A 72,089-nucleotide genomic window follows, 5' to 3' on the forward strand; every position below is an offset into this window, starting at 1 on the left:
CCTTTTGAACCTCCCTCCCATCTCCCTCTCCATCCCACCCCTCTACATTGATACAGAGCCCATGTTTGAGCGTCCTGAGCCATACAGCAAATTCCCATTGGCTATCTATTTTACACATGGTAATGTAAGTTTCCTTGTTACTCTTTCCATACATCTCACCCTCTCCTCCCCTCTCTCCATGTCCATAAGTCTATTCTCTATGCCTGTTTCTCCACTGCTGCACTGTAAATAAGTTCTTCAGTACCATTCTTGTAGATTCCATATATTTGTTAGAATACAATATTTATCTTTCTCTTTCTGACTCACTTCACTCTGTATAATAGGTTCTAGGTTCATCCACCTCATCAGAACTGACTCAAATGCATTCCTTTTTATGGCTAATACTCCATTATGTATATGTACCACAGCTTCTTTATCCATTCATCTGTTGATGGACATCTAGGTTGCTTCTATGTTCTAGCTGCTATAAATAGTGCTGCAATGAACAATGGGATACATGTGTTTCTATCAATTTTGGTTTCCTCAGGGTATATGCCTAGGAGTCAGATTGCTGGGTCATAAGGTGGTTTTATTCCTAGTTTTTTAAGGAATCTCCATACCATCTTCCATAGTGGCTCTATCAACTTACCTTCCCACCAACAGTGCAAGAGGGTTCTCTTTTCTCCACACCCTCTCCAGCATTTATTGTTTATAGACTTTTGGATGATGGCCATTCTGACCAATGTGAGGTGATATCTCATTGTAGTTTTGATGTGCATTTCTCTAATAATGAGTGATGCTGACCATCTTTTCATGTGTTTGTTAGCCATCTGTATGTCTTCTTTGGAGAAATGTCTGTTTAGATCTTTTTTACACTTTTTGATTGGGTTTTTCTTCTGGCATTGAGTTGTATGAGCTGCTTGTATAATTTGGAAATGAATCCTTTGTCAGTTGTTTCATTTGCTATTATTTTCTCCCATTCTGAGGGTTGTCTTTTCACCTTGCTTATAGTTTGCTTCGCTGTGCAAAAGCTTTTAAGTTTAATCAGGTCCCACTTGTTTACTTTTGTTTTTATTTCCATTACTCTAGGAGGTGGGTCATAGAGGATAGTGCTTTGATTTATGTCATCAAGTGTTCTACCTATATTTTCCTCTAAGAGTTTTATAGTTTCTGGTCTTACATTTAGGTCTTTAATCCATTTTGAGTTTATCTTTGTGTATGGTGTTAGGAAGTGTTCTAACTTCGTTCTTTTACATGTAGCTGTCCAGTTTCCCCAGCACCATTTATTGAAGAGGCTGTCTTTGCCCCATTGTATGTTCTTGCCTCCTTTGTCAAAACTAAGGTACCCATAGGTGCATGGGCTTTCTATCTTGTTCCATTGGTCTATATTTCTGTTTTTGTGCCAGTACCATACTGCCTTGATGACTGTAGTAGAATCTGAAGTCAGGAGGGTTGATTCCTCCAGCTCCATTCTTCTTTCTCAAGACTGCTTTGGCTATTCGGGGTCTTTTGTGTTTCCATACGAATTGTGAAATTTTTTGTTCTAGTTCTGTGAAAAATGTCATTGGTATTTGATAGAGATCGCATTGAATCTGTAGATTGTGTTTGGTAGTATAGTCATTTTCACAATATTGATTCTTCCTACCCAGAAACAAGGAATATCTCTCCATCTGTTTATGTCATCTTTGATTTCTTTCATTAGTGTCTTATAATTTTCTGTGTACAGTTCTTTTGTCTCCTTAGGTAAGTTTATTCCTAGATATTTAATTCTTTAATAAATGGAAGCCGTTAGTTTTTTAACTTAAGGAGAAACTTTTCTGTTCTGGGACAAATTTGAAATTTGTTTTATTATTATTTTTGTGTTTTTATCAAGCAAGAATATTATAGTATGTATAAAGTGCTTCTGAATTTTAGCACACAAGTTCCAATATGGCTTTAAACAGCCACATAATACTTATATACACCAGCACACATACGTATCCTATCAAATGTATGAATTTGATTTGTGTCAGATCAAAGGTATAGAGTCTGATTAGAGTAGGATTCTATTTTATTTGCATTCACTACTTTTCAAAGTATCAATTTTGGTGATAAACATTTATTTTTTTTTATATTGGACATGTTTACTGGCATAATTATGCTAAACCTATTTAATTCTTATTTAGGATTCATTCATGTGTATGTTTATTTTTTGAAGACAATAATTTTTTTAGCAAGGCACAAAGTCCAAAGTGATTTAAAGAATATAGGCAATATGATGTTGATCTTCATGCTTCCAGAACACAACTGAGTAATAGTAATAATAACAACTTGTATTTGAATATTGCTTTTATAATTTCCAAAGCATTTTCACATAGCCTTTTTTGAAATTTAGTTTAATTGCATGTTTCAGTCCCCATAGTGAAAAATCTGATTCCACTTTAAAAATGAAATGAAAAAGTAAATCTTTCATTTTTACACAATAATATTTTTATTATTACTAAAAGGGCTACACTTGTGTCATGGACAGAAAACTACCCACAATCTCAGTGGTATGACTCCTTTTTTCTCCACAAAATTACGTGGAGGACAGAAAATCATTTTCACAGTAGGCATCACACAAATTAATGTAAGAGAGAAGAAACAAACAGCTTATTTAAACTTTGAAGGTAATTTAAATACATTTAGTACTTTTACATTGGTAGACGCATTCAACAAACAATTGTTAAATGAATGACAGGTGGAAATTTCTCATCAAATTAAAAGATTAATTGCAAGATGAAGAAAATATTAAATTTAATTTTTGCCAAACATTTATGAATATGTTTCTCTTTCTGGCTCAATACAACAGCCTGATGCTCAGCTTTTGCTGGCCAGCTCTTGCCTATCAAATAGGGTACACTTGCTTGCCATTTCACATTCTCCATTCTCAGACCCAGTCTGATCTCCTACCACTCCCCTGTTCAAATCCTTGACACCAGCCCCTCCTTGACTGTTTATTTTTCTGTGGACACAGTCAGGGCTTGCCAGGTGGCTCACTGGTCAAGAATCTGCCTCCAATGCAGGAGATGCAGGAGACGAAGTTTTGATCCCTGGGTTGGGAAAATCCCCTGGAGAAGGAAATGGCAACACACTCCAGTATTCTTGCCTGGGAAATCCCACGGACGGAGGAGACTGGCGGGCTACAGTCCATGGGGTCGCCAAGAATCGGACATGACTGAGCATGCACATGTGACGTGGACACAGTCACACTCCCCCAGCTCAGGGCCTCCTTTCATGCATTTTCCTTTGCTAGGATATCTCCAGCATACTTGTGGAATCCTACCCAATTTGTGTGTATGTGTGAAACAGCCATTTATTTATGTTCATGAGTTCTGAGTCAGAAATGCAGACAGGCACAGCAGACATGACTTATCTCGACTCCACCATGACAAGCCCTCGGTTGGGAAGACTTGAATGGCTGGGGTGATTGACTCAGTGAAAGACATGTCCAGGGGTGTCTTCACTCACTGGAAATTGCCCCACTGAAAATTTCACTCACATTTGATGCCTGGGCTAGGTTGATTGAAAAATGCCACTCAACTTGGCTGTCAACAGAAGCACCTAAACAAATATGCCCCATGTGACCTTGGCTTCCCACAGCATGGTAGCCTTGAGGCTCCAAAAGTGAGTATCTCAGTGAATAAAAAACCCCTACCCATTCTTGAACACCCCTCTCAAATGCATTTCCTCCATATGAACCCTCTCCTTATTTCTCCCTTAACCAAATGTGTTTACTCTCTTTCGAATTTTCACTGTAGTTTCTTTGTGTTTTTCCTTAAGCACTTTTCTTATTCTGCCTTGGTTTTACAGCCATTTTAATATTTATTTTTATAGTCATGCTATGTTCCTTTGTGTTTCCTATGAACACTTTGAGGGCAAGAACTAGGTTTTATTCATCTATGTATTCTCTAAAGCAACTAATAAGGTACCTTTCTAGCATATTGTACATGCTGAACAAATATCTACTGAATCAAAAAGGGAAAAAAAGCTAGTTTCCTAATCCTCCATTAAGTATTCAATTTCTTCAATATCCACTTTTTAAAAAAAACTCACACTTTTACTTGACATATATATGTGTTTGAGAGTATCATGAATTATGTCAAGCCATAATAATCAAACAAACAGAAATACCATTTGGCAGTTGGCAAAAAGGAATCGGGTAACCATTGTGAAGTGGTTATTTCCAATCAACCATGCATCCATGGATGGTTTGTGAACCATGGTTAATTTAATATCCACACATGCTTATTAGAAGTATTCAGCCTCTTGCTATAATCAACTTGTTTATATATTTACAAGTAATGACTTTCTGGTTATTTTAATTAAGAAACCCTTCATTCATTAGAATTCTGTTGACTAATATAATCCCTTCCAATGGGGGAAACTAGTATTTATAGCAGTTGTAGGAAGAGCAGGTTGACAAATTGCCACAGACATCCATGATGAGGTCTTGATTAACCTGTTAATGGATGAATTAAAATCAGATAAACATTCTGGAGAGCAATTTTGCAATATATATCAACTGATATAAAATTGTGTATATCCTTTGACCCAGTGAATTCTCTTCTAGGAATCTATCCTTGACACTTGCACAAAGATAGGCACATGATATTAACTGAAGCATTAGTCATAAGAATATATATTCGCAAACAACATAAATTTGTATCAATGGAGCATTGGTAAAATAAATGATGGTACAGCTATGAAGTGGATTGTTACATAGCTATTAAAAAGACTGAGGAAAATCTATATGCAATAACACTGAAAGATATTCATATTTTATTGGTAATCAAAGGAATTTGAACTACAATATGTATATTATGATACCATTTCTGTTAAACACAAAAAAACCAACATGTGCTTATAAATTACAGAAATTTAACCAGGACCAGAGTTGTAGTGTTAAGGTGGGGAGGGGGAGAAAAAAGAGAGGTAGAAGAGAAGGCTGGGTTATACTTATACTTAGTAGTTCTGAGAATCAAAAACATGTGTCATCAATCTTACTCAAAAATATAATTCAAAAATATAAGTCAAGGAGCTCCTCCCTTTTTCTGTCAGCCTGTCTCCAAGTTGGTGGGCCACAAATCTCCATTCTGAGTGACCTGTTTTTTTGGCTGCACTACATGGCTTGTGGGATCTTAGTTCCCTGACCAGGGCTTGAACCCAGGCTCGGGCAGTGAGAGTGCCAAGTCCTAACCACTGGACCACCTGGAAAGTCCCTAACTAACCTCTTTCTTGGCAGTCAGTCCAGCGCCAGTTTTCAGGCTACCGATGGTAACTAATCATGTCAACTCTGTCTCGCCAAGTTTGTCGATTTTCTCTTCCTCTCTTTTCCTTTCTACTTTCTCTACCTGGTAGCCCAAGCCTTTATCACCTCACCCCTCAATTATTGCAGTTTCTCTCAGCCTGTAGTTTCTCTTCCCAGCCCACAAACCTTCCCTCTATCCTACACAGAGCTTTCCTAATCCTCTGCAGGGTGCCAGCCCAGTCTTCAGCACTTTCCACTGTTACATGTCCCAAGTCCAGAGGACGACTGGGCAGTCGGTGCCCTCCTACAGCCTGGCCCAGATTACAGTGCCTGGTGTAACTTCCAGGACGCCAAAAGACAATGGGCTGAACTTCCGTGATCACGAGGACCTCTATCTGGAAGGTCCTGCCTGCCCTCCCAGCTCTGCATACTACAGGTTCTTTAGCACCCACCAGCACTATTGTGGGAACCCACTTATTTTTATGGGCCCCAGCAATGTCTTCCTCATTATTTTTCAGTAAGTCCCTAAGCTGTGTGGAAGCTCCCTAAGAGTGGAAACTGTTGTCTCTTACACTGATTGACTGATAATGTAACCTGAATCTCCTTAGGCTTTGCCAGCCTGTGGGTACACTAGGGTTCCAAAAATCTTGACTTCCCTGACTTTTGCTCCTATCTGCTCATGTGGGACCCTGTCTTCCTGCAAAGTGCCCTTCAGGTATTTCTGGGAGTCTCCAGTCAGCATCTCACCACATGATCGAGCCCCGGTCAGCTGTCCAGGTCTGCTTCCAGGTGACACACACCATTCTTTTCTCCATTTCCTGCTCTCGACCCCTGCAGGCACCACGGCGCCCCACTGGGCACCATTGCTGCTTCCACTGGATACCACCGTGTTCACTAGGCACCAGCCCCCTGCAGACACTCCTACAATTATATATTTCTTGCAATCGCCAACTGCTGTGAACCTAACAATCTCTCACAAACATTAGCTGTGGAATGATATTCAGTAGGACATGCTTGGATTTGCTTTTCCAGTGGTGGAGACAGGGTGCACTGATTTATCCTCACGTTCTCTCTCTCCAGTTATCATCAGGACCAGCCTGTAGGCATTTGTGAGGTGGTTTTTCAGGGCTCAGGATACACCATTCTGAGTTGTTGAGCAAAGTAACCCTACCTGCCAAGGTTGCCAGCCCAAATTAATGGTTCCTGCTCTGATGTGTTTTGATCCTTATATGGAAACTTCCTATCTCTGGGTCTTCAAAGTTCAAATCCAAGTAGGAGTTGATCTCAAGTTTCAAGAAAGGTCAGCTCGCACCTCAGACAGAGTTTCTTTGTGCCCATCTGCTAAGCCAAAGAGAGAGTTCCCTACTGCAGTTCTCACAAGGGGAGAATTAGGGAAGTAAAACAATCAAAGAAATGCTTTCTCCACAAAGAGTGGCACAGGGCAGCACAGCTAGGAATGAATGGACAAATGCGTTGCATGCAAGTGTGGTAAAAGGATGGTCAGTTTATGAGTGTTTGTTTCTTAGTGCTTCACAGTCTTACCATACAAATGGTTCTCAGAGGCTTTGAAGTTAAAGCTCCTGGGAAAGAGAAGTGTTCACACTTAGGGTTTCAATGCACTAGAGCCAAGGTCAAGTAAACCTAGTGGTGTGAAAGGCCACAGAGAGGCTCCAATGGTAGGAAATACTCTATCCTTATAGAAGGCAAAAGGTGACTGCATATTCAACAGTAAAAGACACACCTTCAAATCATATAAATCGGGTTAATTTCCTGTGACAGCATGTCAAGAATAAAAGAGACGATGGTCTGAAATATGTGGCATGCTAGTGGCAGGTATAACATTAGAAGTTTTCAAACTTTTTAAAATAGGCATCAGATTTTCTCAAACGATTTTCATATAATTATTTTTGGAATCTCTAGGACACACTGTGTCACATGGGTCTTGCTCAAGGGAAATACCATAAATAATTCTCTACCTTTACAAAGGAGAAACAGAGAGTGATTATTTTCCTAATCAAAGGATCCTCATCCCCTTTAGAGTAATATGAGATTTAAGTTACGCAAATGTATTTTCTCATAACTTTGCTTTTCGCTGCTTTTATTGTTATTTTTTAAAACCCACTTTTATGGATCCTTTTTGGATTAAAAAGAAATGCTCATCACTTAAGAGCGCTTGAGATTTGTATGACAGTTTGTGCTGGTGAAGACCTTCCCCTCTCCCATCCCTGCTTCATTTGGTTCTGGCAGCCCTGTGAGGGAGGTGGTCAGAGCAGGATTTCCCACCTCTATTTTTGTTTCATCTTTACTGTGTTTACTGGGCTTCCCTGGTGATTCAGCTGCTAAAGAATCCGCCTGTAATGCAGGAGACCTGGGTTCGATCCCTGGGTTGGGAAGATCCCCTGAAGGAGGAAATGGCTACCCACTCCAGTATTCTGGCCTGGAGAATTCCACGGACTATCGTCCATGGAGTCGCAAAGAGTCGGACATGACTGAGTGACTTTCAGTTGAACACTTTACTGTGTTAGGGGGTTTACTACACCGTGAAGCTGTTCTTGCTGTAAAATGTCAAACTGATTCCAAATCTAACATATAAAACTCTGTTATCTTATACATGACACTCACAAGTTCTCTCCATCGAGTTAAATGTATTCTAACACTTCATAGAAAAACCCACCAAGGAGGGGTAGTATATCCTATTTTCAGCCTAGAGAAGTGAATTCCAAACCTCACTGGGCATCACAATCATCTGAATTTGCTAAAAATATGGATTCCAGAACCCTACCCCAAACCTACTGAATCAGGATGTCTGACAGTGAGAAACTTTGGGAGAGCCCATTTCAGATGACAACCCAACTCCTGCCTGAAGGAGAGTGCTCTGCTGTCTCCAGTTCCTTCAGTTCAGGCTGTAATTAAAAAAAAAAAATTATTGGAGTATAATTGATTTAAAATGTTACTTAAATGTTATTTAAAATGTTACTTAAATGTTATTTAAAATGATCGAACCCAGGTCTCCTGCATTACAGGCGGATTCTTTAGCAGCTGAACCACCAGGGAAGCCCAGTTACTTCAGGTGTACAATAAACTAAATAAGTTATACTTACAGGCTTCCCAGGTGGCTCTGTGGTAAAGAAACCACCTGCCAATGCAGGAGACATTAGAGACCTGGGTTCAATCCCTGGGTGGGGAATATCCCCTGGAGGAGGGCATAGCAACCCACTCCAGTATTCTTGCCTGGAGAATCCCATGGTCAGGGGAGCCTGGTGTGCTACAGTCCATGGGGTAGCAGAAGTGTGAGACACGACTGAGTGACTGACCGCAACACATATATTCATTCTTTTTAAGATTTTTTTCCTATATAGGTCATTACACAGTATTGAGTAGAGGTCCTTATGCTATACCATAGGTCCTTATTATTTATCCATTTTATATATGGTAGCGTGTATATGTCAAGCCCAGTCTGCCAATTTATCTCTCCTCCTCCCTTTCCCCCACCCTGATAACCGTAAGTTTGTTTTCTACAACTGTGATTCTATTTCTGTTTTGTGAAGTAAGTCAGAGAAAGACAAACATCATGTAATATCGCTTATATGTGAAATCTAAAAAAAAAAGGCACAAATGAACCTATTTAGAGGCTGTAATTTTTAACAGAACTTGACTGAATGCTTGAAGGGTGACATAGAAATGACTGAGGTAGTTGCTTAGAGCTGCTGCTGCTTCTACTGCTGCTGCTGCTGCTGCTGCTGCTAAGTCGCTTCAGTCCTGTCCGACTCTGTGCGACCCCATAGATGGCAGCCCACCAGGCTCCCCCGTCCCTGGGATTCTCCAGGCAAGAATACTGGGGTGGGTTGCCATTTCCTTCTCCAGTGCATGAAAGTGAAAAATAAAAGTGAAGTCGCTCAGTAGTGTTCGACTCCTAGCGACCCCATGGACTGTAGCCTACCAGGCTCCTCCGTCCATGGGATTTTCCAGGCAAGAGTACTGGAGTGGGGTGCCATGCTTAGAGCTAGTAGTTTATAACTTACAATCCACATTCAATTTCTAGCCACTTAGTGGCAGTATCTTTATAGCAGGTACCAGCTCAAAATCCACACCAACAGGAATCTTTAGGAATTCCCATGCCTAAGATTTCAGATCCAACCCCCTTGTTGTCTTTGTTGTTGTTGTTCAGTCGCTAAGTTTTGTCTGACCCCATGAATTTCAGCACACCCAGGCTTCCCTGTCCTTCATTATCTCCTGGAGTTTGCTCAAATTCATGCCCATTGAGTCGGTGATGCCATCCAACCATCTCATCCTGTGTCACCCTCTTCTCCTCCTGCCTTCAGTCTTTCCCAGCATCAGGGTCTTTTCCAGTAAGTCAGCTCTTGGCATCAGGTGGCCAAAGTATTGAAACTTCAGCTTCAGCATCAGTCCTTCCAATGAATATTCAGGGTTGATTTCCTTTAGGATTGACTGGTTTGATCTCCTTGCAATCCAAGGGATTCTCGAGTCTTCTCCAACACCACAGTTGAAAAGCATCAATTCTTCAGTGCTCAGCCCTCTATATGGTCCAACTCTCATATGCTCCAGCCAAAGAAGCAACTCCTCCTTTCATGCCATCTAAGACCATTGGCCCACTTTCCCACCCCAGAGTGGTTGATGCTGAGATTCTCCATTTCCTCCTGGGGAAATCCTAGTATCTCCAGATACCATAACCAGATGATAAGGAGACCACCATCCATTTCCCATAGGCTGGTACAGACATGTCTCTAGTGAGACCAAGCAAGGCCACCTAGCTTAGTCTAGCTAGCACTAAGCCAGCCCCAGGCTCAGCTCGTCACAGCCTCTCCTTCAATTTAAGGCTAAAGAAAAATCAAACCTGCACACCTCCTTCGCTTCAAACTAATCTCAATTCCAAGTCTATTGTGAGAAAAACCTCAGGGCAAAAAAACCACACCTATCTGCAGGGGGGCAGGGAATCCAAGCTTAATCCAGCTTTAGAAAAAGGGAAATTGTCGAACTCTATTGGAGAGTAGTTTGTTTAAACCCAATTTACATCACCAAACAGGTTGATTAGCATCACACTCTGAAGTAAGGTTTCTCCTAAACAAAGACTGAAGGCTTTTATGACAAAAGGAGCTCACTAAGGCTGAGTTCTCTCAAACAAAGCCAGAACCTGCTACCTTTGGAGTGCATCTTGTCCTCCAATCTAATACCTTATCAGCTCAAATCCCTCTTCTTCCAGGAAGCCCTCCCAGACCATTCTGGGCCACCTTGTTGTCTCCTTCTAATAAATCCCAACAGTTACTATCAATCTTATTCACCTGGCAATCGGTTATATATGGCATGGTCTCTAGACCATTCTTGGGGCTTCCCTGGTGTCTCAGAGGGTAAAGCATCTGCCTGCAATGCGGGAGACCTGGGTTCTCTATACAAGACTATTCTTGTAATTTTGCTTTGAACTTTTGAATTCTTTTACCATTTGAAGTGAAGTGAAGTGAAAGTTGCTTCAATCAGTTCAGTCACTCAGTCGTGTCCAACTCTTTGCCACCCCATGGACTGCAGTACACCATGCTTCCCTGTCTGTCCTTTACCATCTCCTAGAACTTGCTCAAACTCATGTCCATTGAGTTGATGATGCCATCCAACCATCTGGTCCTCTGTCGTCTCCTTCTCCTCTTGCCCTCAATCTTTCCCAGCATCAAGGTCTTTTCCAATGAGTCAGCTCTTCACATCAGGTGGCCAAAGTATTGGAGCTTCAGCATCAGTCCTTCCAATAACTATTCAGGGTGGATTTCCTTTAGGATTGACTGGTTTGATTTCTTTGCTGTCCAAGGGACTCTCAAGTCTTCTCCAGCACCACAGTTGGATAGCGTAAATTATTTTGTGCTCAGCCTTCTTTATGGTCCAATTCGCACACGCATACATGACTACTGGAAAAACCATAGCTTTGACTAGAGGGACCTTTGTCGGCGGTCATAGCTTTTCTTCCAAGGAGCAAGCGTCTTTTAATTTCATGGCTGCAGTCACCGTCTGCAGTGATTTTGGAGCCCAAGAAAATAAAGTCTGTCACTGTTTCCATTATTTCCCCATCTATTTGCCATGAAGTGATGGGACTAGATGCCATGATCTTCATTTTTTGAATGTTGAGTTTTAAGCCAGCTTTTTCAGTCTCCTCTTTCACCTTCTCCAAGAGGCTCTTTAGTTCCTCTTCACTTTCTGCCATAAGGGTGGTGTCATCTGCATATCTGAGGTTATTGATATTTCTCCCAGCAATCTTGATTTCAGCTTGTGCTTTATCCAATCCAACATTTTTCATGATGTACTCTTGGCTTCGCAGGTGGTGCTAGTAAAGAACGCGCCTGCCAATGCAGGAGACAAAAGAGACTCGAGTTCAGTCCCTGAATTGGGAAGATTCCATGGGGAAGAAAATGGCAACCTACTCCAGTATTCTTGCCTGGAGAATTCCATGGATAGAGGAGCCTGGCGGGCTGCAGTCTGAGGGGTTGCAAAGAGGTGGACACAACTGAAGCGACTTAGCACTTAGCACACACACTCTGCATATAAGTTAAATAATTAGGGTGACAATATACAGCTTTGACGTACTCCTTTCCCAATTTTGAACCAGTTAGTTTTTTATGTCCGGTTCTAACTGTTGCTTCTTGACATGCATACAGGTTTCTCAGGAGGCAGGTAAGGTGGTCTGGTATTCCCATGTCTTTAAGAATTTTCCACAGTTTGTTGTGATCTACACAGTCAAAGGCTTTGGCATGGTCAGTGAAGTGGAAGTAGATGTTTTTCTGGAATTCTCTTGCTTTTTTGATGATCCAATTGATGTTGGCAATTTGATCTCTGGTTTCTCTGCCTTTTCTAAATCCATCTTGTTCATCTGGAAGTTCTTGGTTCACGCACTGTTGAAGCCTGGCTTGGAGAATTTTGTGCATGACCTTGCTAGCATGGGAAATGAGTGCAATTGTGCGGAAGTTTGAGTGTTCTTTGGCATTTCCCTTCAATGGGATTGGAATGAAAACTGACCTTTTCCAGTCCTGTGGCCACTGCTGAGTTTTCCAAATTTGCTGACATATTGAGTGCGGCACTTTAACAGCATCATCTTTTAGCATCCAGCTCAGCTGGAATTCCATCACCTCCACTGGCTTTGTTCATTGTGATGCTTCCTATGGCCCACTTGATTTTGGGCTCCAGGATGTCTGGCTCTAGGTGAGTGATCACACCATCGTGGTTATCTGGGTCATTAAGATCTTTTTTGTATAGTTCTTCTGTGTAGTCTTGCTACCTCTTCTTAATATCTTCTGCTTCTGTTGAGTGTTGAGTGGTGGACAGCAATAATCTAAAATATCCTGTTGCTCCCCCAAATGTCTTAAGTTTATATCATTTGTTCAGTCCTCACAACAACCCTATACAGCAGGTGTTTGTATTATCCCCATGAACAAGGACACTGAATTTCAGAAAGGTAAGCAGATGCACTGAAGTCACACAGCTGGCTCACACAGAAGCAATTCTGATCTGACTCCCCAAAATGTTCTCTTATCTATTATCTCAAACTACTTCCTCAGGAGTCTATTTTGACTGGACCATTGGATCTGTGGAAAGGTGTACTGCAAAATAAGATTGGACCTAAGTGAGAAGAGCCTTATGTATCAAGCTACAAAATTTGTACTTAATTTGCCAAGCAATGGGGTGCCATTGAAGGCTCTGGAACACAGAAATGACAGGATCAGTGTTAGGCGCTAGGAAGATTAATCTGACAGTAGGGTGTAAAACAAGAGTGGTGAGAGCCTGAAGCGGGTAGGGGAGTGCAGGAAGATGGTTAGTCAGCAAAGACAACAGTCCAGGTGAAACTGCCCTTAGAACTTGAAGGGAAGAGGCAGATTTGCAAGAAAGAAGAGGGTACTAGTCATGAAAAAATTGAGAAGGAATGTCAACACCACCCTCCTCAGTCAATTTCTGGTGGGAAAGAAGTGAAGTAAAGGCTCATCTCTCAATACGATACAAAATGAACATAGTTTTAATTGGCGCCCTCTTCCTCTTGTTTCTTCTAATTCTTATTTCCTTTCTCCCCTTGTGAGTGAGCTACAGTCACCTTAGAAGGGACTCTTGCCTTAGGTGTTTCAGTTTTTCCTAAGGAACACAAACACTTAAAAGTGAGAACTGTGATTATTCCAGCTTGGAGCAGAGCCAAGCAGAATTATATCTTCAGGGCTGAAATACAGTAAAACACGCCCAGTGTTTCTGCCTGGTTCAGACACTTCCGTTTGCATAATGCCTGCGACAAAAATATTGAAATTAAAGGTGATATCGTGTGAATCAGGAAACTCTTTTAAAGATAGCATGTTCTAGAAAATAAGAGATATTTAATCAAGTCAGGAATTTGGACCTAACTTAGAAGTTTAAACAAAAAGAAAGAAAAGAATGGCATATGTTTCTGTTTCCTAATGAGGACCTAATCACTAATTTGAAAGATAGCTAAATCCCCAAATTAAATTTTTTTGGAAACCAGATGCAAACAGGAGCGTTTTCTCTCCTACTCACTCTTTGCTGTTTCCTATCAGCCCTCCTGCAACTGGATTTTTCTCGATCTCCTTTGATTGTTTTTATTTCTATTTCTCTAGAAAAGTGCATGCTACTCAAACAAATGTTATCTTCTGACCCCCAGTGAGAAAGACCCACTGGGTACCATGTTTTTACACATCAAATACATTTTCATAGTTTCAAATACTTGGAATTACTAATGTTCCCATAATGCGTTAGGGACATTGTGGTGGTATTGAAACCACAAGAAAGGAATATTATTTTATTAAGACAGGATTGGAGATGTGCTCTTTCACTGAGGGAAGAAAACACCACAGTAAAAAGCACATATGCTCTGCTTCTCTGATACCAAGGAACCCCGAGGAAAGCTCTTCACACAAAATTTGCATAGAGCCTGGCTCCGCAGCGCGCCCCTTCAGCTCGCCCTTTTCCCATTTCAGGAGTCGAATGGTTAGTACCGAAAAGGTTTTACACCGAAATGGGAAGTTCTCCTATTTACTGCCTTCTGAGAGCCTTACTGTACCGTGCCTGTATTTGGTGTGCATAGGATAATAAAATCCATGTGTGAATGTTTATATTTTAAAGATGTTGTGCTCCAATATGTTCTGAGTTAGGGCTTTTGAAAATACGGTATAGATTGCACACAATGCTAACGGAAAGGCTAATCTTCCCACTGTTACACTTTAATTAGTGAGACCTGTCTTTACAACTTTTTATGATGAAAAGTATCAGGCCTTTTATCTTACTTTTAAGCCCTATTCTGAAAACAGCAGAAAAGGAACTGAAAAGACAAAGGAAATTGCATTTTATGGAACAATAAGGAGAGTCTTTAAAAATTCAGGGAAGTTCACAAACTGCCAAGGAAAACTCATTGGAGGCAGCAGCGCTAAGAAGGGGGCCGTCAACTGAGTATGCAATATTAGCAGTCAGCTAACTCCCTAATCCTCTTCAGAATCCAAGGGACAAGAAAGAATAAGAACATTTCATAACAGCAGCCTATAAGGGTGGCCTTTCAATTGCATCTCTGAATACGTAGGAATCTAGAGATGAGTTCCAAAGCTATCAGAAAAGTCTTGGTTTGTCATACCTGTGTTCTCTTTAACATCAGGTTGGAATCAAATGACAAAAATTTATTGCATCTTATTGACAATTTATTACATCTATTTCAGCATTTGCTACACTAAAAATTGTTCTGATAGCCTTAGTAGAAAATGTGGCACTTAAAAACACAAAAGCAGTACTTTAATTCAAAAGAAGTCTAAGAAATTGGAAGATTTACGGAATTAATTTAAAATTAGGAAGCACAGAGTTCTTAGGAAATGGTAACTTAAAAAAACAAAAATAAAAAAGCCAGAGCCCACAGACAAAAATAGAGCTTTCTTTCTGATTTTGTACAATTATTTTCTGCAAGCCCTATTTAAATAAACATGATTGTAGTTTGTCCTCAAGATAATAGAGGTTTGATATGAATTAAGGTGATGTTTTAAGAAAATGTGCATGTTTTGAAAGCACGTGGGACAAAAAGACAAAGTTGAGAATGCACTTTCTGGTTTTCGGAGAGAAAAATAATTGGTTGCTGCCAAAATACTTTTCCTTCACTCTTTCAGTATTATCTACTTTGGCGTTTGGGGTAGATTCAGTTGGTTTGCTTTGTATCCGACTTGGAAACCAAAGCTTTAAACTGAGATGAGGGAGAGGTTTTCAAAGCAGAATAGGAAAAAGAGCAATGGGGTGGTTCTGAAAGGAGGGAAGATGCTGCCTTACTAATTCCAACACTCATGCCAATTCATTCCCTTCATCCACTCCCTACCTGCTGGTAAAAGCTGGATCCTATTTCAGAAACCCAGTTCAGTGCACACTCCAATTCCAGAGCTCTTCTCAGTTATTCTATGACAGGAGGTCCCAGTAAGGAATACAGAACTAACAAGCTACCGCCAACTAGGAAAGGTCAAAAGAAGACACCACATGTCCAACCACCTCCCAGAATCCTCCTTGCTGGCATCCATCTTGACTGAGCAATGGTGAGCGATCAGGAAGGACCCTGAGTCAGAATGATTAGCCAGAGACAACCCCAAGGGGATGAGAAAAGAGGGTAATACACAAGAGCAGAGGATGGTCACTTCTTTTTCTGTTGCAGGAAGGGGGACCCTTCCCAGGGCCGGAGAGTGGGCTCTTGTCTAACACTCGAAAATGAATTGTCCGTGGAGACACAGGTGCTGAGAAAGCAAGAGACTTTATTGGGAAGGAGCATCTGGGCAGAGAGGAAGAGGGTAAAGGAATCCAGGAGACCTGCTCTGCCAGGTGGCTCTCAGTCTTGGATTTTATGGTAACAGGATTAGTTTCTGGGTTGTCTGGTTAATCATTCTAACTCAGGGTCCTTCCTGGTAGCTCACTGTTGCTCAGTCAAGATGAATGCCAGCAAAGAGGATTCTGGGAGGTGGTCAGACACGTGGTGTCTTCTTTTGACCTTTCCTGGTTGGTGGTGGCTTCTTAGTTCTGTCTTCCTTACCAGGACCTCTTGTTGTAAAATAACTCATGTAAATGGTTACGATACCTGGCCAAGGTGGGCAGTTTTAGTCAGTATGTTTCCCCTAACATTTCTCCCTACACCATTACTGCTCCCATTTTGTCTAGGCAGCTGGGGAAGGAGAGCCAAGTTATACCTTCGACATCTGTACTTGGGTCACCAAACACTATGATGGTGCCATCATTTGACAACATTGTGGGTTAAAGTTCAAATAGAAGAATTTTAAAATAAATAAACTTTCAGTAAGGTAATCCAAGGACTCTATCACTGATTTCTAGAGAAAAAATAAACTGTGATTTTAAAACAACCTAAAACTTCAAAGGTAAATTTTGGAACAGAACTCATTTCCAACTCATTTGTTGTAAGAGCCCGTCTGGAAAAGACATGGCAGAGAGCACGTGATGGCTTAGAAAATGCCAACAAATGAAATATCTCGACTTGCCACATTCAAGTGGGTATTTTCTTTAATACAACAGAAAAATCCTTTATTAGCACCCATAATGGTAAAAGTTAACTTTAGATTTGGTTTTTCCTTCCAGCTAAAGCTGTTGTAATGTCTGTCTAACAGAAGCATAGGGAAGGTGAAAGAATTATTGTTCTTACTCATTACAGAAAAAAGCAAGGGCATTATTTTCCGATTCAGGAAGTGCTAAATTCTTAAGACAGCACAGTATTTATAATGTTACCATTTTTAATATGTCATGATCATTGACACAGAAAGCTGCAGAAACCTGGAGGAGGACTTTTGGCATAATGAATGGGAAATGATCAGAAATACAAAAAGGCTTGGGTTTTGCATTTAAGTTAAATATTAAATCAAACAAACACATGCTGAGGAATCTACCCCCTGCTTGCAAATACCAATTTGTCCTCAGATCTACATCTATATGTCTCTGAATGGTTGGCAATATGTAGTAGAGAGAATCAAGACAATTGTCCACGCTGAGAATAATTTGTTGCCTTAGACAAAAATAATTTTGGAGTTTATTAATTAAGCAGGCCATTCTGATATACTGAATCTTAAAAGACCACTAGAGAACAAGTAGATAAATTGGTAGGAAAGAGTTTCAATAGTTTTGCTTTTTACCATTCTCTGGAAAACAATGGTTCTCACACTTTCATACATATCATATTCAGCTGCAGTGAACACTTGTTTTATTTAAAAAAAAATTTTTGGCCACATCCTACAGCTTGTAGGATCTTAGGTCTCTGACCAGGGATTGAACCAGGAGCCCTGTCAGTGAAAGTGCAGAGTCCTAATCACTGGATCACCAGGCAAGTCCCTGAAACCACTTGTTTTAAAGGCATATCCCTAGGTCCTGACTTGGAGAACTTTGGTTTTGTTTATCTGAGCAGGGTCCAAGAAATTTTGATACAGGGGATCTGCAGGCCACATAGCAGGCAGCCCCATGACCCTCAATTCTGTGGAAATACCTAAGTAAGCAAAACTAAAGTGTCAATTAAGTTACATCATATATTCCATGCAAACAAACTTTGAATTATTCATCCATTTAGTCAACATTCATTTATTGGTTGGACGTGGTGTAAGCTGGGCACAAAGTAGGTGCAAAACGCAGTTTCTTCAACACCCAGCTCTCTATACGATTTCCTGAGGCCCCACTTCACTTTGTCCATATAAACACCGTTGTCCCTGTACAATGCCAGAACATCCAGTTGATTTAATGAATCAACCAGGTAAAATACACAATAACTTCCCAACTAACACTGAATGTTTTCTGAAGTGACAAAGTTTTGGCTTTGATTAGATGTAGCCACTCTCTGAGTTTTAAAATGCTTAAAATGTAAGGAGGAAGGTAGCAAAAGTCTTGCCTGAGAATATTCTTCAAAGCTTGAAGTATAAGAAACAACGACTGTCTCTTGAAAGGGAAACAGGGGGACTGCGAATTGTTGATGGGCAAAGAACATTATTGTCACTGTGTACACTTCTGAATTTCTCATCACGTACGTGTATTATCTATTAAAAAATAAACATGAATTTTACATTTAAAAAATAGGCTTTATAACCTATTTTAGTTAAAGATGCTCTCTCCTGATTCTTCCAGGAACTTCAGCTTTGAACACCCGACAATCATAACACACACTTTTAATCTAAATGAATGCTATATGTGTGCACGCACAAGCCACGATTCCTTTATTAAACAACACATATGCACCAAATAAGTTTCAATTAGCGCAGGCTACAGACTCCATCCTCTCCCACCCCAACAAAAAATGCCCCGGGCCATACATTTAAAGAAATGAATGCAAATTGAAAACAAATGCACAATTACCTTTTCAAAATGATTTAATTTTAATTAACATATTTATATTGCATGTGGATGTTCAATTTAAAACCCTTAAAGGAAGCAAATGTAGAAGATTTGATAAAATATTATGTATGAAGATTCTGCATTTATCAATTACTGATTCATTTTCTGATTTAGCATTTGCCCAAGAGAAAGCATTACTGGTTAATTTATAAATTCAAAGTTGTTTTTAGATTTTTCTTCTTTTCAAGTAGGGAAGCGGTTATTGTCCTGCGTTCTGATTTTTCAAGTACCATATTCCAACTATTCACTTATCCAAAGTGATTACAGTGCTAATAGAAGCATTTGGGTTTAAATTCAGTGTTCAAATAGCTGTATTATGCAATTAGTCAATATGCAATTACAGGCAATCTAATGGAGCCAGATGCATGCAGTCCAGACACATGCAAACTAGAGATTAAGACTTCCTCAGTTTTATGCATATAAGCAAATTATGCAGTTAAACAGGCCTCGCTAAAGAATGAATTGCATCTGTTTTGAGCCAGCTGGACTATGTGAATTTTCATTTCACCAGTTCAGAGAAATGCCTTAAAACTCTGAAGCTTTTCAGTGCTGTAATAATGGTATGAAGTTTCAAGTACCCATAGCAAAGACAACAACAACAAAAAAGATGTCCTTAATGTTTTTCCTAAAGTAAGGCTTCTTTCCCCTCCCCCACTCAATTTCTTTCATAAGACTGTCTTATCAGAAAGTCCTATGAAAACGCTTCCCTGCCATCTCGTTCACAAGATTAAATCTAGTGCCTTGAACATAAACGTTGTGTTTCGCTGGAACATTCAATGGAAGAAGCAGCTTCATTTCATATCCTTGATATACCCACAAATCAGGTTCAAAAATCATGGAAGGCTCAGAAATGATCAAGGAATAGACGCCTGATGGAACAGATGCACAGATGCTGTGCTGGAAGAAAAGACAAATGCTGAAGTGCATAATGATTTTGAAAAGATTTCTTTATCAAACATGTCATTTGTTTGAAAGACCAGAGTTGTTGGCATCAGATGTGGGTATCAGCTTGTTAGCAAAGTGAAACATGATGGCTGCTAGATACTGGCGATTGATGAATCAATTGAAATCACTGATGTTGCTCAACTGAACATCTTCATTTAATATGTCAATGGTCAGAAGTTAACAGAACACCTTCTGTATTGGGTTATCACCACAACCAATAAGACGTCACAGCTCAGTGGATACCCTGACTAAATATTTTTGTAAAGAATAGTGAAATCTCTAAAGAAATCTTATCAGCTGGCCTAACCAATTACACATTCTGTGGATGATTAGCTGCAAAAATAGAATATGAGTGTAGCTTTTCCGTGTAAGTTCTGGCTGGGTAACATTAGTGAATCATTTGTAAACAATTTCCATGCACTGGATTTATATCAAGATGTTAAAATGCATTTATTTATCTGTACTACAAATAGGCTCCTATTATGGACTCTGGGACATTTACAGAGGAAATCTTTAGCAATAACATTTTTCTCATTTCTTTAGTGAGGTTTCTGATGACCCAATGTTTTTTAAAAGGGCTTTTAACCCAAAGTACAAAAAAAAAAGGAGTAAGCACTTGAATTCTTCTCTAAGAAAAACCTAAGAGGGTGTTCTCCTGCCCCACCCCCCACCCGCCTTCCCTGCTCTATAAGAAAAGGCTGGGCTGACTGGATTTTTGGACTCGAGAGTGATCACACCTATAGAAGGGTCCGTCCAGGGGAGGCACCACAGCATTACACTAGACATGAGTTTCCAAGTTGCTTCTTTAATATAACCTTGTTCTTACTCAGTGACAACAAAACAATACTCAAAATAAGTTTACCACCACCTTGGACCTGCGCTTCTAATAGGGCGGGGTCAGGAAGAAAGCTAGACAAAGGTGATAAACCAGTGAAGAAAGGAATAATGAAACGTCCCCCAAGCCTCTATACAAAAGCCATTATCATGCAGCAGTACAGACTCTCTGGGAAGCTCCAAGCCCCCAAAATCCTCGGGAAGTAAAGAAATACTCGCCCTTCAGTTCCTCTGGGAAGAGCTTCGTGTGTTGGTATTTCTGTCTTGTTTTACTGCATAAGTAGACATATGGCTGTGAAAAATACATTTCATAGTGCTGTAATAGAGACTTTCTACATTTTCATTTAAGCCTCAATTTTATTAACATAAAATAATCAGGGTATCCTTTAAAAGCATAATAAAAAACAAAAGTATGGCTGTAATGCCTGGTGGCTGGTGTTCACTTTGTATCTGAAGTGAGGCCATCACCAAGGGAGTCCATAAACTCATTCTAAGGATCCTGACACTGGTCAAAACATTTTGGGGGCTCCTCTCTGGGAATTGCCTTCAGAGCAAGCTTCCAAGCCCCACAAGAAAATCAGCCTCATTACTCTATAGTCACACCTGCGTAATACTAACATAAATTTAGTAGAGGGAAACTGAATAATTTAAGGCATCATAAGATTTAATCTTTTCCTTAAATGTGAACGCCAATTTTCACATTGTAAAATTGTCATTTAAATATAGTAAGAAGCTGTTGACTAAAGTAAAAAATTTTGTCAAATTAAACCATTAAATTATTGTGTTTACAAATTTTTTAAGTACACACTTACTTTTAATCTAAGAGTTAAGTGTACTCATTGGAAGATAATGAACAACAGGCATTTAATAACATTTTAATTTTATGTGTTTAAATATTCATAGCTATGTTCATAAACTCACTTGCCTGATCTAGTGATTATGCTTATGAAATGCAGTATTTCTTAGATGCCCTAAGTCCCCATTTATTTTCTGAAACTGCATTAATTTGCACCCCAGTGCAAATCACTATGTTTTTAGTAAAATATTCCATAATATTACAAGTACCAAACCACCCCAAAGCAATGAAACAATAGCTACCTGCAAGAGGAAAAGCAGCAAATTAACATTTGTCCAGGCCCTACTCTGCGCCAGGCTCTTTATGGACATTTTCTTGCTTAATCCTTAGAACAACCCTAGGAGGTATTATTATCACAGCGCAGTTGGCTCATGCACAACTTGGTGGTTTACCTTTCCAAGGCCTTTCTTAACAATCCCATTATAACACTCCACTGCCTGTCTGAAAGAACACAGTTCTTGTTCTTAAAAACAAAAACAAAACAAAAATTCCTACTAACATCTTTCTAGGGGGATATAAGAATGTCAAGTTCTAGGGAGCAAAGGATCACAGTCTTTCCTGACTGGACGGTACGCCTACTCTTGATGTAAATGAACAACAAAAATCAGAGGGAGAGGAGCAGTTTTCCCCTTTACTTAAAAAATTTCAGTATCATCAGTCTACTTAGCAGAAATTTTAATAAAATTGGATCTAAAGGACCAATAGCAATATACTCTATCAGGCTGCAATTTTATAATACCTCACCATGGCATAATCACGTCAAATAGAATGATGGCCACTCAGAGATCACATTAGATTACAGATGTTAAATTTAAAATGAGAAATCAAGTATCTGGAGTTTGAAGAATTTCTCTGAAGTGTCTTCATCTTCTCTAACACTACAGTTAATTAACAACAACTTGTGTTTTAATAACACCTATATTCCATGATTCTGTAAGTGTTCTAATCAATGGTTGCCAAGTTGTCTGCCCCAAGAACCACTTTGGAGCTTCTGAATTATATCCATATAATGTGCAATGCTGCAACGCCCCCTTTCCAGAGGCCCTCCTTTCTCCTTTAAGGTTATTTTCAGCTTTGTCTTTTCCTCTCTCATCCAGGTAGTGGTGTTCAAATGCTCTTTTTTTCTCCAAACTCCTATCTCCAGTCCTTCCTTCTCATCATCCCAATCAATCCTTGACTCTGAATCCCTCCCCTCCCCTGGAGGTCCCCAGGGCCTCCCCAGCACCTGGACCTGAGTTCCTCCGGGAAAACACTGTGAGCTCAAAACGGCTGGGGTTTGTTCAGCGGGTTGGGTCTTTTTCCCAAGTTTATTGCTCAGTGAAAGCCAAGCTATATCATGAAAGATGTGAATAGAATATAAATTGTCCCAATTCAACAAATTAATCAAGGTTATTTGATCACTGAGGATTTAGTTAGGGGCTATGGTTGTCACTGAAATAAAACAATAATCACAAAAAATAATTTAAATGGTTTTATTTAAGTCGATTGTAGAGATCCTGGATGTTGCTTTTTGAACACAAACAAGAAATTAACAAAACAAGCATTCATATTTCTAGTTTTAAACACTTTAGTTCTACATGTGGAATGCAGATATTTGAAAGAGATTTTCAACAAGGTCAACACAATGCATGAGATAATACACACTGAATTAGGCTAGTCTTCACCTCCATCTTCGCGTTTATGATCCTAAATTGGCTGGAGGTGTTTGTGGGGGGGGGGGTGTGCTTTTTTGCTTTTTCATTTCACAAATGATTGCTCAACACAGAATGAAATACACCAAAGAAGAAAATAGTCTTTTTATACCTAGGGAAGAAGCTACTACTCTTAAAATGATCACTTCAAGGTAACAGACATCCAAATTGATGTGGTTTTCTTTGAAACCTCATCAGTAAATCATTTCTTGCACAGTAGGTTCGGCATTAACCCTGCATTTAGGATAGGTAGTGTTATGGAGGGCTGGCTGCTGCATACCAACGTCAGTATCAAGTTCTTCATCAGGAATTAGAGACTGTCCCGGATACCAAGCAGGACAACACTGGCAAAAAAACAAAAAGTGAACTGCAGATAGGTCAAAACAAGCTACATTTACTGTTAGAAAAATATCATAAAACGTTACTGGATATGTTGTTTCAAATGCTAGCGTATAATAAAACACAATGGAATCTCCTATTTTTAACACCTTATGCTCAAATGGTCTTTACATAGGTTGTGTTTTAATAAAACACATTAGACAACATACACACTCTATCAGAGAACAAACATTAGAAACTTGCCATTTGGTGAAGGCTATTCTCCCAGTTACTATAGGGCTCACATTTCTCTATTCATCAGATCAGTAAACAGGTTGGACTGTCATCACATTAAAAATATACAAAATTGTTTGCTCTATTAGATGATTTTTAAATAAATGTTTTCTTTAGTTTCAACAGATTTTTGGCAACAAGAATCTTATTCAAAGACGTTTTGCTCCTGTGTTATTATTAGTCTAAGTCCTCTCTGAACATTCCCCCCTTTAAAGGCTTCCTGCGAACTTAGTGTTTTTCAAGCTGTAAATTTCAATAGTGATGGTAGAAACCAAACCTCAGAGGGAAAAGCAGTGCCCTTTGGAGTTATCATTCATACAAATATAAGAGTTCTACCAATTTGTCATTCATCCAGTTTAGAAGAAATTCCATTCATGTAACTCTTATGAAAATCAACCACAGTTTTACCATATCAAATGACCCAAAGAACACCGCAGGTATCCAGGGGAGATAGTTCACCAGTGCATCTTTAGCTTGATTCCAAAGTCAATCTTAGAGACGTTCTGGGCACTGCAGTTCTCAGAGAGACAAACTGCCTACCCACTGGCTAAAGATTTTTCAAGTTAATGAACTTTTCATTTTCCACACTTTTGGTACCAAGAGATTTAGCCAGGAAAAAGCTCAAATCTCAGGGTTCAAACTACAGCATGGAAAAATAAAGTATACAGCAAGCACCATCTACCTCCTTTGCTCTCTCAAAGATGTCAATACTCTATTCCAGTCAGGGGTGGGGGTGAAGAGGCTGAACCCTGGAAGCAAACTTCACCCAAAGGGGTAAAAATCTGTTTGGTCGCTATTTCAAAACAAGTTTCCAAACTGTAGAAGGGTCTCCATCCCCTTTGACTTGCACGAACCACACATAAGAAAAGGACAGAAAATACTACAAGGCAGGCTTATTTTAATTGCCCAGGGGTTTCCAATGCAAAGCACAACTTAAATGCATATTCCAAATTCTTGCTCCAAAGCCGTCTTCTTTGTGCACTGAAAAGGAGGAAAGACAACCCCATCAATTGTTCTCTGCAGATAAAGGCACTGTTTTGCAGATTTCCCCCCAGATCTGGGCCAGCTTTGCTAATGACCTGCCCACCCACCTGGGGCCCTTCTCAAGGTGGCCCACGGGAGCTGGTCCACACCTTCAGGAGCCCAAATCCTCGCCAGTGGGCAGCCCAGAAGGCTGTCTTTTCGTTTAGTTGTTGGCCTCCACGAAGACGCAACCTGAAAGAACGCGTGCCGCTTATTTTCCTAGAGGAGACGGGGGTCAAAAACTACATTTTTAAAAGCCCACATTTTTTTCTCCTCACGAAAGACATCTGCTCCATTTTCCCTGCAGAGAAAACACGGACTCGAGATCCCAGAGCTACCAGGGGTTCTTTCACACGCCAGCATTAAGGCGGTTTAAGCAAAAGCTGAATGCAAGTTTTCGGAATCATGGCCTTCCCTCCTGCCCCTTTTTTCGTAAGACCACCAGCTGTTAACAGCACACACAAAAGCGCACACAGTGCTATTTTTCATAGGCCCGCGTTTAAATGAGATATGCAGAAAACGGGGCCTGAGCAACGTGTAGGGTTCGAACTCGCAATGACATATCCGTGCGGCTAATCCAGGGCACCCGGTTTGGAAACGGTGCCTCCGTGCTCCGCTCACGCGCCCCGCCATTGTCCTGGAAGAGAACAGTGTCCACTCCTTGGCATTTTTCGCGACTCGAAGGTGCAGGAGGATCCCGACTCGGGCACGAAGCTCAAAACGGCATCCCCCACCCCGAGGGGTCGGAGGAGAAACGCTTTCAGTCGGGCCCGGAGGGTGGGGAGGCTTCGGGTAGATTTCAGGTCCAAGCCTACCCCCCTTCCCTCCCGGGAACCCCAGCCCCCAGAAGGCTCGCCAACTTCCCACGCCCAGGATGCCCTGGAAGAACTTCTCCGCTTCCGTTTTTTTTTTTTTTGTTTTGTTTTGTTTTTTAAACAATTTTGCACTCGGCCGCCACGACCTACATTCTCCCGCGAGGCGCTCCGAGCCGAGGAATAAAAGGGAGTTGAAACCACACAACAGTTCGGCAGCCCGCCGTCAGCGCTTTGCTGCGCTCCGCGGGGGTTCGCATCCGGCCGCCATGTTTCCGACCCGAGAGCCGCCCCAAAACCAGCCCCCCCGCTCCGTCCGGCTCTCCGCCCCCCTTCCCGGCCCGGCCGAGGCCGCGGCGCCGCCGAGCTGCTTTCAACTCTCCCCCGCCGCCCCCTCGCAGCGAAATCTGACTCGACGGCTGCGGGTTGTGCGCCTGCGCGCAGCGCGGGCTCTGGGCGCGGGCGGCCGGCGGGGTCCCGGCCGCGGCTTGAAAAGGCCGGAGCGACGGGGCGCGGGGGAGGAGGGGCCGGTCCTGGCCGGAGCCTCCCCTTTCCTCCCAGCGGGCCCCCGCTCCGGCCCCGGCGCGGCTCTCACACGTGCACGCTAAAAACCCACTTCAAAGTCTTGTTCTTAGTGCGGGGGCGGCCGCCTCTAGGCCAGCCCTTGGGCCCTCGCGCGGGCCGCGAACCGGGCCCCGCGCCCTGCCGGCCCTTCCAAAACCCTGGCGCGGCGATGAGACCGGGAGGGCCGGAGAGCGGGGACTCTCGCTGAAAAGCCCTGGGCGCAGGGATCGGCCTTCGGGCGTGCGAGTACCTCCCCTCCCTCCCCCACCCCGCCGCCTTCAGAAAATGAATGGAACACAAAGTTTGCGGCCAGCGCTGCGCTGTGGCCTTCGGAGCTCACCATTGTTTGGGCTCATATTGACCCCAGGTCCGGATTAGGCAGCGGCTGATTCCTGCTTTACAGACCCGCCGGCCTAATGAGGCCGGGAGGCGATGGGGCGCGAAGCGTCCTCGGAGCCCGGGCGACCGCCGGCTTACGGCCGCCAAGGGCCCTGTAGGTGGAGGTCAAAGGGTCAGCGGGCCGAGACCGCAAGAGAATTGACCCTAGGAAATGAGGTCCCCTCCCCCCCGGCCCCAGCTTCGACCGGGCCTTGCAAGAACTTGGTGTGTGCATAGGGACCCCGGGAGCCCCCACCAGGGGCCTGAGGACCCCGAGCGGGAGCCCTGACTTCCGCGACGCCTCGTCCCGGGGCCGAGCCCGACTAGACTTTAGGTCTCGTGGGGGAAGACCGCCCGAAAGAAAACCAGCCCGGCTGCGGGGCTGAGATCCCGCGCGGTTCAGGGGATGGGCAGACCGGTAGCGACTCTTTCAGAAGCTTAAGGGCCAAGGCCCTTCGGCTTTTTTCGTTTGTTTTGGGGGTTTTATAAGGGGAGAAGGAGCCAGGGGCGAAGAGACAGCGGGCGGCGAGAGGGGTGGGAGGGGCGAGGAAGTCCTGAACTCAACTTTCCTAGGAGGCTTTGTGAGCAGAGGCGGTCCCTGTTAGTTCTTCAACCTCCGCGGTAGTTAGGACCCACAGCCCTGCTTAGCCTGGACCCTGATCTTTAACCTTCCAAACTGGATGAAGTCCAGACTTCTGTCTGCATGAAAATAGACACCTTCGTGGAAATCTTAAACTAAACCACCCATTTTGGAAAAGATAATGGACTTTTAACAAAGGTCTTACCAGGTACAAGAAGTAAAATAACCGTTCTCTTACTAAGAATCCAGCTGACATTCATGTTTTCCAGCTTATCTATCTTTAGGGTTGCAAATGTTTTTGTTGTTGTTGGGCGGCGGGGGAGGGGGTGCTTATTCTTTAAGAGACTTACTGAAAATTGAAGAATATGTACTCCCAGAGTCAGATTATAGAAAGAAAATCTGTGAAAAGTTTTCTACTAAAATAAAGTTTTCTTTGCAACAAATGACAAGGGCAGAGGGATAGACAGAAATAACGATGCTACATCCATATTAAAGGATATCATGTAGAGGGGCAAAACTTCCACATCTTAATATTGGTTATCATCATTGTTAATTCACATCTTCCACTCTTAGGACACAATGCTCTACTGTAAATTTTCATGGCAGAATAATTTCAAGCCTAGCAAAAAAGATCAAACAATGTCTCCTAAGGAGATGTCTGTTTAATGTATTTAATGGGGGGTGGGAGAAGCAAGTTTTTAAAATAATCTTGCATCCAACCCATCACTCTACTGTCATTTAAGATTAGGTGAAGTTGGGGCTGGAGAGAAAATTCATAGAGAAAACAGTAAACTGTGGAAGTTAAATGCACATTTCAGAAGAAAAACATTATTTAGACTTCAGTTGGAACACATGTAAAGCCAATCTTATGAGTACACACTTTCTGAAAACTTGCTGAGCATTTAAAATGCTTTCTGGTTTGAAGTGAAGGAAAACTCCTGAAATAGGAATTTGGTCCAGCACCCTCAATGTCAAGGTCAAGACTAGAATGTCTGGGGGTAGGAGCAGTAGACTGACCAGGTTACCTGCTCACACTTGTGAAGGCATCCCAATCCGTTCATGGCATTCAGGCCTTTGCCTTGTCTACTGGTGGAGGAAAGTGTAAAAAAAAAAAACCCCAAAAACCATTCTGCACAAACAAGAAATCACATCCAAAGCAATTTGCAATTAGAAACTGTCAATAACTAATTGTCTGTTGACAAAGATCAGTAGATAACTTGAAACAGACTGTTTCAACTGTATCCAAGGAATCAAAGTTTCTTTTAATCATCAGAACTTCTCTGAGCATTTCAATTTAAGGTTGATTTATTTGAACATGGGAAAAAAATCAGGCACCAAATACAAAAATGTTATAACATAAATAGATGTGCCAAGACTTTATTTCTTCAAAAAGAACAATAAACAAAATTCTAGAATTCAAAATGATTATGAATAATACCAAACTGACTGCCACCACAAATCCTAGAGTACTGCCCCTTCAAGAGAAGGAGATACTTAAGCCTATTCATTACATTTCTAAATTCTTTACAATTCCTTATCTCCACCATTCTATTTGCTGATTTGCAAGTTGGTTATTCATGCAGAGATTGGGCTCTCAATATTAAACAGCACCCTAAATTAGTAAAAAAAAAAAAAAAAACCCTCAATACTCTACCCACTCCACCCCCCCAAATAGTAATGTTTCTTTTTCATATAACAACTGTAAAAAAACGGTCTGTCCAAATGAGTTGCTTCACTTAAGATTAAACGGATTGTTAATATTTTATCACAAAGCAAACAACCATTTTTCATTGTTATTGATTTTAATGGAAACAATGCTCTTAACATCTTTGCCTACAAACCATGAACTTTTAAAAATACATATTTTGCAAATGTTTTTTCTTTCCATAATATTTCAGAACAGCTGCAGTTATTACACCGCTATAAAAATGTTATGAATAATTGTGATAATTACGAACTGAACTATATACAGCAAAACAAACCAACCTGTGCCTTCCATAATTGTAAATGGACTATGGTTCTTTTAAGAAGCACTTTAATCATAAGTAAGCATGCCTCGACTGGCCTTACTCGTCATCACTGTTTCAGACATATGCTTACTTTTGAAAATATATAGATAGCTAGCTAGATTTGATAGGCAGATTAGATAAGTCATAGATACAAACATATATAGGTATATGGGTGATCTTTTGATAGAACAGACAGACATGCATCCTGCCGCAATGTTCATTTTTATGTAAGATAATAAAAAACTAAGGGACATAAAACTCATTAGGTTACCTTAGGTTTATATATGTAGGGCAGGGATGATTAAATCCAGCTTCTCAGTCTTTGAAGTACAAGATTGAGATGTCATGGCCACTAACTGAATTGATCAGTAATATTTGATTTGCATGCCGAAAATCCAGGACAAACACATTTAAACTCGCAGTTAAACAACCATCTGAGCTAAAGAAAGGAGGGTCTTCCCAGATGGAAACTGACACTGTAAAGAATCTATACTGCAATAGAAAAATAATTTAACAATTAAAAAAGGGATCTGAGTGAGTTATAAATACCAACAAACAAGATTTCATTTGCTCACGTCTCCTCTTTGTAGAAGGAGGCTGTTACAAAACAAGAGAAAGGAGTCAGTGGTTCAAAAATTGTAAATTGTGTTCTTCTTTCAAAACAATAAATTTTAATGCTAAAGCGGTTATAATCAAAAGCTGTACAGAATTTGTTAGAAAACATTTATCCATAAATATTGTTCAGTTCCCGGCATTTGTAGCAATAATTAAATTACAAACGATAAATATGGCATCAATGGATATGTATTTACAAAAAAGAAAGTTATTACAAAAGGCAATTGTATACTAAACGTCACAATTTGTGTAGAGTAACATCACATCCTCAGCCTGAAAAAATACTGAACAACAGTTTTAACCCCATTAGACAAAAATACATTCACAAGTGTAATGCTTTGAGGAAAAGTTCAAGACATAACAGGACTTTGGCACGGTTTAAGACTGTGAGAGTTTAAACAATCACCACTAAGGCGAAGATTTTTCCATCAGTTTTAGCATCACCACCACCAATAAGCCTTCCATAACTTCCTCTCAAGAAACAGGACAAGAGTTAAAATGAACTGAAGGCATTTAGGGATGGGGTGAGCAGAGAGCAAGAGAAAGGGGAGGAATAAGCAGTGAGAAGATCTTTTTTTAATCCTTCAAATGCCAAAACATATTTTCTAATCCTGAGAAAAGGGCATGGCTACTTTTGGATCTTGCCCAAAAACCTTCCTGGACAATTGCAATTAACCAGATGTAGCCCTATATATGGCCTCTTGCCTTACAACTCCATTTCCATCTGATTGGTCTCAGTTTTCTTTTTAAAATGCATTTGGTCCATTCTATGGTCAAACAGGGTTTGTGTTTGTCCTCAGACGTACCATTCGTTAAAATTGGGAGGAAGTCCAGGGTTGTGGCTGGTGCTAGTTTGAACTGCAGAAGGGGTTTTAGTGGTATCTTTACTGTTTGCAGAAGCTATAGCGGGTGGAGTGGAAGATTCATAGCCTGAACTGGCAGCAGGGGAGGAATCTGACCCTTGAGATTCATGAACCTAAAATTAACATGTATATATTATAATGAATATAATTCCAATTGGCATTGTGCAAGCAAAAACAAGAGCACTGTAAGAGCAAGACCGCCCAGTAACCCACTTAAAAGACAAAATGCTGCTGATTTGGGGGTTTTGTTTTTTAATTTCCACATTACCGATGTATAAGAAAACCCCAAGACATTCGTCAAAAAACCAGTTTGAGCCATTGTGGAAAAGGAATAAAGTACTCTAGTTTATTCATGCCCCTTCAGAAATGCTTTCTCCGCGGCTGGAGGGGGGTAAGCACATAGTCTTTGGGGCCCTATAAAATACTCCGGGCCCAAGTCTGGCCAAGACCGCTCTGGCTTGGGAAAGCAGATACAGAGAAAGGTGGCACGGGCGCCCTGGGCGCTGCGAGGGCTCCGACAATTGCGTGGGAATCCCCCCGCGCTCCTCGGCCCTATTGTTTTACCGGAAGCCGAAAAAGAACGGAGCCCCCAGCCCCCCGCCCCCCGGGTTCGGCGCGGGCACTCTCGGTTCTCATCGCGGGTTGAGCCGGGGAGAGGCGGCCACTGCGACATCCAGTCCCGGCGAGCTCGGTTAGAGCTTCCCAGTAAACAACTGATCTTTCCCTCCGCTCCCTCCTCCTCCCTACTGCGCTCCCCCTCCCCGTCCCCCCTCCCGGTCCCTCAAATGGGTTCAAGGTGTCAACGCTGGAGCAAATCGGATTTAACGTGGAAGATACAGGGTTGGCAGCGCGGGCGCTTCCGTTCCGCAGCCCGGTGTCGGGCAGAGTGTTTATAAACCGCCGACCGCTAATAAAGAGGTAATTACCTTCATGTGCTTGCGCAGGGAGCTCGGGTGCGTGTAGGACTTGTCGCACACTTTGCAGATATAGGGCTTGTCCGAGGTGTGCACATGCATGTGCTTCTTGCGGTCGCTGCTGTTGGCAAAGCGTCTGTCACAGCCTTCAAATTCACATTTAAAAGGTTTCTCACCTGCAAAAGGCAGAAACGCAAAAGGGGTGGGGGGAAACAGTCAGGGCCAGGAGCGTCCTCCGGCCGAGCAGCGGGAGACAGAGCGCCCGGCGGTCTGCCCGGAGAGGGAGCGCCGACTGGGGGCTGCCATGGCATCTCTTTTCCCTGGAGAAAAATGGAGAACGCGGGTTGAGCCTGCTAGGGTGGGGAGCGGTGGTCGGGGGCGGGGGTGAGGCAGGGCCGGCCCAGAACCTGCCCGTCCCTTTGTTCTCGGGCCGGAGGGCAAGCCCCTGGTTCCTCCAAAGTTTCCCCCGAGTTGCGGTACTCCCCCCCCACCCCCACCGGCCCGGGGCCTCCGAGCGCTGCAGCGTTCCGCCGGTATCTCGGCGTGGCAGCCAAGCCCGGGAGGGACAATGGACCGAGGACGGGACAATCCCTTTTAGTTCCTCCTTTGTACCTTTTAATTTGCCTCTTTCAAATGCATCGGTTTTGCTAAGCCCAGCATTAAAAAGCTGAGGTCGTCGTACTTAACGTTCGAAAAGAGAAAACTATATAAATCCAGGGGGCTCCGGACAGTTTTACAAGATGCTCTGAACAAGCCACGAAACTGGGGTGCCTTTTCTACGTTAGCGTTCCTCCCAGAGGACTGAATTGAACCTGGAACTCCAAATAAAAATAGTTTGACAAAAGTACCAGTCATTTAATTAGGAGATGTGCCAATCAAGGGTAAAAAAGAGCGGAAGTAACCGAAAGTTAGTTTTCATTAGCATTTCTATGGTTGCCTCCCCCGACTGGGTGCCGAGAGCTAAGTCGCTTGTGAACAATTTCTCTGCACACGTTCGGAGTCCCTCCAGAGTAACCCAGAAAGAGACAAAAAGAGGCGGCGCCAGTGGGTTCCTGGGCGCGAGAAGGTTCCAATTAGTTCCTGAGACCGCACAGCCGTCCGCCCGGGAAGTTAGAACTGGGCAAAAGCGCCGCGGGGCGGGGAGGACGAGAGGTGGAGGGACATTGACAGCGCTACTTCTTCCAACCGCCCCGGCGGGGCGCCGCCTCACTCTACGGCCGCCACCCCTCGCTCCCTCGCGGTGCAGGTCGGCTTCGCGGCGCGCGGCCGCGGCGAACCCCGCGCCCGCCCGCCCTCCTCCTTACCTGTGTGGGTCCTCTTGTGGATCTTGAGGTTCTCGGAGCGGGCGAAGATCTTCCCGCAGCCCGGGAAGGGGCACGGGAAGGGCTTCTCGCCCGTGTGCACCCGAATGTGATTGACCAGTTTGTACTTCGCCTTGAAAGACTTGCCCTCGCGGGGGCACTCCTCCCAATAGCAGACGTGGTTGTTCTGCTCCGGGCCCCCCACATGCTCCATGGTGACATGTGTCACCAGCTCGTGCATGGTGCTGAAGGTCCGGTCGCAGCTCTTCTTGGGCCGGCTCAGCTGAGCCTCGTCGATCCACTTGCACGACAGCTCCTGCTTGATGGGCTGTCGCATGTAACGGAAGAAGGCGCCGGGCCCGTGGTGGGCCGCCACGTTCACGCCCATGTTCATGTTCATGGGGCTGTAGTTCGGGAACTGCGCGCCAGCCGTGTAGGGGTCCGTGCGCGGGCTGGCCACCGGGCGGTACGGGTCAGCGCGGCCGAACAGCTCCCCGCGCAGCCCCAGGTGGACCTGGTTGTTGTCCACGTGCCCGGTGGGCGACGGGTGCCCAGCGCCTTGGTCGTGCAGCCCGGGGAAGAGCAGGTAGCCGGGGGGCTCAGAGATGCCAGCCGGAGCGTGCAGGCTACTCGCCGAGCCGGCGAAGAGCCCGTGCTGCCCACCACCCGAGGCCGCCTCGCCGAGCCCGGAGCCGCGCTGGCGGAACAGAAAGTCGCGCGTGGAGTTGAAGGCGGCGGAGGCGGCTCCGCCGTAGCTGGGCACCTGGCCGGCGTGGTGATGGTGGTGATGGTGGTGGTGATGATGGCCCAGGGCGTTGGCGTAACCCGAACCCTGCGGCGTGAACGCCGAGCTCTGGCCAGAAGACAGATCGTGAGCCGCCGCGGGGCTCAGCTTGAAGGCGGCGGCGGCGGCGGCGGCGGCGTGGGGCGAGTCCCCGAAAGGAGTCAGCCCTATGCCCGCCGGCTCGCGGTTGGGCATCTCGTGGTGGCGCGGCGCGCCGAAGCTGCCCACTCCCAGCCCTGGGAACTGCGGGCCTCCGTCCAGGAGCATCGTCATGGGTGGTTCTTTTTCGACACCAGCGACCTCGCAGATGTGATCGAGGGTGCTTAAGGAGCGCTCCACAGAGTCGAAGTCGAAGAGGGGTGGCGACGGTTGGACACGGTGGTCAGGAGATCCCTCAGGCTGAAGCAGGGACTGCAACTTTCCGTCGCTGAGAGTCTCCTGCAGAGGGACAGGAGGGAGGAGGGGAAGTAGAAGGACCTGGAGGGGGGAGGAGGGGGGAGAAGGAGGGGGGTAGAAGGGAGGAGAAAAGATTCTGGAACTAGATCTGGTTTAACAAACTAACAGACGCGCACAAAGAAAAATAAGCAAAATAATAAGTGGAGGGCGGAGTTTGCCAATCCTGTCCCGGGCACCCCACCTCTCCCCGAGAGCGCAGAGCCGCGGGACCAGAAGGTTCCTGCCTCCCGGCTAGGGTGCGCTTAGAAGCAGAGCCGGCTCACGGCCGGCGGGCAGGAGGCAGGAGGAAGGCTCGGTCCTCGCCGCTCGCCGCGCCAGTCCCAGCCTCTTCGCCTCCAGAGTAGTGTCCTTGGACTGATAAAGTCAATCACTCACTCCTCTCACATAAACCGAGCGGGAGGCCGCGCGGCGCGCGCCAATGGGGAGCCAGCTGGCCCGCGGTCACCTGACCCCCGGCCCCGCAGCCCATTGGCAGTCGCCACACTGATTGGCAGCGCGGAGCGGGGAACATGGCAGCCGCGGCCGAGCGACCGCCGCTGATTGGGTCGTGGCCCGGCGCCTGGCAGGTGAGGCGGCGGCGGCGGCCGGGAACCCGCGAGTGGGCTCCGTGAGGCTGGCGCTGCCGTGGGGGAACTGGAGCCAGGCTCCAGCCGGCGACCGGCGGGGCGGTGCCGGGACCTCTCCCTGGCTTCCCCCTCGCCCGAAGCGGGCGAGCACCCCTCGCGCCCGCTTTACCCGCTTTTACCAAATGAACTCCTTGCCTCGCCAGGATCGTTCCCACCGTCGGCTGGGCGCTGGACGTCCAGTCCTGCCTGGGCCCCCCAACCCGCCGCCTCACCACCCCGAGAATGTGCCCCCGGGCGCGGATCCCGGGGCGAGAACAGTTCCACTCTCGCGGCTCATTCGCCGCGTCCTCCCCACGCGCTGCTGTGGGTCCTGTTGACCCAAGAGGCTGGACCCAGGCCGGCCAGCTCGCCGTCTGTGAAAACGAGGAGAAATGGTTAGAATTAGAGCCATCTCCGTTACTTCCGTCTGAGCCAACCATTGGCTCTCAGTATGTGAGTAGTGGCTATAGTATACTGTCCTCGCCACTGTCCCCGCCACCCTCCCACATGACACACCAGACACAACACAGCAATCACATGTAACAACACAGTAAACTCGCACACACCACACTAAACACGCTCTCAACACAGCAGTAAACACGCACAACAAACTACACACAAAAAGGGAAACAGACACACAACAAATTAAACACCCAACAGTATACACACACGCACGTATAACTGCAAACACACCGAAGCACAAATACTAAACAAGCACAACGTACATTTAGCCTGGCATGCCGAACATGCACACAGCATGAACTACACAGCAAACTCACTGCACACACATTCGCTCACACACACACACACACACACGCACCGGATCAGTGCCTGTTTTCAAACCTCTGGGCTAATCAGCTTCGAATTCTTAACATTTTCAAATGCAAAAGTGGGGGCGGGAATGGGGCTTGTGAGGTGGAATTTTCTTCCCTCTGAACTGCCAGGGCTTTGCTCTCTTCTACCTGCAGAAGCTTCTAGTCACCTAGGGAACTTCTTACCCTTAAAGATTGTCTTTCTAGGGTTGTGTGTGGGATCAGGGCCCCCTCTCCTGTCTGGTGCAAGGTCTTTCTGGACATAATGACCAGGTTCAGACAGGGCTATAAATCCACTCATTTTTTTTTTGTTCAGCAGGACATTTGCAAAGAATATAAGAGAGTGAGAATGGCAAAAAAAAAAAAAAAAAAAAGAGAGAGAGAGAGAAAGATGGCTATGATTGTCATACCCCGAACGGAGCCGAGCCCCAAAGTCTGCGCCTTGAGGCAGCCTCACAGCCGGGCCGCCTTCTCTCTGTAGGAAACAGAACATCTGATCAAGTTCAGAGACGCTTGAAGAGACCGCCTCAAGCAGCGCTTTATAAACTGCAGTCTTTCACTTCCTGCCCCCCATTCCTCCAGGCCTGGTCAAGACTTCACCTTCTTTCTTTGCCAGTTTGCTGGGGACAAACCCTGCCGGTAGCGCACTTGCCGTAGTCACCCCCTCCCCTTCAAACTCGCCCCAATTCTCCCTCTACATTAGAGCTCTCCCCCCAGGTTGGAAGGTGAGTTCACTGCTGTCTTAAATTATTACAGCTACTGAAAATAGGCTCGCCAAGACTGGTTTCAGTGTCGCTCAGCAGCGGGTTTCTTTGCGGGAAGGGTGGGGTGGTGGTTGGGGGGGTAAAGGTTCAGAGAAGAACAAATAAGCCTAAATTATGCAAATGAGTTCCCTGGAGTCAGCTTTACAAAAACGGAGGATAGCTTTTCTTTCTCTTCCGCGTTTCTTCTCCCTTCCCCCTTTATATCCTTCCTTCTTTCTACCTCTCTTCACTTCCCACCAGCCCCCACGGACCCTGGGCGCGCAGCTGATCAGAAAAAGTTTGGATCTCCTCCGGCGTCAGTCCGGAGAAGAGCGGGGTTCGGGGGCGGCGAAGAGGTGGCTCTCAAGCCCTAGCCCGGCCAGCGCTGATGAGAGGGTTTCCGGGGAGCCCCGCCAGGTACCCCGAGAACCAGGGGCCTACGCGCGTTTGGGAGTCCGGGTCGGGGCTGCGGGGGCAAGGAGGAGCCGAGGAAGGAGGGCGGCCGAGGGACCCTCGCCAGCCCCTTTTGGGGGAGGGGTCCCGAGCGCAGGGCGGGGGATGTTGCCGCCGCTGACCTACCCAGTGCCCACTGTCCGTCTTCATCTGACCACATTCTGATAATTAATTGCCTCCAGCACGTGCTCTGTAGTCCCTGGAACAAAAAGGCATAATTCAATTAGATCATCAACAGAGAAGTGGGGAGGGGGGATGCTTGTTAAGGGGCCGACCTGAGGCGGTTCAGCCAGGCCAGAACCCCGGGCGGTGGAGCCCTTCCTAGGACAGCCCGGCCCAGCCCGAATGTGCGACTCTTGAGGGGGTGTCGTTGCTCGGCGGGGCGCAGGGACCCCAGATACCCCCAAGAGGACGAGGCTGGGGACTTTGTGAGCTGCAGGGCAGAGGCAGGCCATTTCGAATTCTATTTCGGTTGGCGTGGGTGGAGGTTTACTTTGGGGGAAGGGGGAACCCTGACCCTTGGAACACGATAGAAAGCGAAATACCTCCAGATATAGCAAGTTACCGCCTAAGAAAACAACTAACGCGCCCCCCCACCCCAAGCAAACCACTCCTGTTAGGCAACTACAATAATAATTGGCAAGGTTCTGATTACCTGCAGCTCCCACCCCTCAACTCCCTTTTCGGAGGAGACCCTGGGAACAACTTCGGGGGACAGGGGGCTTTAGGGAGCTGAGTCTGAGAGGAGCGGAGTGGTGGCGGAAAGCAAGCGAAGAAAAGTTTTTTTTCTGCACACAGGCTGGGGTAAGACAGAAGAGAGCTCTGGTTTCTTCGTTTCTCAGGTGGAGAAAGGAAGCACTGGGCAGGGCAGGGCAGGGCAGGGCAGGGCAGGGCAGGGCGACTGGAACCCAGGAGTCGTGGTTCTTATTTTACGCTAGAACCGAGGCTCCCTCGGCAGCTTTGGCTTACTGGGGTTTACATGTGTATTAGGCGGCGTAAATTAACCAATAAATCTCTTTTATGTGTCCCCCAGTTGTATGTGGTCTGGTCTAAATATCCACATGTCTGTATGGATAGGAAATATAATGGGATCCTTTCCCTCACACTGAGTTCAAACAGTAAATAGGAAAAAGATTTATTTTCATGCCCAAATCTGAAGCAATAAATAAAATCAGAGAAACTGATCATTGCCAAACGAGCAAAGCTTTTGAGCCAGAATTTTAGGATCCATCTTGGAGAAGCAAGAGGGAAACAGAATGTCCAGACGGGCAGTAGGGATAAACTGGTTTCTCCATAGAACCCAGAGCCCCACTTTGCAGCACTTTTCTCTTCAATCCAGCCTGCTAAAAAGCAAAACATGTACAGCAGTTGTTCTATGGGGCAGAATTTCCTCTTAAAACACAGTCTCTGTGGCGGACATGAAATTATCCCAAGTCGGAGATCTAGCAGTTTTAAGTCCAAGGGAAACACTGCGGTCTTTTCTTCTGTTTTGTATTTAGAAAAGACTTGCAATCTAACACTCGGAACATTTTAAAGACCCTTTAAACCCAGCAAGCGGATTTCCGTTCTGCCAATGCTTCCTGATTTATTTCAATAAATGAATCTTTGAATCCAGGAAGGGAATTATTCCAAGACGCTGAATTTCGTGCCCCTGCCTCTTTCTAGCGAAGCACCAAGTGTTTCTCGTTGAAACATGTCCTTGAAACTCACTATTATATGCATTTTTCCCCCTGGTAAACAGCACTTTCCTTACATCAATCCAACCCCCTCTTTAAAAAGAGTTCCAGATCTTTTTAAAAGAAAAACTGCAAATCGCAATTTTTTTTAAAAATGAAGGGAGAAGAAGGCGGGAAAGGAATGAGTTTTTAACTCCTCTTTATTTTTATGCTAAGATAAAGCTCTTAATTGTCTTCAGGGGCCAAGCTAAACTATCGATCTTGGGAGCTCAGGGACTAGTGGACACTTTCAGCAACCGCTTATTTGAGGTCCAGATTTTATTGGCTACATCAGAGTTTGCAGTACCCTCTCATCATTTCACAAAAAAGTTTTAAGCCCTAAATACCTTTAAAATTCAATGTAGAATGAACAAGTAGATATTGTTAACCAACCCTTTTTAAATATCTGTTTTGTCTTTGTCCTCTGCGGTCCGCAGCATATCGCTGCCCAATGTAATGAAAGGCAAACCAGACAGGAATGAGACATTTTCATTCATTGTACGTGTCAATCATGGCTGTGCAGATAGATAGACAAATGATAGATATTTGAACTTCAGAGACACAGGCTGAAGTAAATAGGATTGAACTTGGAGGAAGGCAGGAAGTTGAGCTAGAGATATCAGAACCTGGTTTGAGATAATGAAGAGAGCCCTGAAAATACAGGAAATACAGTGAAAGCCTAGGCAGTGGGCAGTGCTCTGTTACCAGCTAAGTCTGAGTCATGGTCCTGGCCCACCAGGTCATGCAGCCAATGAGTACATTTATTGCCCGGGATCTGAGGTACACTCTGGCTCTGGGTACCAGAAGGACAAGTCACATTGGAAGAAGACTTCCCCTTCCCCAAAGGATCAGAACCATTTGTAGGTGGGAAGCACTGAGGCAAGGGGAGAGGGAGACCCAGGCAGGGGTAGAAATACACAATGATGCATTTGATTTATGATTCCAAGTCCTTCCCCAGTGAGCTGAAGAGATAGAGGAAGAAGAATGGATTGGGGGTGCAAAGCTTGCCTGACATTCTAGAGCTCTCATTTATGCAGGGCCCCAAGTTCCTTCTAGGTGCTAAGTGCTCTGTTAGTTCTGGTAAATAACTTCAGCTCCAAAACAAGTGGAGAGAAGCCTTGACTCTCCTGAGAGATTTACTTATTCATGTCCCTGCTTTGAGACAGGGTCCTGCACCCAAGGTGACAGGAAGGGTACCTCAGGACCATATTATGGTTTCTGGCACTGACTCATCCTTGGTGCCTAGGTGTTGGGGCCCCCACCTTCCTAGCTCCATTTCCCTAGTTCAGGCCTAGTCCACCATTCCCTCTTCTTCCTCCCCTTCTCCCTGGGGGGCAGATGTTGCATTACCTCAATTATCTTCCCTTTTGCCCAAATTGAGAGTGAGAATTCCTGCCACCTAAAAAAATGCTGTCCCGGCTTATTCAACTCCCAAGAAGTTCTATATAGTTCAGGAATGGCATTTGGTAAAATCAACTTGCTTGTGGTTTTTGCATCATTTGGAGTCATTCATCTAGTCCTTTTCTAGTGAAGGGATAGGAGGAAAAGGCTTTGATGGGGGCCTCCCTTTCCCCCTTTTCTTCCCCCCACCCCCAAGTAAGACAGAGTAGGAGTGAATTAGACTAACTTCTAGCTTGAATGTGGTCTGGCAATTTGCAAGCCAAATCTGGCCTGTTGTATTTGTATGGCCCCAGGAGCCAAGAATTATTTTTTTTTAATCTTTAGAGGGTTAGAAGTAGAAAAAAGAGGAGGAGAGGGAAAAGGGTGGGGAGATTAAGCTACAGAGACTCAGCGTGGCTTGCAAAGCTAAAGTTGTTTCTATATGATGCTTTACAGAAAATGTTTGCTTTCCCCTAGACTAAAGGTTGGAGGTTGCCAGCGAAGAAGCTAAGTATTCTTAACCGGTGGGTTTTATCCACCATCACTCTCCTACTTTTCAAGCTTCATTCATGACATGATTTTTTTTTCAGCTTTGTAATTATTTCCAGGCATAACATTGGTTTTGGAGAAAAGCGAAAAGTAGAGTCAAGGGAGAATGAACCAGAGGGAGAAAGAGGAGACAAGAGGAGAGGAAAGAAAAAAGAGTTGTGAATATCTCAATCTGTGACTGTGTGACCTGTGACCCTGAGGGTGGTTTTATTGTCTTTCTTCTTTGGCTAGAGATACATAGGTTTATTGACCCTTTCCGCATGACTGAACCCTGAGGGGCAACTGTAGCTGTCAAACCCAGCGAGGCATGTGAGTCCGGGCTAAGGCCGTTCCTTGAGCTGCCTGCCTTCAGGAAGCCCGAGGGAAGCGAGGCCAGTTCCCCAGGACCCAGGGGCTCTGATGAGGAGAGGGCAACTATTTGCCAATTCAACTGCCCCTCCTCAGCCAGGGCCTGGACTTCATCCCTTGCCTTTTTCTCTCTCAGAAATGCTCCTTCCAGTTCTACCATGGACAGATGTCCTCAGCCACTACTACACTTGGGCAAGGATTTTAGCCCCACTTCCTTCAATGCCTCTCCTTTAAACTATAGGTTAATATAAAGATTCCAGGATGCTCCCACAACCTTGTCTTCTTAAGTATGCCTCTCCGCTCCTCTTGTTTCTCCCAGACTCTAGCCCTATCAGAAATTTCTCTTCAAAGTTGCAGTTCCTCCCTGCCCTTAACCTTTGTTCTCTCAGACTCAGTTTTGGTAGATTACACTTCAGTTTTCGAAGCTGGCATAGGCTGGCAGAGTCAACAGTTCCTCCAGACACAAGTAGTCACTGCACTCTGGTAGAGCTACTAGGTCTAGCAGAGAAATCCGGGATGCTCAGTTAAACCTGAATTTCAAATAAACTTTTTTTTTTTTTTTAAGTATAAGTATGTCCCAAATACTGCATGGGAGATGTTTACACTAAAAAATTAATCATTTTTTTGTCAGAAATTTTAATTTAACTGGACAACCTATATCTTATCTGGTAATACTTTGATTCAGGCATCTGACCTAGATGGGCCTGCAAGTGAAAGTGAAAATCGCTCAGTTGTGTCCGACTCTTTGGGCCCCCATGGATAGTCCATGGAATTCTCCAGGCCAGAATACTGGAGTGGGTAGCCTATCCCTTTCTCCAGGGGATCTTCCCAACCCAGGAATCCAACCAGGATCTCCTGCATTGCAGGAAGATTCTTTACCAACTGAGCTACCAGGGAGGCCCTCTAGACAGGCCTAGATGACCGAAACTGTCTCAAGCCCGAGCTGTGGCCTGACCAGGTATCATATGCCTAGTGAAATGGAGAAAGAAAGACTTCCTTGCACCTAGGCTTTTCCACAGGCGCCATTTGTGGAAAATCAGCTTAGGAACCCCTGACCCTAGCAAGCCCAAGAAAGGCTGGAGTGACATTCCCAGTTCAGTTAGGGTGCCATTTCTCTTTAACGGGGCCAGGAGCCATCTTAGTGAGGCTCTGTGCAGTGATCTGTATTTAAAATGAGCCCCCTCCTGGCCCTGCCAAGAGAAACCCTCAGCTCTCAGAAGGTGGTGGGCTGAGGTGGGTGGAGGGAATGGGGGGAGGGAGGAGGGGAGGAGGAGGGAGGTGGTTAAGGAAGAGGTGGGGAGGAGGGGGGAGATGGGGGTGGGGGTGGGGGGTGGAGGGGCGGGGGGGGGGTGGAGGGGGAGGGGAGAGCCGGACACTGGGACTAGAACCTTCCATGGCTGCTGCTCCCAAACTGTGCCCCTAGGGGCTCCTGCCTCCCTTCTCAGAAAAGTGAAAGTGAAGTCGCTTGTCATGTCCAACTCTTTGTAACCCCATGGACTGTAACCTACCAGGCTCCTCCGTCCATGGGATTTTCCAGGCAAAAATACTGGAGTAGATTGCCATTTCCTGCTCCAGGAGATCTTCCTGACCCAGGGACTGAACCCGGGTCTCCCACATTGTAGGCAGATGCTTTACCGTCTGGGCCACCAGAGAAGTTCAGAGCAGGTCCTTAACCCCTGGAGGGAAACCCTGTGTACTACTGACTGCTGGGCCCCAGATATAGTGCCATGTTACAGAAGGACCCTGAGGCACAAGGTGCCGTGCACTGATCTCTCGCCATCCCAGCTGGACTGGAGGCCGCGGTCCACTGGCTCATCTTTTCCTAATTTCCTCTGCGTATGTGCACCCGAGGCCCCCTCCCCAGGGTCCAAGTTCCAAATCGACCTGGCCCCCAAAGTCTGCTGAGCCTTGCCCTCTCCCCACCCCCAATCGCCTGGCCAACACACACACTGGCGCATGCACTTTAGTCAACACCAGCGGTGTAGAAGCCACTGTGCAGCCTTCCAGGGCAAAAGTTGGAGTTTTCCTCAGACCAAGGCCATTGAGAAGCACATTTTATCAGCAGATGGCTGTTTTCCTTTCCTGTTTCCCCACCCCACCCCATACTTCTTAATAGAGGTTCTTATCGATCTATGTATAAAGTGAAGCAGAATAAACACGGCTAGAACATTCTTTTCCTCACTACTGGTTCCACAGGCGGAATCTGTCCTCAGTTAAGTGGCCTTGAGAACATTCTAGAAGCCCCCCTCTACTCCACCCCAACACCTAAATACCCTTTTCCCACTTTACAAAAAGCTCAGTAATTATTATTTCTTACCTTCTTCTTCAAGAAGTAGTTCTGACTCTAAGACTGTTGGAAGCCTGCACTGCCTTTTGATAACAAACTTGCCTTCTGGGTGGTATATATAGCCTGTGAGCACTGCGAGCATTAGCTTACACCAGCCTCCCCCCTCAGTTTCTAACACGCTCCCTAGGAGGGCACAGGGGCCCCTTTAGTTTATGCACTCAAAAGCTGTAACTCCAGCCATATCTGTTACTTTTGTGGTTCTCTAAGAGTTACATTCGGAGAAGGCAATGGCAACCCACTCCAATACTCTTGCCTGGAAAATCCCATGGACGGAGGAGCCTGGTAGGCTACAGTCCATGGGGTCACTAGGAGTCAGACAGGACTGAGTGACTTCACTTTCACTTTTCACTTTCATGCATTGGAGAAGGAAATGACAACCCACTCCAGTGTTCTTGCCTGGAGAATCCCAGGGATGGGGGAGCCTGGTGGGCCGCCGTCTCTGGGGTCACTCAGAGTCAGTCGGACACGACTGAAGCGACTTAGCAGCAGCAGCAGCAAGAGTTACATTGCAGGTTCTAGTTATTTTTGCAGGCATCGTATCCCTTTAAATTTGGAAGAGGGAGGAGTTGCCTGCCCTCTGCCTCAGAAACAATAGAGTGGAGCCAGGATTCCCTGGATTGGAAACTATGGCTCCACATTGGAATCTCCTGGGAATCTTTGAAATACTCAGATGCCCAGACCACCCCAGAACTTGTGACTCAGTTTAGGGAGGTGTACTTCCTGGGCTTACTGGGCTTCCTAGGTGGGGCTACTGGTAGGAACCCACCTGTGGACGTAAGAGATGCGGGTTCAATCCCTGGGTGGGGAAGATCCCCTGGAGGAGGGCATGGCAATCCACCCCATTATTCTTGGCTGGAGAATTCTCATGGACACAGGAGTCTAGAGGGCTAAAGTCCATAGTTCGAAAAGAGTCAAACACGACCGAAGTGACTTAGCAGGCATGCACCATAGTACTATGTTTTGAAGCTCCCCAGGTGACTCTAATGAGGGAACCACTGAGCTGGAAGAACTCAAGAGCTTCTGATCAGGAATTTGTTTGCTTTGGGGCCTGCTCCCATTTATCCTATTGCAACTAAAGAGCTACACTTACGTTGTCACAGAACAAAATTTCCACAGGAAGACAGTGAAGGATGGAGCTACTTGAATAACAGGGCTATTTGAATCCCACTTCTCTCCATCTTACCCAGTCCAGTCCTGACCTCCTTCCAGAAGAAACAAGGAGTGGCTGTGGATGGGGAGGTATTTCCTCTCACTTGAAATGTTTCCTCAGGAATAATTTCTTTGCTTCCTCCTGCTGCCCTAGGTCTAAGAAGGCAATGGCACCCCATTCCAGTACTCTTGCCTGGAAAGTCCCATGGACGAGGAGCCTGGTAGGCTACAGTCCATGGGGTTACAAAGAGTTGGACACAACTGAGCGACTTCACTCTCATGCATCAGAGAAGGAAATGGCAACCCACTCCAGTGTTCTTGCCTGGAGAATCCCAGGGACAGGGGAGCCTGGTGGGCTGCCATCTATGGGGTCGCACAGAGTCGGACATGACTGAAGCGACTTAGCAGCAGCAGCAGCAGCAGCTGCCCTAGATGGACTCCCCATGACTGATGAGGGGAGCCTTATGGGCTCTCGGGTTCTAAACAATTACAGGAAACTGAGCTGTGCAGGATTGTTCGGTTTGGCTCAGGGTCCAGGGACATCTCACTGAAGTTGTAGAAGGCAGAGAGAGATGGGGGCAAGTGGATGAAGTTCAAATTGCAGAGTGATTTGAAACTTAACTTTTTTTTTTTCTTAGAAAACTTTTTTTTTTAAGTTCACACATGTAATACATTAGCTGGTTTAACTTCATATTCAAAAAAAATAGTTACATATTTCCTGCTATATACAAGACACTGTCTTAGGTGTTGTGGGGGAGATAAGAGTAAATCATACTATGATACTGCACTGTGACTGTCTTGCACATGGACCAGCGAAACATTTTAATACTCTACAAACAAATGCTGGGATTTGAAGTTTTAGAAAAGGTATTTTATGACTGCTATATTGATTGCTTGAAAGTTTGGGGTAACTATTAGTGCTTCTTTATTATTTTTTTAAACATAAAAAAATATGTTCGGTTATGTCTTTTCCAACTCAGATACATTACTGGAGTTTGCTGGGATGAATACCCAAATGAAACTTTTATAGAAGCATTTATCTTTTTGTGAGAAAAAAAATGAAATCAGCTTTGAATTTATTAGTTTAATTTGGGGAGTGGTTTCTTCTATTGTATTCTTCTTTTGTCCTGTTCTGCAATATAAAGTCTTCAAGATCAGAGGCTTCATTTAATATTGTTTACCATTCTGGCACCTTTAAAATAATTTTAAAGACTACTTCGTAACAAATGGGGCTTATTTTTATTATTATTAATTTTGCAATTTCATAACTCCATGAAAAAGAGAGCAAAGGAGAGAAAGAGAGGGAGAGAGACTAGCTATAGGAAAGTGCTTTATAGCACAATTCCATACATACACTTCATTTCTTGAGCTATTTTGTTCTTTAACAGCTGTAGTAGGTTCAAATCATTATTTTGAGTATAAGGCTCAAAAAAATGGGGAGGCAGATGGCTCTGAAAGTGGGCTTGTCACTACTTTGTCATTACACATGTCAGTTAATTTTTGTTGATTATTTTTATAATGTAGATTATTATCAAATGGTCTTTGCAGTTGTTTTTACATTTCTATCCAAACATCATATACTGCTTATGTGTGCTAGTACTTGGAGAGAATGTATATGATTTTAAAAGGAGTTCTTCCTGTTGAAGATCATGAATTTCAGATAGTTACACAAATCCAAATATTCAAATTCCAATACTGAAAAAAAATATTTGGTGGGAGAAGTACCGGATCTTCCCCTTTCCTGAAGAGAGGCAACACTGCATACCCCCTTGATTAGGCAAACGGGCTACAGAGGTATTCAGTCACCTATGCTGGCTTCTGTCTCATTTCATTGAGTGGAAAGAGGTGAGAAGGAAATTTTCCTCTAAGCCAAAGTGGAAAGGAGGCATCCCGGCCCTGTGGTGGCTCTCCTCACCCCAGTCCCTGCAGCAGGGATGAAAACCTTCCTAGTTTCAGTAGAAGGAACAAATCTGGTCAGGAGAGGTCTTACGACCAGTCCATCAATTTAAGGGGTTGTGTTTGGGGTTTGTCTAGAGGGCCAAATCCACAGCTCTTCTACCCCCTCCCACTCCACAGGTGTATATTTTGAGTTTTCTGGTCTCCTGACAGAATGAACAAACAATGCCCTCTGAGTGTAAGGCTACCAACATGCCTACATGACTGCATCACAGCCAGAGCTGCAAATACTGTTTAGAGTGCTGCACGGGCCTGCTCTGTGTTCGGCTCAAGGGCTGGGCTGAGGAAGAAGGTGGAGCTCAAGTCTGCAGAGCTTCCCAAGAAGTAAGCGTGTGTGTGTGTGTGTGTGTGTGTGTGTGTGTGTGTGTGTAAGAACAGGCCTTGCTTAGCGTGTGTGTATGAACATGCCTTGCTTAGTGTGTGTGTTTGTGTGTAAGAACATGCCTTGCTTAGGCTCACAACACATCCTCCCCTTTCTTGAGGCGCCACTTATAACAGCGCCTGCGGCGCCCGCGCTTTCAGTGAGCAGGATGCCGGCGAAGTCCTCTCTTCCTGTTGGTCAGGACAGAGGATCCGCTACTTTGGGACCCAAGGAGGGCGGAGTAGCCGGAAGTCGGAGCCCGAAAGCCGGGAGTGGGCCGAGACCCCAGTGCTTTTCCTGGTGCCTATCGCTCCCCGCTGCACCCGCCCAACCTGGAGACCCGAGAGGGCCCAGGGAGGGGGCGCTTCGACCCCTAGCGGGGGCGGGAAATGATGATACGGGGAGACTTTGGGGGAGGGGGAGGAGGTTGGCGCAAAGCCCGAGCTACTGGGACGGCCTTCGTTCCATTCCGTTCCCCGGAGAAGGAAACCTCCTCCTCCCCTTCCTCTCCTCTCCTTCCCTTCCCTCCACTCTGCCTCCGTGGGGCGCTCAGGTCCCGCCGCTTCCCGAAGCCCCAAAGCCTCAGCCGCCGGATACCCAGGCCCAGAGGGCAAAAGGGCCTGCGAGCCTGGTTCTGGGGCCGGCCAGCCCTTCCGTTTTTCCTACAGGGAACCAAGGGGCGCAGCGCCTCGCCTCCCTTCGATGCCTGCCGCCGCTAGAGAGGGGCTGTTTAATTAAAAGGGAACCCGCAATGTATACGTCTGATAAAAGCAACGCGCAGAATAAACTAATTAAAACATTGTGTTTGCAACACATTTTATTTCTCTTTCTGCCTTTTTTGATCTTCGCTGTGTTTTAAAGAAATGTCATCGCACCATAAAGCGAGCCGTGAAACGCTATTTCCTTATAGTCTGCGGCGCTTTTCAAAGGCTAGTGTGATATATTTTAGAAAAGGGATCCCGCTGTGAAAGCTTGCGTGTCTTCCCTTTACCAAACTAAGCTCTTGTCAATCACACCGAGCCCGGTCCAATCACCGAGATCCTTTTTGGAAAGCAGCTCATCCCGCTGTGCTTTTATACCGCGCTCCGCAGCCTGTTTTGATGCATTTTTACCAGCACGTCCAGGGAAATGAATGATGAGGCCGTGGACAGTGCAGGCCTGGCTCCCTGAGCGCCCGCCCGGTCCTAACGAGGCGCCGGCGCATTGTGCGTGGCCCGGGCTTTCTCACGTAGCGGCCACTGCGCGGGGCTGTCCCGACGTCAACTCGGGTCAATGCTGGGGACCCGGCTTGTCATGGCCGCGCGACAGCTTCCACCCGGCAGCCGCGGGCCTGGATCGGCGAGGCTCAGTAGCCGGCCTCCTGGTCCGTCTGGCCCGGGAAAGGAAGACCCAGAGCTGCCTGGCGCTGCATCTCGACTACTAGGAGTCCTGGGGCCCTGTTGATGCGCCTCCCCTGCAGAATGTGGGGCCCGAGAGTGTGGGGCGGGGAAGGCACGGCCGGCCGCCCCCACCAAAAAGGTCTCTGGCTTTGTCCGGGTTTAGCGTAGGACATTGGTTCCCAGCAAGCCTCGGGTTTCTCCTCTCTGTCCCCTCTCCCTGCACCATCACATTCAGAGGTTCTGGGGGCTTCCCCAGCCTCTTTGGAAAGGCCGCCCCCGCCCCGGAGGAGCCATCAATCCATTCGGGCCCCAGCAGCTCTCGGAGAACCCCAGCTCTGAAAGAGGGGCTCGTCTAGGGACGCCCACCGGTAGGACCGAATTGGTGGCCTCGGACCAGGCAGAGCCTACAGTCTCCAGTCGGGACGCTTACTCCCCAATGGACCACGGAGCCGCGGGGCTGGAGCGGGTGGCCCCCAAAAGACAAATATAAACTCCTAAACCACTGCCGAGAACCCACGAGGGCAAGGGGCTCCTCCCGCGCCTTCCCTGGATGCCAGGAAGGGTTGGCAGGAGCCGCCCAGCTCCAGAGTCACAGAGATTTTCCCCCGACCCCCCAGCATTTAGTCAGCCTCTGTCAGGGCTGGGGGCGCGCCCCGCCGGGGTGATGTAGAAGCTTTTGATCTTCACATTGGCTTTCCGGCTCCGGGAGGGGAGACGCGGGAGGAGGCTTTGTGGTCCTCCTTTCTGGCAGCGCCAGAATCGTTGCCTGCTTTTGTTTCCAGTTCCACTTCGAACTTGAACCAGGAGAGTGAGGTTTGGCTAAGGTCTCACAGGATGAACAAGTGAAAACTGTGTGAGATTGTATGCATTTGTAGAATAGACCAAAGTCTACATTTCTAAATAGTCCAGTGTGAGTCCATTCGGCCTGTCTCTCGCTGGCTCTCACACTGATGCCGACCCGCCCTAGTCTCTGATTACTGGCGCCCTCGGTGCTCCTGTTCTATTTCCAGGGGACTGCGACCCTCCCCTCTCCAGCGCCCAGGCGCACCTCTTTCCACCACCTGCCAGTTTCTTTTGAACATTCCCCCAAAGTGCTTATTTGTTCGAAGGGCCCTGGGTCCATCCGAGAGCCGAGGGCAAGGAGAGAGGTGCCCAGGTTCCCTGAATTTTTCCTCAATGCCCTGGCCCCACCAGCTAGATCTCGGGTCCCTTCCCAGAGGTCTCCTCAGTGATGCCCAGATCCTCAGGCTGACTCTAAAACGAGGGGGAAAGCCCTTAGCCCTCCCCGCCTCCCCCACCCACCGCCCCCCGAGCTGGGCCTCGGGTTCTACACGGTGGCTGGGATGCAGATCAGCTGGAACCTGCCCGGCGCTCCGAGTCTCCCGGGGGCACCCATCATCGTCTCCCTGCGGCCCGCCCGTTGGAGTGCAGGCCCCGCAGTTCGGCAGCTTCTCCAGAGTTCCCTTCCCGGACTGCCGCAGGTGGGGCCGCCGGACGAAGAGGGACGGCCCGGTCCGGGTAAGGATGAAAGTTGGTGCTGCCTGCTGCCCTCCGGGAGGCCTGAGGAACCTGCCAGGAAACCTGTGTCCGGGCGGCACTCCCCTTTCGTACTTCGTAAGACAAAGCGTGCGGTTATGCCACAGCCTTTGGTGAAGTTTGCAAGTGTGAAGGTGGCCCCAGTGCAGACGCCGCGGGCCGCAGAAAGCCTGTGGACCGGGAGGGAGGCAGGCACCAGCGTTTCACCTGCCTCAGTTTAGCCAGGAGACAGGAGCTGCGGTTTTGCTGTGACTCCCGGTCCATTCCAGGCTGTCTCTGAGCTGCAGATCACCCTAAAATTTCTGAACAGCTTGATAAAATAGGGAGCGCCCGTGAAATCTTGGTATAGATGTATATACAAAAAAGAAAAGAAAATCCTGGAAATAATGGGTTCTTTTGATGTGAAGAATTGCTTGTCTCCATTGAACTGGTTATTACCCATCTTCTTATTCTTTTTTTTTTTTTTTTTAATTGCATCGTGGCTCCGGGAATCCGGGGTGGACTTAGGTTTCTACTTCCAGGCATAAAGCAGTTCAAGAGTGAACTCGACGGCTGTTAATAGGCAGTTTGCCAACAGCCCAGGACAAGGAGATGAGGACTCCCACGCACGAAGGCGACAAGCCGCAGTCCTCTGGGACTCCGGTGGCTTCCAGAACCCTGGCAGAAGAGCCTGAAGCAAAGCCAGCACCCAGTGTGACTCCAGCTGCCATTGGCTGCCACCCTTGGCCCCGACTGACACCCACTGCCCCCCTCCCCCCCTCGACCTGTGCGAGTCCCTCCCAGACTCTCTCCATGGCTTGTTGGGTACCAGTCTTTGCTGAGGGTCCCAGGACCGAGCCAAGAAGCCCAGACGGAACACAGGACCTTGCGGATATTGTTTACCTCCGACAATGGCTCCCTCCCTGGCTCACAGAGCCCGACCTAGGCGACCCAGAGAGTGCGCTGTTGTCTTAGGACAAACCCCGAGAAGCAACTGGCAATCAAGGTCCGAGGCCAAGGAGCTTCGAAGATTTACTGCTGCTCGAACAAGCGAGGTGGCCTCTGCCCTTTTAATTTAGTTCTTCGCTTGGAGGGTGGTGAAGGTGTAGGTGTGACAGGGTGTGTGATGTCTGCCTTTGAGAGAAGGGACAGTGTCCCACATCACTCAAGTTGGAATTACAACCTGGTTTCCAGTCTCAGCTGGGCGGCTCCTACAAGTTGGCTAACATGGGGACAACCCTGGCTCCTGTCCAGGCCTCGATTTCTTCCCTTATAAAAGGAAAGGTCCTTCTAGGGCATCCCGCACAGCCCCCCTCCCCCGCCCCGTTACCCCCATCTTGTGATAGACGGAGTCTCACCACTTGTTTGTTGGGCAAAAGGACGGACTCCTGCCTCTCCCCTTTACCCTCCCTTCACAAAGTCTCCTAAAAACTTCCTTTGAACACATCTGTCCCCAAACGAATTTTATCTTCTACCACTCCGTGTGTCCCCTGAGCCCTGCCAATGCAGGAAGTTTTCCCCTGGAGCTGCCAGAGGTTGCTGGGGTCTTGGCGGTGCAGCATCCCTCACCTCAGTCCCTGAGCCGCACGATCCCCAAGGACAGGGCTGGCCGACCAGGGTGGAGTGGGAGCCCATCGGCTGTCTGTCTTCCCTGGACTTCCACCTAAAGGGGCAGCCGGCGCGCCCTCTCTGGGGGCCAGAGGGGCCCTTTGATCCCGAGCTGCCTCTTCAAAAGACGAGGGCTTTAAATGTGTAGGGATCCTAAAAATAAGGCTAACCAAGTTCCTGCTAAGAAGCCAAGGCCGTACCAAGCGGTCCAGGACCGTGCAGACGCAGACCTCCGACTCTCTGTCCAAAGCTGGGCTGACATCTCTGTCTGGCTGTAAGCTCACGGGTGGAGAACACCAGACACAAATAGCTCCCTTCCCGCACCGCGTGACCATTTTTTTAGGTGGGACTTCTCTCCACGGGACACAGAGAGGCGATAGATGAAGATTCCGGGGTCGGCTGAGACCCGGCGCAGCGAGATGCTGGTCCGCAGCTCGGGGCCCCCCACCACTCGGGCTGTTTCGCAGCTGGCCCGGCCGCCGCTCTCCAGCCCGGCTTCCCCTGCCTCAGCGCCGCGCGCTGCATCCCCAGCCTAGAGGCAGGTGGGTGGAACGTGTCCTTTGCTCTCCCGGGGTTGAGAATTAGGAACCCGCACGCCTGGGGCAAGCACCTGATGCTCTGCGGAGAGGCCTGAGAACCCTCAAAGGTCCCGGAACGACCGCTCCTCCCACCAACCCCAATGTGGCTCCTTTCTGCTAAAGTCTGGTCACAAAAGAAAGAAAAAGCCATCCACACTGGCTCAGTTCTGTTAGCCCAGTACACCGACTGGCCCTTCTGCCCTTTGCGCTTATAATTTTTTTTTAGACTCCATCCATGTGAACTGGTTGTCCCCCACTAACACCTGCTGCCAACCAGTTCAAAATTGTCTCCTCTTTCAGCTTCCCCACCTCACCTTAGACTTTCCAGTCCTTTAAGAAAATGACTTCGCAACTTTGAAAGACATGGTGTTTGGAGTGCTCCGGGAAAGCGAGGAAACAACGATTTATTTAGCACTTACCTTGGGGGCTTCCCTCCTAGCTCAGTTGGTAAAGAATCTGCCTGCAATGCAAAAGACCGGGGTTCAATTCCTGGGTTGGGGAGATCCGCTGGAGAAGGAAATGGCCACCCACTCCAGTATTCTTGCCTGGAGAATCCCATGGACAGAGAAGCCTGGCAGGCTACTATCCATGGGGTCATAAAGAGTCGGACAGGACTTAGTGACTAGACCACCACCACCACTAAATAAAAGGTGTTGAAGGTAAATCTTGTCAAGAAATTGCCTCCATAACCCTCCGAAGTTGGTACCATTATCCCCCATTTTACATATAAGGAAACTGAAGCACAGGGCTGAAGGGAATTGCTTCCAAGTGTTTAGAATCTAATAGACCCCTCCCCCACCGAACTTGACCCAACTGTGAAGCCTTTCTTAACCGGCTTTAGTTGTCCCTAACCTGGGCTTCGGAGAAGGCGATGGCACCCCACTCCAGTACTCTTGCCTGGAAAATCCCATGGACGGAGGGGCCTGGTGGGCTGCAGTCCATGGGGTCGCTAGGAGTCAGACACGACTGAGCGACTTCACTTTCACTTTTCACTTTCATGCATTGGAGAAGGAAATGGCAACCTACTCCAGTGTTCTTGCCTGGAGAATCCCAGGGACGGGGGAATCTGGTGGGCTGCCGTCTATGGGGTCGCACAGAGTCGGACATGACTGAAGCGACTTAGCAACAGCAGCAGCAGCAACCTGGGCTTTTGGAGAAGGCAATGGAACCCCACTCCAGTACTCTTGCCTGGAAAATCCCGTGGACGGAGGAGCCTGGTAGGCTGCAGTCCATGAGGTCGCTAAGAGTGGGACACGACAGAGCGACTTCACTTTCACTTTTCACTTTCATGCATTGGAGAAGGAAATGGCAACCCATTCCAGTGTTCTTGCCTAGAGAATCCCATGGACAGAGGAGCTTGGTAGGCTGCCGTCTATGGGGTCGCACAGAGTCGGACACGACTGAAGCGACTTAGCAGCAGCAGCAGCAGCAACCTGGGCTTTTCCTCCTGAGCCTGGAAGGGAAGTGCCAAAGTTAAAGAGGCTTTGGGTGGGAGCCACAACTGCCCACCGAGTCTGCCCTCAGCAACTGCCTGGGACGAGGTACAAGATTTAGCGCCCAGTTTAGCCGGCTGTTGACCAGCCCTGAGCCTTGGGGGAGTCTGTCCACCTCTCGGTTTCTCCCTCATTTGTAAATTGGTATTCATGATAATCACCGACCCCTTCAATTGGGTCGACGTCGGAATCCGGGGAGTATGGCTGAGATACTATCAAGTGCAACTCACGGCTACCAAGATCCGACGCAGGGAGGGCGGCCGGACGCCAGGCCGCGCCCAGGAGGCGGAGTTGCGAGGACTGCGGCTGGAAGGTCCCCCGACCTCCTCTGGAGCCAACTCTGGAGCAGGACTCGGTCCCAACTGTCCCGGGCCGGGTCCTCATTGAGTCTCGGGGGAAGTTTCGGGGCGCACCTGGCAGCCTGAGACTCCCCGCCCCCGAGGGACCGAGGCTGTTCGGAAAATGCTTTGCGGTCCAGAGGGCCCAGCTGGCTATTTCGAACTCACTTGGGGCCACACCCAGTTTGGGTCTGCAAAGTTCGGGGTCAAGTGTGCATGGAAGTGCTGACACTCGGCTCCGGGAGAACAGTACAGAAAACTTGTGCGTAGGTAGGGACTTGCGGTGTGCAGGCTCACGCCCCTGCGGGGCTGGGGCTCTCCGCTGAAGCAGCCGGCTTGAGGGCCCCGACTCCGGGCTGGGGGGTGGGCACTGCATTTGGGTTTTGGAAAGATTAAAGTAGGGAAAGCCCCGGTGGTGCTGTTTTGCTCACTGAACTATCTTAGGACGAAGGGCACGGGGTGAGGGGAGAACTAGTGACTGAGGGAATAAATACTGCCCTGCTGTTGACAAGCCTGCCAGCCACAGGCCCTGAGGGGATTTGGGACAAGACCTCAAGGGCGCCTTGGGGGAAGCGGTGGCCTTGGCTGTTAGTCCTCTTGGTTTGGGGGACAGTGGCCCATTCTGCTGTACCTCAAAATGTCCCAATCCTTACAAAGTTTTAAGTGATTCCCACCCTCTGAGCAAGCTGAAATTATGGGGAATCCTGTCTAATCTCTCCACCCCACAGCAGACAACACAGCTCTCTCTCTCTCTCTAACTCTCCAGGTCTCTCTCTCTCTTTCACTGTTTCTCTCACACACTTCACTCATTTAGTCTCTCTTTCACAGAAGTCCTGTGTAGTCAGTGCACAGACTTTAGTCAAGTAGTTTTAGAAAGGTTTGATTCTCTATGTCTTGCCATTAACTAGCTTCTTGAACTCAGACAAGTGACTGAAGACCCCAGAACTATGTCAATGTATGGCAAAAATCACTACAATATCGTAATTAGCCTCCAATTAAAATAAATTAATTAATTTTAAAAAAGACCTCTGATGAGTTTCCACATCTGTGAAAGATTAATAAAGGTGCCCATCTTTACGGTCTTCAGGTAAATTAAATGAAATAGAGGCACATAATAGTGACCACTCAGTGATAGCTCTGTGTGTGTGTGTGTGTGTGTGTGTGTGTGTGTGTGTTGTGCTCAGTCGTGTCTGATTAGTCATGTCTGACTATTTGCGACCCCATGGACTGTAGCCTGCCACACTCCTCTGTCCATGGGATTCTCCAGGGAAAAATACTGGAGTGGGTTGCCATTTCCTTCTCCAGGGGATCTTCCCAACCCAGGGATCGAACCCATGTCTCTTGCCTGCATCTCCTGCATTGGCAGTCAGATTCTTTACCACTTGAGCCACCTGGGAGGCCCAGTGTAAGCTACTAACCTGAATAAAGCAATCTCTACAGTAGCTTCCTCTGTAATGTGTTGGAGCAGGCAGAGTGACTAGAAGGGGTTAATGAGCTTCATTGTCCTTGTGCGGTCTTGGAGATAACGGTGTGTTGTAGGAACTTACTTTTAAAATCTCTTCCAAACATGAATCTATGACTACAGCCCCTATCCTACCTGCCATCATACCAACTTAGGACAGATGCTTTTGTCCCTCAGATCCCCAAAGAGCAATTCCATTGCCAGCTGGAGATGCCCCAACTGAGCCCCTGTCTGTTCAGACTTAGCCTGGGCCAAGCTGGCACCTTCCCTTTCTATGCTAGGGCAAGTCTCATCTCTACCCAGGGCAGCCAAAGACCCTGACCCAAGGCAATCTGGACCAGCAGAAAGACTCTGCCCCTCCCTTCATTTCCATCCCAGTGTGTTCCCAGGTGAAGTGGAGATAAGAGGATTATTGGTAGCAGTCCAAAATGTGTGGCAGGAGTCACAAAATGCAACCTAAGGAATTGGAAGTACCAGGTGAAGAAGGAGAACCCATTGGGCAGGCCTTGAGTGACATGCATGGTGGGGTTGGGAGAATGTGTGGAACTCCTACAACTCCATCAGTTTTCCCTTCCTTAATTATTGCCCAGTTATTCTCAATAGCTCAACTCAACTTTCACCCTAACAAGGTGCCCAGAAGAATGACAATAATTCAGAATGTCTAGTCAGTCCTGGGCCTGAGCTCAGCCAGGAGCAGAGTTCTGGAAATGTGATCTCAAGACAAAGAAGGTGGTGAAGTGGAGACACAGTGGGCACCGGAATGGAGTGCCCTAAACTTTCCAAGTGACCCTGGACAATTTACTTAAGCTATCTGGGTTTCTACTGAGCTCGTGTATAATCTGAGTCAGCTGGACGGGATGATCTCGACAAGCCCTTCCCTTCCTAAGAATCTATGACCATAGATTAAGTCAAGATCAAGTCTGTAAAAAGTCAAGATCAAGTTTGACAGCGTTGAGAGAATAACAGCATTGAGTGGCGCCAGAAGGGGGGCTGAGGGAGAGTGGATATGGCATTTCTAAGCCCTTTGGATTATATTTGAGCAGAAGTTTCCTAAGAAAGAGATGAAAACTCTCCATGATCCATTACTTCAAGAATCCAGATCAAGAGGAGGTGCGGCCACAGACTTCCCTGGTGGTCCAGTGGCTAAGACTCCACACTCCCAATGCAGGGGGCCTGCGTTCGGTCCCTTGTCCGGGAACTAGGTCCCACGTGCTGCAACTAAGGGTTTGCATGCCACAACTACGATCCCACGTTCTGCAACGAAGATCAACAGTCCCGCGTGCCACAACTAAGACCTGGTGCAGCCAAACCAACAAACATATATATATATATATTTTAAGGCTTTATAAAATGTTTTAAAAGAGATTCAACCTGACAGAGAAAGTAGAAGCAGGTCACTATGGCCTGAGAAGGATGTCCTAACTTCCTTCCTGAGGTCACGATGATCCCAGGTTCCAGCTGAATGTGTCAACTGGAGTCAAAGAGTCTACATACCGTAATTGCATCTATATGAACAGCATTTTATGCCTCTGGGAAATTATTCTAAACTCCAGTGGTTTTGCTTGGCCTTAGTTAACCTAATTGCACAGAGTGGTGTTGGTCCCCCAGGGAGTTCACTGGTTAAAAAATCAGGTGGGATCTTTTCTCTCCATCCTTTCCAAAGGAGGGCACATCTGTCTCCCAGACCTTCCAGAACCATCCGACAGTGCCCAGGTTAGCATTTGTAGGCAAGTGATTCATTACAATGAGTGTAATGTCAGAATTACATTCATTTTCACTTATGAACCATATGCTAAGTAACTCTGGAGTCCCCAAAGGCCTCCCAACATAAAATTCAAACACAAGGAGTATTATGACAATTAAGAAAAATCTCTCAACAAGCAAGTAATGAAACATGTAAAAGATTTCTCAGTTAAGAAAAAGATTTTGGTGTAGTCCTTGCATTTGGATTTGGTTTGCACCATTTAGGTTCTCATTAAATCTCTGTAACACTCAATTTAAATAGCTCTTTCTTTAATCAGTGACTCTCTAAGCGACTTGAATCACAGCGTATTTTCAGTTGCATTTTAATAGCTGCTACATTTCCTTGTGTCAAAAAGTCTGAACATGTGTGTGAAGAAAGGAAAGAGAATTCTGAACTGTTTTGGCACTAGGAGATTGTAGTTTGGCTTGTATCTCTGTTAGACTGAACAGCAGGGTATTTAGACAAGCAGCCTTGTTGGATTCAGGAAGAATATATCCACACGTGGGTGCTCCTCTGCTTCTGACTTTCTGAGAAGAAGAAACAGTGTGGTTAGGGTAAAAGGCTCTAAAAATATCATGGCTTTGCCCTGGCTACTAAGTAGAATTATGTGGCTTTGGCCTTGTGAGTTTAGTGTTCATGGCTGTGCATGTTTTATGCTCAGATAGTTGCTTTGAATGTAATTTTAGAGAAGTGCACTTTGCTGAGAACATTCTGTTTCTGTCCGGCTTGGAGAGGCAGTAAGCTTCTTTAGACTTACAGGGTCAAAATTTACAATCGCTGACACCTGGGACAATCTATCAGATTTATTAAAAAATGAGACTTTGGGTGGATATAAGAGTAAGAGATCTCCTTCTCGTTGTTCAGTTGTTTCTGACTTGACTTTTCTCTGTGATTTAATTTCCTGTGTGTTTTCTACCTCATTTCAACCACACCTGAATACCATCTACGAAATATTTCCTTAGGTAGAATGCCATTCAAATTCCAATCTGGGATGTTCTGCCTCAGTTATTGAAAGACAAAGAGTCATTTGTAATTATGTTAACTCAATACTTATGTACAAGAGAGCCTTATATGCTCCTAAGAAGTGGAGAATCTTCTTAGGTCTGCACTTACTAGCTGTGTGACTTTGGCAAGTTATTTAAACTCTCCAAGCCTCAGTTTCCCCACTTATAAAAAGAATTATGTTGATGATTAAAGGGTTAGTACAGTGTCTGTACTTGTTAGTGTTGAGTAGATGCTGCTGTAAATTTTTTTAAAAATCTCTTTCTGTGTCTATAAAAGAACTCCTCAGACCTGAAAAATTAGGAGCTTAAAAGCACAGGGAAAGCTTTAGTTTCAATTACTACTGAGTTGGGAGTCTAATACAATTTTAAGAAATAGTGAAGAGTAGATACACAAATCAAAAGAAGGCTAGAGTTTGGATTTTGTTATTTGCTTGGTTGTGTATCTGAACATAAATCAATGAGTAGTTTCAAGTATCTACTGTGTGCCCCTTGCTGCACCATGAATCACAACAGATCACAACCACTTGACTCCCTTCTTCATTAGCTTGTAAACTCCTCAAGGAAGGATCAGAACCGTGCCCTTCTCCTCACTGTATCCTCAGAATGAGCCAAGTGTGTGCCCTGCACTTGTGATATAAGAGTTATTCTTATTGGAACAATAGATTGTTTCTAGGTGCTAATGACATACAGAGGGCCATGATGTCATATACCATGGGAATTCTGAGTGGCCATCGCTCAAGCAGTCCTGAAACACACTATGGATGGGGCACATCTAGATGTGAAGGAATTTTCAAATTGCCTTTCCTCTGAAACTGCAAAGGAAATTGGAAAGGGCTGCCTACAGATAAGAAGAGGTTGTACTGTGAGACATACTGGTGTGTCATCTGTACCATTTCTTTGTAAATCCCTAAAAGGTTTTTCACATTATTGTCTTGTTGGCACATTCAACAAATTGAAACCCAGTTTGCCTTTGGAGATACAGACTTTTTCTTTGTGAGAGTGGAGTCTTCCCACTTTTGTGTATCTGAACACTACCTTTGCTAACATATCTTTAAAAATGGAAGAACTTCTTCAAAGTCAAAGCCTGAGTAAGTAGCCCTCTTCAGACATTCAGGTCCGGAAAGGAAGTGCAGCAGGACCCCCAAATGATGCGGGTCAACTTATGTTATGAGAAATGCCATCACACATATTAAAAAACTTTGTGTAGCAGGAAGTCCCACTGATGGCAGGATTTCAAGCTCTATTTATTATGGCCGAGTTCCTCTATAACAAAGAAATTTGACACCAGACTGCAGTTTGTTCTAGCAGGATTTAACCTGTCACTGGAGCCAAAATCTGGGTCCCTGTGAGCCCTGACTGGACCATGGCTGGAGTACAAGATGAGCCATGGAGAATGGATGCCACGCGGAGCTGGTTGCAGGCCCAGCTGACAGCCCTATGTCACCAGGAGCTGAAGGTTTGGGCTGATTCACAGTAAGGCTGGCGGTAACTGTTCCCTGGCTAGACCACACATTTGGTGTATTTGCTGCTGATGGTGAAGAGCCATCATTAACATGTATTTCAGGATGGAGTGACTCATTGCTCCTGATGATAAAGCATTTCCTACCGTGAAAATTCACTCTAGGCGATCTTGCAATGACATTTAAAAAGAAAGTCAGGAGATCTCAATATAGAACTCAGAGGTCAGGGACAATTATGCAAAATGGAGTCAAGTCACTAGACTGTTTTTAACCTAGACTCCCCGAACTGAAAATAGTGAGAGGATGTGAACTAGCCAGTAAACTCAAAAACATGTTTTAAGGGCTTGAAGCAGCAGGAGGCCGCAGGAGACAGCGAGAGCAGCATTGCAAGAAGACAACATTATCATTCTAAATAAAAGTGATGCTCTATGAATTTATTCCCTCTAGATTGCAGAGTGCAAATACCCATAAGTTTCCACTCTTCTACATTTCTAAATTTTTTCTTTCTCTTCTCCTTTGTCTGCTATTTTAGCATCCTTCAGATGGAAAATTCTTGGACTTTTATTATTTTCTCTGTTGTACCCCTTCAATTAGTTAATGTCTCCTACTTCCTCCCCTTTAAAACCCTGAAAACATGGACAGACTTCTATTTATTTGTATAAACCTAACTTCTTGATGAGCAGGAGATCATTTAAACATGCCTAAAGGATGTTGTCTGGACTGTGGCAGCAGCCTCTTATCTGGTCTCTCTGCTTCAGCTCACTCACATTCCATTTGTTCTACACCCATCAGTTAAAGAGATGAGATCCTTAGGTCAAACCAATTGTACACTTAGGGAGAGGTTCGTGTTCTCTCTCTCATCAGCTCATACAGGTACTGCAATAAAGTTCGCTTAATTATTGCAAGTTTCCTTATGATTTACGATAAGAACGCCTTCCATTTTGTGCCGCAGTTAAGAATTGAACCCCTAGGGATTCAATGAGACATCCCAGCATGGCCGCACTCTGTGAGACTCCCCTGGGGGAGTACAGAATGAGCAGGGCAAAGGCTAATAGAATTTTGCCAAGAGAACGCACTGGTCATAGCAAACACCCTCTTCCAAAAACACAAGAGAAGACTCTACACATGGACATCACCAGATGGTCAACACCAAAATCAGATTGATTATATTCTTTGCAGCCAAACATGGAGAAGCTCTATATAGTCAGCAAAAACAAGACCAGGAGCTGACTGTGGCTCAGACCATGAACTCCTTATTGCCAAATTCAGACTTAAATTGAAGAAAGTAGGGAAAACCCCTAGACCATTCAGCTATGACCTAAATCAAATCCCTTATGATTATACAGTGGAAGTAAGAAATAGATTTAAGGGCCTAGATCTGATAGACAGAGTGCATGATGAACTATGGATGCAGGTTCATGACATTGTACAAGAGACAGGGATCAAGACCATCCCCATGGAAAAGAAATGCAAAAAAGCAAAATGGCTGTCTGGGGAGGCCTTACAAATAGCTGTGAAAAGAAGAGAAGTGAAAAGCAAAGCAGAAAAGGAAAGATATAAGCATCTGAATGCAGAGTTCCAAATAGCAAGGAGAGATAAGAAAGCCTTCCTCAGCGATCAATGCAAGGAAATACAGGAAAACAATAGAAAGGGAAAGACTAGAGATCTTTTCAAGAAAATTAGAGATACCAAGGGAACATTTCATGCAAAGATGGGCTCGATAAAGGACAGAAATGGTATGGACCTAACAGAAGCAGAAGATATTAAGAAGAGGTGGCAAGAATACACAGAAGAACTGTATAAAAAAGATCTTCATGACCCAGATAATCATGATGGTGTGATCACTGACCTAGAGTCAGACGTCCTGGAATGTGAAGTCAAATGGGCCTTAGAAAGCATCACTATGAACAAAGCTAGTGGAGGTGATAGAATTCCAGTTGAGCTATTTCAAATCCTGAAAGATGATGCTGTGAAAGTGTTGCACTCAATATGCCAGCAAATTTGGAAAACTCAGCAGTGGCCACAGGACTGGAAAAGGTCAGTTTTCATTCCAATCCCAAAGAAAGGCAATGCCAAAGAATGCTCAAACTACCACACAATTGCACTCATCTCACACGCTAGTAAAGTAATGCTTAAAAATTCTCCAAGCCAGGCTTCAGCAATACGTGAACCGTGAACTTCCTGATGTTCAAGCTGGTTTTAGAAAAGGCAGAGGAGCCAGAGATCAAATTGCCAACATCCGCTGGATCATGGAAAAAGCAAGAGAGTTCCAGAAAAACATCTATTTTTGCTTTATTGACTATGCCAAAGCCTTTGACTGTGTGGACCACCATCAACTGTGGAAAATTCTTAAAGAGATGGGAATACCAAACCACCTGACCTACCTCTTGAGAAACCTATATGCAGGTCAGGCAGCAACAGTTAGAACTGGACATAGAACAACAGACTGGTTCCAAATAGGAAAAGGAGTATGTCAAGGCTGCATATTGTCACCCTGCTTATTTAACTTATATGCAGAGTACATCATGAGAAACGCTGGGCTGGAGGAAGCACAAGCTGGAATCAAGATTGCCAGGAGAAATATCATTAACCTCAGATATGCAGATAACATCACCCTTATGGCAGAAAGTGAAGAACTAAAAAGACTCTTGATGAAAGTGAAAGAGGAGAGTGAAAAAGTTGGCTTAAAGCTCAACATTCAGAAAACTAAGATCATGGCATCCGGTCCCATCACTTCATGGCAAATAGATGGGGAAACAGTGGAAACAATGCAGACTTTATTTTCTTGGGCTCCAAAATCACTGCAGATGGTGACTGCAGCCATGAAATTAAAAGACACTTGCTCCTTGGAAGAAAAGTTATGACCCACCTAGATAGCATATTGAAAAACAGAGACATTACTTTGCCAACAAAGGTCCGTCTAGTCAAAGTTATGGTTTTGCCTGTAGTCATGTATGGATGTAAGAGTTGGACTGTGAATAAAGCTGAGCACAAAGAACTGATGCTTTTGAACTGTGGTGTTGGAGAAGACTCTTGAGAGTCTCTTGGACTGCAAAGAGATCCAACCAGTCCATCCTAAAGGAGATCAGTCCTGGGTGTTCATTGGAAGGAATGATGCTGAAGCTGAAACTCCAGTACTTTGGCCACCTCATGCGAAGAGTTGACTCATTGGAAAAGACTCTGATGCTGGGAGGGATTGGGGGCAGGAGGAGAAGGGGACGACAGAGGATGAGATGGCTGGGTGGCATCACCGACTCGATAGACATGAGTTTGGGTGAACTCTGGGAGTTGGTGATGGACAGGGAGGCCTGGTGTGCTGCGATTCATGGGGTTGCAAAGAGTCGGACACAACTGAGTGGCTGAACTGAACTAAAGGATGTTGAGTAAGGAATGTTTTACTCTGTCCCTCTTCTCAGGGAAAGAAAAGCCCAAACCTAACATTGACCCATAAGGTTCATTAATTCATTCATTTTGACTGTGCCAGGACTGCTCCCTCCCTCATGTAAGAATTCTTTAGTAAAGTGTGAACATATGATCTAATTCTGTTCTGTTTCTTTCATGCCTTATACATGCACTGGGCACCCACCAGTGTGTGTCAGGCATTGTTCTAGATGCTGGAACACAAAAGATGAAGGAAGGACAGTTTCTTATCTCTGGGTGCTCAGTCTGGAGGAGAAGCAAACAAGGAAACAAGCAAATGCCATGTAACTTTCTACACAGCTATATTCTAATCAGGATGTGTGAACAAGGAGATGCCATTCCTTGTTCAAAATAATCAGAAGACCTCCCAAGTTTTGAGAATGCTATGAAAATTCCAGATAGATGGAACTGGCCACACAAGCAGTTCTTATCTTCTCCTACCTCGTTTCTCCTCCCTCTCCTTTGGGATTCTCTCACTTGGTTTCCCAATGCACCCAGTTCCTGATTCATTCATTTTTTGATTCAATAAATATATATTGATTTTTTTTACTGTGTACCAAGTACTATACAACATGCTGCAAGCTCTGAGACAAACGCTGTTTCAGCCCTTGAGGAACTCCCAGTCTAGTGGGGAGACAAGCAAGAAAAGAGCCCATTACAAGTGACAATTACAGTGTGGTTAAAACAGACACGCTGCAATTTACCAGTCACTAGCCAATCATGTGTTAGGCCTATGTTAGGTATTGGGTGAAATAATTATTGAAGAAGGAAATGGCAACCCACTCCAGTATTTTTGCCTGGAGAATCCCATGGACAGAGGAGCCTGGTGGGCTATAGTCCATGGGGTCACCAAAGTCAGACACGACTGAACGACTATCACTCACACTCACAAAATAATTATAAAAGAAATTATTGATTAAAGTTTTAAAATTTTTTACATTAAGCATCATCTAGTTTATTTATTTATTTGTCTGTGCCAGATCTTAGTTGTGGCATGTGGGATCTAGTTCCCCGACCAGGGATCAAACCATGGCCCCCTGCACTAGGAGCATGGAGCCTTAGTCACTGGACCACCAGGGAATCCCTAAACATCATCTAGTTTTAATGACTAAAATTAATGTTGTTACTGAAACTAAGATGTTTTGAATGCTTATGATTCCAGGCACTTTACATGTATCACTTCATTTAAAACAGTCTCCAGTTTGCAGGTTAGAAAGCGCAGTCACAGAGAGCTTCAAGAACTTGCTTTAGGCCCCCTGGCTAGTTAGTGGCAGGTCTGGAGTTGGACTATAAAGCCTATCTGAATCCAGAGCTCACATTTCCATCCAGCCCTCTATCATAAAGAAAAGCCAGCCTCTGCCCTCAAGATGCTCACAGCAGTGGGAAAGATGGAGAAGGAAACAGACAATTAGAACACCATGGGACGCTGGGATGAAAGTGGAGAAATATGTCTTTGCTGAGGATATTAATTAGAAAAAGGCACGAGAGTGGATGAATCTGCTTTTTTTTTAAACCAGGAAATCTCTCGTTTGTATTTTTACAATTTAAATTATTTTTTAAACTGAATTATAGTTGATAGACAATATTATATTCATTTCAGGTCAAGTTTCTAAAAATTGCATTATTACATGCATAGGATATTATCATTTTAACCATTTTAAGTGTGCAATTTAGTGGCATTAAGCACATTCATATTGCCGTGCAACCATCCATCTCCAGAACTTTTTCATTTTCCCAAACTGAAACTCTGTACCCATTAAACAATAACTTCCTTCTTCCCATTCCCCCATGTCACTGGTAACCACTATTCTACTTTCTACCTCTATGAATTTGAGGATTCTATGTACCTCATGTAAGTGGCATCATATAATATTTGTCCTTTTGTGTCTTGCTTATTTTACTGAGCATAATGTTTCAAGGTTCATCCACGTTGTAGCAAGGTAACAAATTTCATTCCTTTTTACGGCTGAATAATATCACATTGTATGTATATATCATATTTTGTTATCTCATTTAAGCATTTTGTTTATCCATTCATCTGTTGATAGACACTTGGGTTCTTTCCACCTTTTGGCTGTTGTGAATGCCTTTTTGGACATATAATGCTGCTATGTACAAATATTTATTTGAGCCCCTGCTTTAAATTCTTTTGGAGTGGAATTGTTGGGTTGCCAGGCTCCCCTGTCCTTCACCATCTCCTGGAGTTGGTCATATGGTCGTTTATGTTTTACCTTCTGAGAAACCACCAATCTGTTTTTCACAGTGGTTACACCATTTAACATTCCCACCAGCAATGCATGAAGGTTCCAATTTCTTTACATCCTCACCAACATTTGTTTTCTATTTTTTAAAAACTTATAGTCATCCTAGTAGGTGTAAAGTGGCAGCTTATTGTGGTTCTGGCTGCAGTCCATGGGGTCGCCACTGAGCGACTTCACTTTCACTTTTCACTTTCACACATTGGAGAAGGAAATGGCAACCCACTCCAGTGTTCTTGCCTGGAGAATCCCAGGGACGGCGGAGCCTGGTGGGCTGCCGTCTATGGGGTCGCACAGAGTTGGACACGACTGAAGCGACTTAGCAGCAGCAACAATGAGTAATGATGTTGAACATCTTTTTATATGCTTATTGGTCATTTGCATATTTACTTTGGAAATATGTCTGTTCAATCCTTTGCCCATTTTTGAATTAGGTTGTTTGTTTTTGTTGTTGAATTATAAGAGTTCTTTATATATTCTGGATATGCATGCCTTATCAGATATATGATTTCCAAATATTTTTCCCCATTCAGTAGGCTGTGCTTTTGCTTTCTTGATAGTTTCCTTTAATGCATAAAATTTCTTAATTTTGATGAATTTTTCTATTTATCTATTTTGTTTTTCTTTTTTTTGACTGTGCTTTTGGTGTCATATCCATGAAGTCATTGTCAGATCATATGTCATGAAGATTTCCTCCAATGTTTTCTTCTAAAAGGTTTAAAATTTTAGGTCTTTGATGCATTTTAAGTTCATTTTTGTATATGAAGTAAGGTGAAGGTCCAATTTTCTTCTTTTGCCTGTGGGTGTCCAGTTGCCCCAGCATGATTTGATGAAAAACAAACAAACAAACAAACAAACAAACTCTCCTTTCCCCACTGAACAATTTTGGCATCCTTGTCAAAAATCTATTGACTATATATGTGAGGGTTAGTTCTGTTTAGAGTATCGTCTTCTCTCACGGTCACAAACTGGTTCCTGAGTTTAACTGACTAGGGAGAAAGAAATCATGCCCCTAAAGGCTTAAGATTGCTGGACAAAGCTTAAACAGGAGAGCATTACCTCTCATCTCAATGCTGGGGACAGTATGATTCCAAAAACTTATTCTAGAGGGAGCAGTTACATTCATGAGCTTTGCCTTCTACATTGTGGGTGTTGAAATAAGTATTTGTTAAACAAATATTACAGCACTTTATTCACTTAATATAGTACAATGCAATTTCTATATTTAAAGATGTCTTAGTTCCTATAAAAGCAAATGAAATTCCCCTCAAATTAGAATCTGTGACATTTTCAAATATTCTGATGACTTCTTAACTTTAAAGGAGTTTTCAGAGTTTGATAAAGTTCAAAGAGTTCTTTGATTATTATTCTCTCACTCTCTTTTCCCCTGGCCTTTATGTTATAAACACAGTGCAGAGCCAGATCTCCCTTTGATAAAAATGCTATTAATCTTTCTCACACCTAGGAAGCAAGTACATAATGACACAGAGTAAACAGATTTTTTTGCATTTACACTTCCTAAACATGCAGCAGTAATAGACTAAGCTGTTCATTCTTTCTCCATGCCTGTAATATAATGAACACAGCACGAGCATAATGCGATGCTGTCTTTCAATCATGTTGCATTCCATACCAGCTATGTGACAAGATTCTCAGGTGCTCAGTGAAATAGATATATTTCAAGCAATCGTGAGGCAGAGTCTTCCCTACAGACAAATGTAGCTTAGTTCTTTCCATTGTGAACCTGATGTCATTTTTAGGAACTCATTTGAGGTTGGCGACTCAGTGATTTCCTATGGACAGACAGCCTAACAGGGTCCATTTTGTGACTGACTGCCGAGCCTCCATCAGAGAAGATCGATAGTTGGCATGGCAACGAGCTCGTTTCTCCAGAAATGAGCTCCTTTTATTAAATTTTGCCAGCTATTGATCAATTCCTGATCCACATATCAAAACATGACAAGCAGTTAATGAATCACAGAACTGGTTGAGTTAAACAACAACAACAAATATTCTAGAGAATTAGGGCTGAATCTTTCTCTGCTAATTTGGTCCAAGGAGTCTGACATGAATAGTGACTGGTATAGCAGGGATCCATTTGTAAGGATATAGGTGTTCCAACACAGGAAAGTGCAGTGACTAAAATACACTTTCACAATAACTTTAAGATTGCAATTTGGCTTTTTTTTTCCTCTTTAAATACTATGAAATACAAAACTGTATTTCATACCATGCATGCCCTCATTTTCCAAGTTTTATGCTGAAAGACAGACTATCTGGCTCATCTGGGGACAGGGCTGGACATTTCTTTCCTTTAGCTATTAATGGTACCACCTTTCTACTTCCTGCAATTTTAAGCTCTCAGGCTCTGTGTGTGAAAGGAGGAGCTTGGAGAAGAGAAAGATTCTATTGTGAAGAATGGGCCAGACCATGGAGGTGGCTTTGACTCATTCCCTTCACATTTTCCATTCTTCAACTTCCTTTCCATTTCCTGGCCACTCCAACCCAAAAAGAAGGCTGATTTATCCTGTAAGTAATGCTTTTTAGTTGAGGATCCTCAGGGGTTCATCTTCTTTCTTCCATTAACCAAGCTCATGTCACTTTAAAGAGTGAAAATAGTGGAACATGCTTGAGTATCCAAACTGCAGATTAAAACCACACAAAGGGCCTTAATGATGCCAGACAAGCCGCATTCTATCCATCAAGAAAAAAATCATGCCTTAAAAAAAAAGATGTGTTGCAATCCTGATTTACATTAGACATAATAACAGTTCTGCCCTCAGTTTCTTCCTATCTGATTTAATAAGATTGCATTTAATCTAAATTCTTATTGCAATGATAGATTATCAAGGACCCAGGAGTCACCTTCATAACCCCCATAAGTATGCTTGGTGTAGTTTAGAAATTGCCAGCTTCTTATTTATTCATATAATATGGGGAGTACAATAACACCTCATGACAACAGTTGGGAAGGACTAGCTGGGGTTCTGAGTCATTGTGTGAGATCTGTTTGTATAATAATTTATTATCATAAAAATAAACTTTCTTCAATAATGACCCTATAGAAAGAGCAGCCTCAAGAGCTCTGGCAGGGATTCCAAACCTGAATTAAAATGGACTATTTTGCATAGGGGAATTAGACCCACGTTACTGATAAGTGATTTCATTATGTCTGATATTATCAAAATGACTACTGGAAGAATTAAAAGTGATTAGCTACGGAGTACAAGTGGTGCCTATTTGCTTCTTGAAACGTTCGAGAACTTTAAAAACTGTAATTGGCTAAAAGCAGACTAAAATAATCTAGGACTAATAGCTATCTTATGTATGTGTATATGGGAGTGTATCTATGTCTTTGGAGGTTTACTGGATACTTCTATAATACTGGAGCTCTAAGTATCACTTAGAGTAAAACAGCCTTTCTTAGACATTAAAAAAACACTGAGTAATTCAATCCAGCTTAAATCTCTCTTTGGTCCCTGTTATGAATAACGCAAATGGTACTAGATCTGACAGGGCAAAGATAAACTAGCTTTCAGTTTCAGAATCTAAAAAAATGTTGATCTAAACAATAATGCTGTAGACTAGTAACAGCCTCACGCCCTTACCAAAATTACGCCTTGTTAGACTAATCAGATGCCCTTTTGTGACTGAGGGCTCAGCCTGTTAGGTCAAGTGGCTATTGTGGCCATCATCTAGCCTGGATGTCTCCCAGCTTTTGATTTGGTTTGTGAGGTCATCTCATGTCAGCTGGGAAGATAGGTTCTAACCCGCCCTTCTTTGTTGGCTGCGCTGTGACCTCCTCAAGGACACAAACCACTGCTATTTATTCTGGCGTTCCTCCCAAAGCACAGCATAATGCCTAGCACCCAGTGATCACACAGTGTATGTATTTGGAGTTGAAAGAGAGTTTCTAAATCAAGAGGAGTTTATCAATGAGCCTGGGGTGAAGGCAGAGCATGTGGAGTGGCAGGGGACGGTCTGATGGTTGAAGTCTCCACTTGGTGCCATCTGCAGTCTTCCTCAGTGACCCAGAGGCTAGAATAGAGGGCTCACCTCTGTTCTCTGGAGTCACCAGGCTGGCTGGGTGAAGCAATAGGCCAGTATCCACTTCTCTGTGTATTTCACTCTCCTGCATCTGGGCAGAGGATGAGACCTGCTTGAACTATTAATAATAAAATGAAGCAGAGATGACACTGTCAGTTCTGGGTCTTATGATCTGGCAGTTTTTGTGCTCTTGGGAGCTTGGAGCCACCATGTCAAAAGCCTAGCTACCCTGCTGCAGAAAACATGTGGAGTCCACACGGAGAAAGAGGAGCTCTCAGACTACATGGAGAGCAGGAGAGTTCCAGCCATCCTGATGTGTGAGCTGAACCTAGTCTCTAGTGACCCTGACAGCTGAATGCAGCCACACAAGAGACCCCTGGTAAGAACAGAAGAAGAGCTACCTACCCAGATGAAGCCAGCCTAAACTGAAAAATCAGGGGCAAATAAAGCGGGCATTGTTGTTAGCCACCAGTACTTGAGTCGCTTTGTTAACATAGCGACAGGTAACCAAAACATTTCACAAACAGTGTCAGGAGGACTGGACTGTGTACAGTTGGAACCATTTTAGAGTAGATTGTGACTTTCCATCTGCAGGAAGGCTGAAAAATAAAGGTAGTGTAAATTATAGAATGAGGATTTTTGTTTTGTTGGCTCTAAGGGACAAACTTTCTTAGAGTAGAGAGGAGAGAAGCTGCAAGGAAGGATGAGAATGAATAAAGTGGGCTCAGGCTTGACTCTTGAGTTACCACCAAGTGATATATACAAAGACTTATACCTGTAATTTAAAGCCTAAAGTGGGGAGGTTGGGGCAGCTGTGTGTGTTATGGTGACAAAATTAACATTTATAAAGCACTTGCTAGGTGTCAAACACTATGCTGAATATTTTCAAGCCATAATCTCATTTAAACCTTACACCAATACCATGAGGTAGGCATTTAAAAACTTATTTAGATACCAAGACCATATGATAATTCACAACTGTGTATCTATCATTCAGCTCAAGAAATTAAACAGGAGAAATATAGTTAAAGGCTCCTGTGTACTTCTCTGTTTGGTGGACATTTTCTCTCCAGTTCTTTGCTATTGCAATGTTCTATTTGACAATTTTGTATATGTCTTCTTGTCAATGTCAATAAGTGGGATTCCTGGATCATACAGTATGAACATCTGCTAGTAGAATTGTTAAAACTGTATAATCCCCTTTGTAATATATGAAATATCTCTGCTTTTTATTATACTATCTAGGTTTGTCATAGCTTTTCTTCCAAGGAGCAAGCGTCTTTTAATTTCATGGCTGCAGTCACCATCTGCAGTGATTTTGGAGCCCCCCCAAAATAAAGTCTCTCACTGTTTCCATTATTTCCCCATCTATTTGCCTTGAGGTGATGGGACCAGATGCCATGATCTTCGTTTTTTGAATGTTGAGTTTTAAGCCAGCTTTTTCACTCTCCTCATTCACTTTCATCAAGAGGCTTTTTAGTTCCTTTTCGCTTTCCACCATAAGGGTGGTGTCATCTGCATATCTGAGGTTCTTGATATTTCTCCCTGCATTCTTGATTCCAGCTTGTGCTTCATCCAGCCTGGCATTTCTCATGTTGTACTCTGCATATAAGTTAAATAAGCAAGGTGACAATATACTGCCTTCATGTACTCCTTTCCCAATTTGGAGCCAGTCTGTTGTTCCATGTCTGGTTCTAACTGTTGCTTCTTGACCTGCATACAGATTTTTCAGGAGGCAGGTAAGGTGGTTTGATATTCCCATCTCTTTAAGAATTTTCCACAGTTTGTTGTGATGCACACAAAGGCTTTATATATTCAATGAAGCAGAAGTTATTCTGGAATTCTTAATTCTCTTGCTTTTTCTATGATCCGTATAGTCAAAGCTATGGTTTTTCCAGTGGTCATGTATGGATGTGAGAGCTGGACCATGAAGAAAGCTGAGTGCCGAAGAATTGATGCTTTAGAACTGTGGTGTTGGAGAAGACACTTGAGAGTCCCTTGGACAGCAACGAGATCAGACCAGTCCATCCTAAAGGAAATCAGTCCTGGATAGTCATTGGAAGGAGTGATGCTAAAGCTGAAGCTCCAATACTTTGACCACCTGATGTGAAGAACTGACTCACTGGAAAAGCCCTGATGCTTGGAAAGATTGAAGGCAGGAGGAGAAGGGGATGACAGAGGATGAGATGGTTGGATGGCATCACCGACTCAATGGATATGAGTTTGAGCAAGCTCAGGGAGTTGGCCATGAACAGGGAAGCCTGGCATGCTGCAGTCCATGGGGTAGCAAAGTCAGATACAACTGAGTGACTGAACTGAGCTGAATTTGTAATGTACGAAAGGATCTATTTCTCTATCTTCTTGAGATATTTTACATTGCTAGACTCTAATAGTTCTCATGTTAATAATTTGCTCCTTTTAAAATATTTTTAATTTATCCTTATTTATTTGGCTGTGCTGGGTCTAATTTGCAACACAAGGGATCTTGGAGCTTTGTTGTGACATGTGAACTCTTAGTTGCCACATATGGAATCTAGTTCCCTGACCAAGGATTGAACCTGGACCCTCTGCATTGGGATTGCAGTGTCTTAGTCATTGGACCACCAGGGAAATCCCTAGACTCTAATATTTTTATCAATTGGATTGTGTGCAATATTTTTTCTTTTGTGGTCTGAATTTTTATTTCCATGGTAACTAGGGAGAGTTAACATTGTTTCATATATTTAGTCACCATTCAGGTTTTCTCTTCTGGGAACTGCTTCATCATATACTTGGCTGTTTCCCTTTTGGGTTATTAGTTTTCTTTTCATTGATTTTAAGGTGCTCTTTATATATTGTAGACCCTAATCTTTGTTAGTCCTGTGTATTGGTACAAATAACATAAACACATTTGTTTATCCTATTTTACAGATGAGGAAATAGGGAAAGTGAGTTTGTCAATCTTAAATAGCTAGTGATTAGCAAAGTTTGGATCTGACTATGTGTGAACATAAAATGCAGGGGCTGCATTCCGTCCACCTACATTTAACCTTTATTAGTGAGAAGTCTTTGAAATATGTGCTTCTGAGATCATCAGAATTGCTCCTCTTAGAATCTATTAATTTTGCATGGTTCAACTTAATATCTTCAAATAAAATAAAGAGTAAGAGAGAAATTCAAACATCTTTTATTCTCAAGTCCACACAACTCCTTTGCTTGTAGTTTTCATAATTCTTAAAAGCAACTCACACATCTATTCACTAATAACATACCCACACACAATTAAACATTTCCTGTTACCAAATAATAGAACCTAGAGGATTATTGATACTGCTAAATAGCAGTTAATATTGAAATGATATATTTGCATAAAGAATGTTTATGCTGTAGCATAGCTGATCAGATTGATTGTGCTATTAAAGTCAGATGAAAAAAGTGGAAGCAAGAATCCATTGAGTACCTAAAACTGTGCATTTAAGACAAACATAGTAGCTGAAAAGCAAAACAACAGCCAAGAA

General features: G+C 44.9%; 1 protein-coding gene across 2 annotated transcripts; it reads right to left on the reverse strand.

The window, feature by feature from the left end:
* Window positions 1-22,724: 22,724 nt before the first annotated feature.
* Window positions 22,725-34,263, reverse strand: ZIC3 (Zic family member 3). 2 transcript variants are annotated; one of them, XM_025276418.3, is made up of 3 exons: window positions 32,632-34,263; window positions 31,340-31,503; window positions 22,725-23,301 (listed from the first exon to the last, which is right to left on the reverse strand). In XM_025276418.3, exons 1-3 carry the CDS (start codon window positions 33,683-33,685, stop codon window positions 23,152-23,154), a joined length of 1,368 nt encoding a protein of 455 aa, XP_025132203.1. In that variant the 5' UTR covers window positions 33,686-34,263; the 3' UTR covers window positions 22,725-23,151. The 2 variants fall into 2 exon arrangements, with proteins under 2 accessions (XP_025132203.1, XP_025132202.1); XM_025276417.3 differs by lacking the exon at window positions 22,725-23,301 and adding an exon at window positions 28,710-30,526 and having other exon boundaries at window positions 32,632-34,250.
* Window positions 34,264-72,089: the final 37,826 nt, after the last annotated feature.

The sequence above is a fragment of the Bubalus bubalis genome, chromosome X (genome assembly GCF_019923935.1).
Source record: "Bubalus bubalis isolate 160015118507 breed Murrah chromosome X, NDDB_SH_1, whole genome shotgun sequence".
Taxonomy (NCBI): Eukaryota; Metazoa; Chordata; class Mammalia; order Artiodactyla; family Bovidae; genus Bubalus; species Bubalus bubalis.

Bases quoted from the DNA above. Each gene is read 5' to 3' on its own strand.
- ZIC3 (XM_025276417.3), bottom strand. From the start codon at position 33,685: ATGACGATGCTCCTGGACGGAGGCCCGCAGTTCCCAGGGCTGGGAGTG. The intron at 31,504-32,631 runs GTAAGGAGGAGG...TGCCTTTTGCAG, and splicing joins CCACAAGAGGACCCACACAG to GTGAGAAACCTTTTAAATGT. The intron at 30,527-31,339 runs GTAATTACCTCT...TGTTAATTTTAG, and splicing joins CCCTGCGCAAGCACATGAAG to GTTCATGAATCTCAAGGGTC.